The sequence below is a fragment of the Labeo rohita genome, chromosome 7, assembly GCF_022985175.1.
Source record: "Labeo rohita strain BAU-BD-2019 chromosome 7, IGBB_LRoh.1.0, whole genome shotgun sequence".
Taxonomy (NCBI): domain Eukaryota; kingdom Metazoa; phylum Chordata; class Actinopteri; order Cypriniformes; family Cyprinidae; genus Labeo; species Labeo rohita.
Genome location: NC_066875.1, coordinates 10,062,923 through 10,129,992, shown reverse-complemented (window position 1 = coordinate 10,129,992; position 67,070 = coordinate 10,062,923). Strand labels below are relative to the sequence as shown.

Here is a 67,070-nt window from a genome sequence, read left to right as displayed (position 1 = left end):
AAGCGACAATAAGCTGCCAGTTGAAATCACGGCCATTTAAACATTTTATTCATAATAAAACTCCATAAAATGTGGATAAATTAAGAGACTAGACCTATAAGAAGATATTAATGATCATGAAATAATATATTTCCTTGTAGCAAGAGTGGCAGAGAACGCGTTAACCTCGGAGCGCTCTCGCGGCTGTCTGACTGACTGAACTGCCAGTGGAAGCGACAATAAGCTGCCAGTTGAAATCACGGCCATTTAAACACTTTATTCATAATAAAACTCCATGAACTGTTGATAAATTAAAAGACTAGACCTATAAGAATATATTAACGATCATAAAATAGTATACTTCCTTGTAGCAAGAGTGGCAGAGAACGCGTTAACCTCGGAGCGCTCTCGCGGATGACTGACTGAACTGCCAGTGGAAGCGACAATAAGCTGCCAGTTGAAATCACGGCAATTTGAACCATTTATTCGTAAGAAACCTCCATAAAACGACGGCATATAAAAAGACTAGACCCATAAGAATATATTAACGATCATGAAATTATATATTTCCTTGTAGCAAGAGTGGTAGAAAACGCGTTAACCTCGGAGCGCTCTCGCGGCTGACTGACTGAACTGGAAGTGGAAGCGACAATAAGCTGCCAGTTGAAACCACGGCCATTTAAACACTTTATTCATAATAAAACGCCATAAAAAGTGGATAAATTAAAAGACTAGACCTATAAGAAAACATTTATGATCATGAAATAATATATTTCCTTGTAGCACAAGTGGCAGAAAACGCGTTAACCTCGGAGCGCTCTCGCGGCTGACTGCCAGTGGAAGCGACAATAAGCTGCCAGTTGAAATCACGGCCATTTAAACACTTTATTCATAATAAAACTCCATGAATTGTTAATAAATTAAAAGACTAGACCTATAAGAATATATTAATGATCATAAAATAATATATTTCCTTGTAGCAAGAGTGGCAGAGAACGCGTTAACCTCGGAGCGCTCTCGCGGCTGACTGACTGAACTGCCAGTGGAAGCGACAATAAGCTGCCAGTTGAAATCACGGCCATTTAAACACTTTAATCATAATAAAACTCCATGAAATGTTGATAAATTAAAAGACTAGACCTATAAGAATATATTAACGATCATAAAATAATATACTTCCTTGTAGCAAGAGTGGCAGAGAACGCGTTAACCTCGGAGCGCTCTCGCGGCTGACTGACTGAACTGCCAGTGGAAGCGACAATAAGCTGCCAGTTGAAATCACGGCCATTTAAACACTTTATTCATAATAAAACTCCATGAATTGTTAATAAATTAAAAGACTAGACCTATAAGAATATATTAATGATCATAAAATAATATATTTCCTTGTAGCAAGAGTGGCAGAGAACGCGTTAACCTCGGAGCGCTCTCGCGGCTGACTGACTGAACTGCCAGTGGAAGCGACAATAAGCTGCCAGTTGAAATCACGGCCATTTAAACACTTTAATCATAATAAAACTCCATGAAATGTTGATAAATTAAAAGACTAGACCTATAAGAATATATTAACGATCATAAAATAATATACTTCCTTGTAGCAAGAGTGGCAGAGAACGCGTTAACCTCGGAGCGCTCTCGCGGCTGACTGACTGAACTGCCAGTGGAAGCGGCATTAACCTACCAGTCGGAATCACCGCCATTTAAACACTTTAATCGCGCTAAAAATAAAGAACTGAACAGGTTCACAATAAGAAATTAAGCACAAAACACAAAATCTGCCGAAAATCTATTGTCGCTGAAACTTGTTGAGGCATACTGCCAGCTGGCAGCTGCCAGTCAGCCCGCCCAAAATCAGACTGGCAGCTGCCACCAGCCACTGGCAGGTCACGTGACCTGCCAGTGACGGCTCCCGCCAGCCAGTTGAAGATTGAACCCCCTCTCGATTATTGGAGAGTCTGTTATGCGTCCTTGGTCGCTCAGCGTCTGACTGACGGCTCATCTGACAGCGATCTTATATTTAGATGTTTTAGCCTAACGTTACACATATTGTTAAAACTTTGAATTATTTATTTAATTTTTGTTTTGCAATTTCTATTGTCTTTTTGTTCGCTACTGTGTTGCTATTTATTCTAGTTTGTCCGTTTCCTGAAAAAAAATCCGATCTGTGTAATGAATACAACCTTTCTTTTTTTTTTTTTTTTTTTGATTACCCTAAGTTTATTTGTGTTGTAAATGATATAAGTAAACAAATTAATCATTCCTTAGGTGAAGCTGTGCACTTGAATTTGACATCGCATCATCATATGCAGTGTGCGCGAGTTATTATTACACGTTGTCTATGGGCTATTTTAGTAATTTAAATAACATGAATTCTCTTAATTTATTGAATAATGACAACGAATTCTTATATTGCACCACACAATTATGCAGTTACTTCCTTTTAATTCCCTTTGTCAGAGCAGTCTTGTTTATGTTAAATTGACTATTATGAAAACGGACTGTAGTCTGCACAAAAATCTATAAACAAAACAACAGGGCAAAAATATAAGTTGATGACTAGACAATCATTTTTTTATGACACTAGACACTTCTTTATCAAGACAGTGGCATATTACAGTGAAATAAAATCTTCTTTAGCCATATCAAAACACTTGTTTGTGCGTGGGTAAAATTTACCCGCATGGCGGTTTTAGGTATACAGCGACCTCTGGCGGTTCTAGTGTTAAAATTCTTCTCCGTTTTCAGCCGTCTCCATCTGTCAGAGGCATCTCCTATACAAATCCTTGTTTTATTTCGGACTTTGTCACGACGTACTTCGGATTCATAACGAGGTCTTTTAGGTTTCGTAACATTATACATGTTTTATCCGACACGTTCGTAGCTGCAGCTGTAACTAGAGCAGAGCTGGCAACCCGGATGACGAAACTCTACTGACTTCGTGATTGGTAGATAGCTGGAGGGTGGCGCCTCAGACCAAAACACAGCATGACAACATGAACATCAGTTGAGGGCTGCAACTTTCACTTTTAAATGACAATATCCTGGCCGGACCACTGTTGTCAGTGATAAAAGTATTTGAAATGAACATGATTTCTTAATGTCTAGTGACATGTCAGGGCCATTTTATGATTAACTGAAATAAATTTCTTACATACGGTTCCTTTAATGCAAGCTTATGCTTGCAATGCGCAATATGGCGGAATATTCCCGCCTTGTGAATAAAACAACCAATCGCTGATTGGTAAATCCATCGCGTCACTGCAGCTGCTGTTGTTAGCTGCGGTTCCCATAGAAACCTGAAACTCGCGCTAATGACTGCACATGCATTTGCTGGACTAAGCTGAAAAATAAGGGGTTTTTAGTATTAGAAACAACATTGATGGGGCAGTTCATTTCAGATTTTGTTGGGTTGAGTTCCTTGGTTTAATCGAGCCATATCGCGATTCTTGATGGGTGTGTCTGCTGACCACTGCTGTCAAAGGTAAGCTAACTGTTTGAACACAATATATTTCTTAATGTTCGCAGTTATGCAGAGAATATCAAACGTTTATCTGATATCAATAGCAGTAAGTGAATCAAATATACAGTAAATATTACAATACAAGATACTACATTGCACTATATTGTATTTCTCTGATAATGATGCACTATATTGTATTTCTGATGATAATGGCTGTATTTTACTTTACCACATTAGTTAAGTGTTACATGTTTTTGAAATTAACCAACGTTTAAAATGCTGTTAACGAAATCATTGTTGAAACGTGTGCAGATAACCTATACTAACGTTATACGAGTAAAAACAATATTAAAACAGCATAAGTAGGCTACATAAACAGTGGTAACGTATATTAAAGTAAATGCGTATACCTTAGAAAGAAGAAATCTTTATTCAGATTTCAGAATGAGTAGTTTGACATTTGTAACAGGTGGATACCACAAAACTTAGGTAAGATGAAAGCAAAGCAAATATGTAGTGATAATTAATTGTAAAATGAATCCACAAGGAACATGCACATACCAGCAAAAAATGGTTAATGTTAGTATTTCCACTGAATGTTGCTGCTGCAAGAGTCTAGATTTGCTCTTTGCATAGTAGAGTGACTTACTGTTCACCTCAGAAAAGCACTTGGAGTTAGCACTATTATCTGTAAGGTTGTGCAACTTGAATTAGGTAAGAAACAGGGTAAACACTAAGTTTGCAAAAAAGTCTCTGTGAATTCTCTTTTCAATTCTCTGTGAGTTGCTGATGAATAAGATTTTAATCAAACAAGAGAATAAAAAAAAATCATAAGAAAAAAAGAAGCACTTAAAATTAATACCAAAAAATAAACACTGTAAATTCGTTTTTAAAACAGAATCCTTGGTGAATTTCCCTGGATTGGATTGTTTCCTAGCTCCGTGTAGTGCTCTGGGTGGGATGATCAGCTATGAGCCCACAGTGAAGGTGGTTGAAGTCTGCTCCAGGAAACTCTTGAATGCCTGTACTGCTGTATTTGGGTGAGACTGTCTGTTCACCCTAGGTAAGGACTTGGTGTTGCAAACATTTACAGGATGATGAGCAATGATCCTACAGCTTGGTTTGTGTATAGAAACAATGGCCTTCTGAAAAATGTGGGAAATGCTACCAGTTCACCCCAGGGGAATCACTCGGAGGGAGTTAGGACTAGTGTGTGCCCTGTAAGGTCGTGGTGGGTGGGACACAGGGCACACCCTAGATTGCCAAGACATGCCAAAATGACTTTTTTCTAAATCAAATCTCAAGCGCATCACTAACAATATGATTATAATTAACGAACTGAATAATATCCTCAAATTAAATAAATAAATAATAATAACAATTTTGGAGAATTGCCCTTTAGGTCAAATTGGTTCCTAACTCTGGTGTAGTACTCTGGGCTGGACAACCAGCTATGAGCCCACAGCAAAGGCTGTTGTAATCTGCTCCAGTAAATGCTTGATTGATTGTACTGCTGTATTTAGGTGAGGATGTGGAGTTGGATGTAGGTTGTGGTGTGATCCTACAGCTTGGTTTGTGCATAGAAACAGTGGCCTTCTGAAAAATGTGGGCAAAGCTACCAGTTCACCCCAGGGGAATCACTTGGAGTTAGGACTAGTGTGTGCCCTGTAAGGTCGTGGTGGGTGGGAATCAGGGCGCACCCTAGATTGCCAAAATTATTTTTAAACACCAAATCCAAAGCAAATCAGTAACAAATACGATTATAATTAACTGAATCAATTCCTCAAAATAATTTTTTTGAACAAATACAGACAATTTTGGAGAATCGCCCTTTAGGTCGAATTGGTTCCTAACTCCAGTGTAGTACTTTGGACGGGACAATCAGCTAGCCCACAGTGAAGGCTGGTATAGTCTGCTCCAGTGAATGCTTGATTGCCTGTACTGCTGTATTTGGGTAAGGCTGTTCACCCCATTTAGGGACTTGGAGTTGGATGTAGGTTGTGGTAAATCTTTTCAGGATGATGAGTAATGATCCTACAGCTTGGTTTATGCATAGAAACAATGGTCTTCTAAAAAAAGTGGGTAATGCTACCAGTTCACCCCAGGGGAAACACTTGGAGTTAGGACTAGTGTGTTCCCTGTAAGGTCGTGGTGGGTGGGACACAGGGCACACCCTAGATTGCCAAGATGTGCCAAAATGACTTTTTTCTAAACCAAATCCCAAGCAAATCACTAACAAATGTGATTATAATTAACCAACTGAGTAAAATCCTCAAAATAAATAAATAAATAAATGAATAATAATAAATACAGACAATTTTGGAGAATTGCCCTTTACGTTGAATTGGTTCCTAACTCCGGTGTAGTACTCTGGGCGGGACAACCAGCTATGAACACACAGCAGAGGCTGTTATAGTCTGCTCCAGTGAATGCTTGATCGCCTGTACTGCTGTATTTGGTTGAGGCTGTTACCTCATAGGGAGTTAGAGTTGAATGTAGGTTATGGTAAATCTTTTTGGGATGATGAGCAATGATCTTACAGTTTGATTTATGCACAGGAATCTACAGCCTTCTGAAAAATGTGGGCAACGCTGCCAGTTCACCCCAGGGGAATCACTTGGAGTTAGGACTAGTGTGTGCCCTGTAAGGTCGTGGTGGGTGGGACACAGAGCACACACTAGATTGCCAAGACATACCAAAAACACATTTTTTAACCAATTCCCAAGTAAAGTGCCCTTTAGGTTGAACTGGTTCCTAACTCCGGTGAAGTACTCTGGGCAGGACGACCAGGTATGAGCCCACAGCGAAGACTGGTACAGTCTGCTCCAGTGAACGCTTGATTGCCTGTACTGCTGTATTTGGGAGAGGCTGTTTACCTCTGGTAGGGATATGGAGTTGGATGTAAGTTGTGGTAAATCTTTTCTGGATGATGAGCAATGATCCTACAGCTTGGTTTTGTCTCAGTTATGTTCAGTTTGAGTTGGTTTTCTGTCTTTGCCTTCCCCCTGCACATCAGTTTTATTATTTGTTAGATTGTTGATTTGATCAGTCATTTTATTCAGCTGTGTCATAGTAGTTCCCTTTGTTCGTTCCATGAATTGTTCCATGTATCCATGTTAGTCCTTGTGTTTCACTTGAATTTTGTCTGGTATTGTCAGTGTATGGTTGTGCTTATTCCTTTGTTAGTGTGTGGCTTTACTTATGGATTTATTAAAGATTATTTAAAAGGGTGTAACAACCCTTGGCAGGATGATGAGCAATGATCCTACAGCTTTTTTTTTTTTTTTTTTTTTTTTTCGTGCATAGAAACAATGGCCTTCTGAAAAATGTGGGCAATGCTACCAGTTCACTCCAGGGGAATCACTTGGAGTTAGGACTAGTGTGTGTCCTGTAAGGTCGTGGTGGGTGGGACACAAGGCACACCCTAGATTGCCAACAATAATTGTTTAAAACAAATACTAAGCAAATCACTAACAAGTCAGATTTTAAACAACCAAATAAGTAAAATCTTTGGGGAAAAAGTGATAAATATATACATGAATGAATGCATAAACAAGTAAATAAATAACATTAAAAAAGTTTTAACTGACAAAGCGAAAATTCTCTAGAGAAAATTGCTAGCAGTAAGAAATTACTCAACCAAGCAAATCAAATCCTTCAAAAAATTAATGAATTGATTATTTAATTACTTATGAACTATAACTTAGACAGAAAAAAATGTCCAAATATGTTTATTTTTAAAGCATAATCATTGGCGAATTGCCCTTTAGAATGGATTGGTTCCTTACTCTGGTGTAGTCCTCTTGGAGAAACAATCAGGTATGAGCCCACATTGAAGGCTGTTATAGTCTGTTGAAGTGAATCCTTGAATGCCTGTTCTTCTGTATTTGGGTAAGGCTTTATGTCCACCCCAGGTAAGGACTTGACTTGGTGTAACAACCCTTTACAGGATGATGAGCAATGATATACAGCTTGGTTTGTGCATAGAAACAATGACCTTCTGAAAACTGTGGGCAACGCTACCAGTTCACCCCAGGGGAATCACTTGGAGTTCTCAAGAATATTGCTAACAATAAGAAATTACTCAATCAAGCAAATGAAACCCTTTAATTAATTACTTAATTCATCAATTATTAGTTAGTTATAAACTATAACTAAGACAGTTTTAAATGACAATTGAAAAAAATCCCAGCACATTTCTTTCAAAACTATTAGTAGGGTGTAACAACCCTTGGAGTTAGGACTAGTGTGTGCCCTGTAATGGTGTGTGCACACCAAAAGCGAATTTAATTATTTGCGTAAGTAGATTACATACAAAGTAAATGCAAACTTACTGACACATCCAGTTTGACACATGTATCAGGAAATGGAGGAAAGCATTACGTGATGATTTTATTCATATGAGTGACACGAAAAACATCCCGTGAGTAATGCTAGAGCAATAACACGATGAGAATATTTGCTTCACGTGTGGTGTGCACACAGCTTGAGGTCATCACAGCTAATCATTCAACGAAAATGAAATACACCAAAATATTTTAAATAAATAATAACATTAAGAATGTTTTAAATGAAGAAGTTCCCCACAACCAAATGGCTGACAAATTAGAAATTAATCAACCAAGTGAACCAATTCCAAAAAAAATAACTAAATAAATAAATTAAAGGTAAATATAACACTAAGAGAATTGTAGATGTGACATAGCGTAGCAATTTGCACAAGTGAATTCCTACCAAATTAGAAATTAATCAATCAAGCTAATCAAATCCTCAAAAATATTATAATAAATAAAGTACATATAACACTATGAGAATTTTAAATGACAAAGCATAATAAATAAATAAATAAATAAAATACAGTCTGTAATAGCGTTCTCCAGAGGATTCATTGACCACCTATAATGTTATTTTTGGGTGAGGCTGTCTGTTTAACCCGTGTAAGCGAATCAAATTCTCAAAAAGTTGTAAAACAAGTAAATTAATAAAAAACACAAAGATGATTTTAAAGCAGTGGGTATAATTGACTCACCCTTATACAAAAAATAAATAAATAAATAAAATTCATTAAATGTGTGTGAGTTTGTTTGTTTTTGCATATAGCACATGGTTAGTACAGTTTGCAAAAGAAAAAAATGTATTTATTTATTTATTATGAATAATTTCATACTTTGCACTTTAAAATCAACTTTCTAAATGTGTTTTCTGTCCGTATTTATAACTGATGACACAATTTAATTGTGGTATTTTTAAGTAAGTTATAAAAAGTTATAAAAAGTAAAAACACCAAAGCACACTAAATCCACACTACAGTATTTCTAAGTGTCATGCATCATTATACAAATAAATCATTACATTTTTTGTCGAGATCTCACAAGATCTCACAGAAACCTTTCTAGTGTAAATTAAATATTAATAATAAGTAGATATTGCATATCATTTGGTAGTAAAATAATGTTTGTTTTGTACATTTGCAACTGTTTTTTATCACTTAATTAGAGGCACCACAAATTAAATTGTTAATAAATTGTGTCATCTGTTACTGAGACTGCTAAACAGACATTCAGAAGTTTATTTCAAAATGTAAAGTATTGACAAACAAAATGAAGCTCTGTAAGGCTTGAACACTTGGGCCAAATACAGGAAATACGTCATGTAAGTAAACAAGTAGTCAGGTGCAAAGACTGGAAGTGTTGGTATTTGGACATGCCCTTTAAAAACTGTGATGTAAAAATTGACATGGTTGTGCAAGCCTTCACAGATATTGCACACCATGAGTGTCACACAGATCACATTGGATTGATTAAGAGACTACAAGCTAAAAACGACTTGAGTAGTAAGTCGATTTTATTTGATTTTGTTTAAGAGTTTAAGAAAATACTGTATTTTTAAAGTGCCCCTATTATGGAGTTTTGAAAATTGCCTTTCATGCAGTGTAACACAGCTCTAAGTGAATGAAAACATCCTGCAAAGTTGTAAATCTGAAAGTGCTCTGTGTATAAAGTTATTGTCTTTCAAAAGAAAGAGTCGATTCCGAATCATGAAAACGAGTCGTTTTTTAAATGAATCTTTGTCTCTTTCAAGTTGATGTCAACTTGAAACATTGGCATATTGCCCGCCCACTTGTTGAGCTGTGTTTTCCTCAATGTTTTCCTCAAAAACCTTAAATTCTTTGCAACTGAAGAAAGAGAGACATGAACGTCTTGGATGAAATGGGGGTGAGTAAATTATCAGGAAATGTATATTTTGAAATTGGAGTAATCCTTCAAAAGTTGTTGCTCTCATGTACTCTTGCATACAAAATCCATATTTTGTTGTGTTCGCTCCGCACAGCTTGTAGGTCTCTGGCTAACTGGCTAACAGCAACATCTGTTCGCTCACAATTGTCTAAAAATGTGTTGATGAATAGTGAATGTTTGTTGTTGTTATTACTTGGACAAATGATTCCTTAAGCAAATCGTTTGGGAGTCGTTGAGCAAAAAAGGTAAAAAATAATTGCACATTATAAGACAATGAACGTGTTTTTTGACCTTGCATGCATGTCAACCTGTTGTTGGGAACTCCCAAAACCAACATATGAACCTTTCATAATCCATAATAGGGGCACTTTAAAAAATATTACATGCAGTTATTACGTGCAAATATCTGTAGAAGAATATACGTTGTCAGTGGTGTTTCTCTATTGTAGAATTAGCTCATAGTATTATGTATTTAAATATTTTTTTATCTAGCTTTTGAACGAAGACAAGTTATAGCCTGCGGCAGTCAGTGTGTGTGCTCTGAGTAGCTTTATGTGGTTCTGCTGCTGAAGCTGTGAATATTTAAACAGAAGGCTGACAGACTTTTAGCCCTGTCACCTACTATTACTCACACTCAGTGAACACAAGGGGATACATTTGCTTTAAATTGTTTATTAAAAATTCTTAAGTCTCATTCTATCAATAATATAGCACTGATTATGTACTTCACAGTGTTAAGGGTGTAAGCTAGTTGTTACAAAGGTTATCTACTTAAATACTGTATTTTTTCACTTTATTATTATTATTATTATTATGTTAAATAGAAATTAAAATCTAGGAATGCAAAGAAGAATCTATAATATTATTTTTATTTTTTAAACAAAGGGTATCTCAGCTGTAGCGTTCAAGTCAATCCCTTTCAGAAAAATCACATCACATGTTAAAATCACATGCAAAATATGTGAAACACACATGAAATTTTTATGGTAAATGTGTAAAACCCATTTGTCCACACATCCGCATTTGTTTACGTGTTCATACGTGATGGGTTCATACACATGGGTTTCACACATTTACAGAATGAAGTTTCAAAACCACGTTTCATATGTTTTCCACATTTTTCATGTGTGATTTTAACATGATTGCATATGTGAACTTTGTGTGGACTTACTCAATTACACCATTATTTGAGCCAGATTACTGTAGGTACAAATAGAATTCTTTCAAACTGTTAATTGTTTTTAGAAATCACATTCAAAATTGTCTCGCATACATATTTTACAGATTTATGCTGAATATGCAAAACAATAATCAATAAGGCATTTCTCTGTATTTCATACATACAATTGCGCACATTTAGATGTGGTGATATCTCTTATAATTATGATCATCTTCAGTGAATAAAAAAATAACTGTAGGGATATGCTAATAAAGACTATAATTCTCTGTAAAACATAATGACAACTGCCACAATCCCTGGAACGATGCTTATCGTTGTCCCTGAACCGTTTGTGAGAAGATCCTGAAAAGGAAACTGTTAATGTAATAAACTGTTAATAAACTGAAAGTGACAGGAGATGAAGAAAGTGAAGTCAGTGCCAGCCTTTTCCCAGGTCCTGTCCAAAAAATCTCAGCTTTTCTCTGAGTGAGGTTGTGGTCTGTCCCGTTGAAAAAGCAGCGTCAGCCCTTTCCTAAAACGGTGGTCCCGCACACTGTAAATAATCACATTGCAGCAGCTATTGCTCGTCAGAATCCAAAATGCAAAAAAGGAGAAGTTGCACCAGGTGTATCCCACTACGTTCCCCAGCACAAATACTGCGATAGGAGAGAACGAGGCTGTGAAGGCAAAGGTGAGGATTCCAATGGTTTTAGCTGCTTTGATATCGGAAAAAGAGGGCCTGTGAGGACACCCACCAGCTCCTGAGTCCATGCCGAGACTTCCCTCAGAAAGCAGCTTCCGTTTGCGAGAATATCGGCGGATGCTGGTGAAGGACAGGATGTTGACAGCTAACGTCCCACCCAGCAAACTGAAGTCAAAAGCTGGAAACAGCAGAAGGATGTTTGCATCTGGAGGCAGCTGCTGTTTGATTAGTATGGGTGCATAGTTGCACATGCGGCTGCATTCATTGTACTCCAACGTGAAGCTGTTGCTTAGCATGAGCGGAGCCATTGCCAGAAAGAAGCTGCCAGTCCAGGACAAGAGAATTAGGAACATGGTACGATGCTGCGTCACAAGAGTGTCTTTATGCAGTGGACGCAGGATTGCAACACTGCGCTCCACCGTCATCAGAAAGATAGTACTAATTGAGACAAAAGTGCATCCAGCAAAAACTGGACCAATCAGCATGCAGGGTTGCCAAGGTCCTGATCCACCCTCCGGTGAAGCTGTTGAGATGCCCTGGTACCACAGCGGTGGAGTGCTGGTTACCATGAGAGAGATTTCAGTGTACACAGAAAATGGTACAACCAAAACTCCAACCATCATGTCGGCGATGGCCAGGGACACTGCAAGACAAATATGAGGTATAGCAAATTGCTCAGAATTCACCAAATGTTTTCTTTGCACTACAGATCTACATTCCCTGACGTAACAGTGTGGCACAAGATAAATTTTGAAAAGTTTGCATGTGCGAGGCAAAGATACTGATGTGTTTGTGCTAGAAGTTGGTATCTAAAAATAAAAGTCACTCAAATTTATTTTATGTTTCATGGTACCGAATGTTATTTGTCTTTTGTGCAAGAAAAAAGGTTTAGAGGTCATGGCTTGGTTATTTTCATTGTTTTCACTTTTATGCAACAGCAAAGGTAAGCAACAAGCTGAGGTCAGAAGTGTCCGGTGTGGAAATGCAAAACATTCTCACTCCTAACTCGTCACACATTGACGCTTGGTCAGGACCCTCTTGGCGTCACTTTTTGACGCACAGGGTACCCCTTTAGTGTTATTTTACGACGCGGAAGGTCCTTCATTGACACACAGGGTACCCCTTTAGCGTTATTTTACGATGCACAGGGTCCTCCATTGCTTTAAATAAAAAACCTTTGGCATCAATATGCTAATGCGAAAGGCATTGTGAATTTTAGCGTCATGATTAAATTACATATTGGGTAATAATTTTGCCATTATTGCATATATGTTGGGATGTGTTTTTTTTCAATGTAAACAGTCAAAACTATTTTTTTACATTTCTCAGCACACAACCCAACCCTTGCCCCTAAATCCATTTGTCAATATAAAAGTATTAATATCCCCAGTCTTTCGATGCAAAACTGTTGAGAGGAATAGACGCGATCGCCGTCTCTGTCCACCGTAATTCTCATCCTCTGTGCACAAATTTAAAAATTGCCGACAGAAGAAGCCTTAATTTGTTGTTAGATTTAAGTTAATTTTCTCCACACATTTTCCATATTTAAAAAAAAATATATTAGCTGTATTGTAATATTACCAGATAAAAAATACTAGTGTAGGCTACTGCTTGCTCCTTTGTGTATGTTTTTTATGTTTTGTGTCGGAAATATGTAAAGCAGTGTGCAGTACAATAAGTAATGATAAATGTTTTGAACAGTAGTACTTTTGTAACAGTAGTATGTAACAGTAACGTTTTTGTGACCTCATTACGTTGCATGGTTATTTGTATTATTTTTTACTTATAATCTCAGATAAGTATCACTTAATTTGCCTTTTTATCCAATTTTGGGTTAAAATGTCTTTTAGTAGCCAAAAATGTCATTAAATTTTAAGAAAAGGTTAATATTTCTAATGATGATCAATGACTTTAACTGAAAAATTGACTGTTTACTATTGTCGTCTTGCATTATTGACACTATTCTCCTTTCCTAACACTGTAAAGCAGCTTTGACACAATTTGCATTGTATAAAGTGCAATATAAATAAAGGTGACCTTTGACATTCTTGAAAAAAGGATCACTGAGCAGTGAGTACAACGCAGTGTGGGATACATTTGCATACTGTGAACTGTCGATACCGCATGCGATCCTGAACATATTCTATATGTAAACTATTGTGGTTACCTTTGAGGTAGCCCTGTGGTGTTCGAGAATGCCGGGTCTGCATGAAAACAGTAAGCGTCACCACGTTTCCCACCACAATGGCAAAATCCAGGCTGACCATGAACATGACTGCCACTGTTCGGTTTAGTAGTCCACAACAACGGACTGTGCAGAGAGGTGCCAAAGTTTGTCCAGCGCCTTGAGATTCACTCGCTGTCTGATTAGCAGTCTCCATTATCCCAAGAGGAGGTCCTGGTTACCTGGGTACACCAAAAATGGCAAATAGTGCAGCCTTGGCACAGTCTTCATGCCTCTAACAGGCAGTGATATAAATAAGTCCAGTCAGTATTTTAGGTGGTTCTTTTGTATGATGTGGATAACAGCCCTGTAAAAGAGCAGAGAAAACAGTTTGCACAATTTAACATAATCAAGGCAGCATAAATACACTGTAATCAAAACTTGTATTACACTTGGTAAAGACAGGTATACAGAGAGAGAATGTTCAAAAAGTGGATTGGCAGACATATTTAACAACAAAGTTAATGTCTTCTTTTATATTAGGAATGGTAGTATCTTAATTTAACCTACTGTAATCTACTGTCTTATACTGTGTAGTGCCCTCGACTAATTTTGGCACCCTTGGTAAATATGAGCAAAGGTGGCTGCATTGTTTATCTTTTTAATCTTTTATTCAAAAAATTCACCCATCATTCTAACCTATCACTGAAATAAAACAATGGAAAGTGGGGGTTCAATCTCATTATGCAATAAATGTTTTTCTCTAGTTCATGTTAGCCACAATTATTGGCACCCAATTATTGCAACATCCTTTCCCTAAGATTTTTTGTTTTGAGTTGTCCTATAATGCCTGATGGGTTTGGAGAACACCTGACAAGAGATCAGAGACCATTCCTTCATACAGAATCTCTCCAGATCCTTCAGATTCCCAGCTCTAAGTTGGTGCTTCTTCTCTTCAGTTCACCCCACTGATTTTCTATAGGCTTGAGGACAGGGAACTGGGCCGGCAATGGCAGAAGCTTCATTTTGTGCTAAGTGACACATTTTTGTGTTGATTTTGATGTCTGTTTTGGATCATTGTCCTGATGGAAGATCCAGCCATGGCCCATTATATAATTTCAAACAGATGCAGTCGTGTTTAGATTTTTGATCTGTTGGTGTTTCATAGAATCCATGATGCCATGTATCTGAACAAGATGTCCAGGACCTCCAGCAGAAAAATAGGCCCACAACATTAATGATCCAGCAGTATATTTAACCATGGGCATGTGGTCCTTTTGGGGCGGTGACAGTTAAAGTGCCTCTATTATGGATTTTTGAAAATTACCTTTTATGCAGTGTGTAACACAGCTCAAGTGAATGAATACATCCTGCAAAGTTTTAAATCTGAAAGTGCTCCGTGTTAAAGTTATTGTCTTTCAAAAGAAAGAGTCAATTTAGAGTCATGTAAATGAGTCATTTTTCGTGTTGACGTCAGCATGAAAGATTAGCATACTGCCCGCCCAGAAAAACATGAATATCTTGGATGACATGGGGGTGAGTAAATTATCAGGACATTTTTATTCTGAAAGTAGAGTAATCCTTTTAAAATGTGTTGCTCTCATGTACTCTTTAGCATGCAAAATACGTATTTAATTGTGTGTGTTAGCTCCGCATAGTTTGTAGGTCTCTGGCTAACCGCTAACAGCAATATCTGTTTGCTCACAATTGTCTAGAAATGTGTCAATTAATAGTGGATGTTTGTCGTTGTTATTACCTGGAGTTATGATAAAGAATGGAGTAGGGATGGGCGATATGGGCTTAAAAAATGATCAAGATAATTTCTGGTATTATTGTGATAATGATATCAGTGACGATAATTCAGGGAATTCTGTTTCTTTAGAGAAAAGTATTATCTTTACTATTTTTACTCAAAATAGAGCATAACTGAGTACACACGTACAATGTAACGACTGTTTAATTCACTGGAAGCTGGAGGGCGCCGTTGCGCAGAAACTCCACATATGCTTTATAGACCAATTATAGGTTTGTAAACATTCGGGATGCTCGCACATCATGGTTGCAGAAAACCCCGGAGAGATAGCCTTTATGGCTAGAGAATTACATCGATACGGTACAAAATAGTTCAATCTAAAAATATTATAGAGTATATTGATTAGATGTTATTTTCAAAATGTTCGCCACATATTACAAGAGCTTGTCACCCAGCAATAAGCACTGTTATTCAACGAAATTGACATTAGATAGTGGGATAGTCTTACAGATCCGAAACAGGGATGACATTTTTTGTGGGTGGAGCCTATCTGGTGACAGAAAATGATGGTTTTCAAGTGGCAGTCTATGGAGCCATGGAATAAAAGAATAAAAAAGGTAAATTTGATTTTATATTTCAAAATTCTGACTTTATTCTTGCAATTCTGAGATTATATCTCACAATTCTAACAAGGAAAGACAACTTGTCATTCTTTCTTTTCCCCTCGGCTCCCACACCTCTGGGTTGACAAACAAACTATTTTTGAGATAAATCGATAAAGTCATTCTTGCATTTGCGAGAAAAAAGTCAGAATTGTGAGATAAAATAAATGTTATGTAAAAATGCTAATAGTAATAGGGTTAAATAATATTTCATGCTGTAACTGTAGGGCTAATACAATACGTCATGCAGATTAATACATGCAGTAGACCAATCACAACAGACTGGGTCATCGGACCAATCACTGCAGATTAGCTCCACACAAAGGAGGAAATGAATCGTTAGCAAATAAGTCGTTGAGCAAATAAGGTAAAAATAAGTGCATATTATAAGACAATGAAAGTGTTTTTTGACTTTGCATGCATGTCAGCCTGTTGTTGGGGACTCCCAAAACCAAAATATGAACCTTTCATAATCCATAATAGGGGCACTTTAAGTTTCAGGTGGCCATAGAAGCCAGTCCTGTTTGAAGTTTAAGTCTAACAACCGAATATGCTGGAGTTTGTTTTTGGATGAGCAGAGAGGATTTTTCTTGAAACCCTCCTGAACAACATGTGGTGATGCAGGGGTTTGATTTTTTTCTGACCCCAAGACTGTGTTACTTTCTGCAATTCTCCAGCTGTGATCCTTGGAGAGTCTTTGACCACTCAAACTCTCCTCCTTGCATTAGGACGATATAGACACACATCCTCTTCCAGGCAGATTTGTAACATCTTTAGTCAATTGAAACTTCATAGTTATTGCCCTGATGGTGGAAATGGGGCTTTTCAGTGCTCTAGCTATTTTCTTACAGCCACTTTCTATTTTGTGAAGCTCAACAATCTTGTTCTGCACATCAGAACTATATTCTCTGGTTTTACTCATTGTAACTGATGATTAAGGGAATTAAGGGGAAAAATGTAAATATGAATGGGAATATACTTCAGACATATTTTACTCATAAGAATTTCTAGGGGTGCCAATAATTGTGGCCAACATGCACTGGAGAAAAACCTTTATTTTATATTGTGAGTTTCCCCCCACTTGCAATTGTGTATTTCAGTGAAAGGTTAGAATTTATTTACATGGGCGGCTTTGCTCATCTTTACCAAGGGTGCCAATAGAGGGCACTGCATACAGAAAAATGTACATGCGTTTGGCCAACACTTCCACTTAATCTAATTAATATAATTAAGTATTCTATGTATACATGGCTTGTAATTGTGTTTACACTTTTATACAGTAGCCTAATGTATACTTTTTATACATTTGAACACTTTTGAGGTAGTGCAAAAAATACTACTATTCAGATACATGGTACATAAGACCACAGATACTGAAAGAGCTTACAGGTGACAATGGATATAAGCGTAGGCTTAAACCAAATGCCTTACCATTGATTTTCCCCCACAAGGAGTCTAAACGCCCTCAGATATCGAGTGAAATCCACACTGAGAAACTCTCAGTGGCTGCAGCGTCATGACAAGCATTGGCATGTTTGTATCTTGCCAGGATGGCATCTAGCGTGACTTGTCTCTGCTGTTTGTAAGCTCTTTCAGTAGCTGTGGTTTACTAAAAGCCTCAAAGGCATCAAGGCTAAAGTGCAGAGAACAAAGACATGGGTCTTCAGGAACTTTTATTCGTCCAGAGGCATCTTCCTATTCTTTTCTCCTTATCTTATTGCTAGGAAAGCAGTGAAGACATTTCTTTTCTTGTTGCCCTTCAACTGAAAATTACAACCAAAAGCTGCTAAATGTGGCATCGTATCAGTATTTTTTTTCTGAGTTGTGCTGTGGTAAATATAGAAACAGGGAGCGCCAGTAGCTCATCGAAATAATTGTCCCCATAGTCTAAAATATGTGTATAAAACAATGTGGATTTTTTAAAATGACGTAAATCTTTAATGGGTTTTCTACTACATATTTCAGTTAGAAGCATAATTTGTGTTATATTAAGCCATACAAGTCATAATACCGGGGGTTCCCTTTAAGAGGGAATGAAAGTACAATATAATGACAGATATATGTAAAAAGATGTGCACAGGCAAGGGCATTCATATTTTCTTCTATTTTTAGGTAATGTGGCTTTGAATACATTGTTTCTGGAAGATTAATGGAGCTGCAGAAAAACATGAACCAAAATAAAAACCTACGAATATATTACATTTAGAAGGGTGTTTGTGGTTGTGATGGCAGTCATGCCATCTGTTCAGTTTTATAATTCTTGAAGTGTATCTTCAAATAGAAGCCAGACATTAGCCTTGACTGCTTTCACTGCTTTTAAACAAGCAGAACCCTACTGAGGGTTGGACTCCAGCTCTCAGCATACTAACTGAAATTTACCATGATAAATATTATGTGGGCATTAAAATAGAAAGCTCTGCTGGGGCTTTTTGGCAGCTATGACAGCGTCTCAGCTGGACACTAACACACACAGCCAAACTCATACAGTGTCTCGCTCTCTCGTTCTCTCACTATCTGTCAAAAAGTTTTACATCTTTTACTACACATGCATTTAGTAGGAAGTAGGCCAGGGTTTCTTCGAACAAATCCAGCCAGGACATTGCTTGTAGTGTCTTATTCATTATGAATTAGATCTATGAGATCAGAATCAAACTTAAAACTTAGCTTCAGTTGTGGCTCATTTCACAGATTGCATTTGGTGAAACTTGAAAAGTGCTGAAACTCTACAAAACCAAAGCGTAAAATTCAGCTGATGCTCTCACAGTGTGTACATGTATGTTTGTTTCAAAACCTAATAAGCTGCCTCTGTTGAGAAAAAAAAAAAGACATGAAAAAGCAATTTTAACTGTAAGAGACTGTTAATAATGGTAAGTTATCTTACTTTATACATGTAAAAGTGTAATAGATCTAAATGAGTATGTAATATTGTAATATTATGTAGGCTATGTAATACTGTAATATAATGTAACATTACTGCAATATACTCTTAAATGTACAGTTTTTGAACTTTAAAAGAAAAAGAAATAATGTCAACTGGTTTTTGAAAGGGAGAATTCAGTACCCCCTTGTAATTAGTGACACCGGTGGCTGTAAAGTGAACTGCAGCCAACAACTTATTTGCTTGTGCTTGCATCTCTTATGTACACAAAGCTAAAACACAGTGTTTTTTACTGTTTGCACTTATAGTATACTTGCAAATAGTTTCTGTCATAAAATACATATAGCGCACAACAATAGTAGCTAGTAAGACACTACTTTTCTCAATTTTTTTCCAGTGAGGGATTGACTTCACCCCAAAACGTGGTACATGTACATGTATACTGTATTCTAATGTGCCTTATGAAATATCTTATGACAGCTATTCACCTTATGCAACAGACTTTATTGGTGAGGCCATGCCTGTGGTGCCTTAAACTGCTGCCTGTGTAGACAGCTTAATAGGTTTTAGAATAGGCTGTCTTGAATTTGACTTAAGATTATGGGTAAATTGCGTTCAGCACAGATTTTGTAGGCATGTTTGTTTCGTTGCCTAATCTGCATAATCAATTTAGTGAATCAGCACAGAGAGTGGATACAAATAAACTGCACTTTCTGCAGGTGCAATTCATTCCTTCTTCTGTTTCTGTTCATTCAGTTCCTAATTCATGTATTTTCTTCTCCACTTAAACTAATAAGAGTTTTGTATCGCTCTCCAACCCTGAGAAAGGCTGGCAGCTGAAACATATTTAGCACTTTAAAAAGGACTGCAAATCATATTGTGCTACTAAACTGCACATCCCAAGAGACATTGCTTTAACCAAAATTTAAAACAGTATCACATGCACCCTTTACAGAGAACAATCCCATAATGCATTGGAACAAGCTCAGTGACAGTGATAAACGTACAATTTCAATCAATACCGAAAAAGTTAAAATACTGTTAAAATACAGTGTAAAACACTGATAAAGATGACTCTAACTAAAAATGCAGTATTTCACCTAATATTTGTGTGCTTTTAGAATGGTGTGGTGTTAGCTTAACAACATTAATATCAAACTGTTCATAGTAACATATTGAAATCAATCGTGAGCTGGATCTTCAGTGTGTTCTTCAAGTTCTTTCTTGTTTAGATCATTCCAGAAGAAGTGTCATTTAAGAAGCATTTAGGTAGACAGACAGCAAAGCAGATAGCTAGGCACAGGTCCACTCTGTCAACCAAAAGCAATGCACATATTACATTGTATATAATTAAAAGGGGTCATCTGATGCAAAGTTCACTTTTACATGTTGTTTGAACATTAATGTGTGTGGCAGTGTATGTACACATCTACCCTATAATGCTAAAATGGTTTTTAATTAATCTGTAAAAATAATATCCCCTTTTTCAAATCGAGCCATTCTCAGAGGCTGCTCCCACGATAGTTGATTGACATGAACATCTTACCTGAGACCCGCCTAAATCAGCTGTAACAGTCTGACCTCCATTGTTTCTATGCTGGAGCAGGGATGTAAATTAGACAAGAATATATCAGATTGAGTGATTGAGGTGTTGTGTTGCTGAATGTAATAATGAACGTAGTGGTCGTCATTTACTCCCGACATCTGAGCTGCTGAAGATGCAGTGGATTATGTTTATTTGTGAATGGAATGCGCCTACCGATCTGCATATATCCCATCTACATATGTTCGCGCGAATCAATCGTGATCCAGCTTCACTTACAGCAAGGGGTTTCCTAACAATGTTCGCCTTTTCTAATAATGTGCGGCTAAATGCGGCTAAAGTAAACAGCCCTCGTCACTCGTCACAAAGAGAAGAGAGGGGCGGGGCGAGCAGAGCTCATTAACATTTAAAGCAACCTCGACCAGAACAGGATGATTTTTGCAGAACTGATTTTGGCTATGTAAAAAGGGTGTTGTTTTACACTACCATTGAGAATTTTTAACCAAAGTATATTATAGACTTTTCATTAAGACCCTAAAAAATCATATAAACTTGTGGAAAACAGGCATCCGATGACCCCTTTAAGTGATGTTGGAAGTGAACTGTAAACAAATAGGATTCTTTATTATGTCGTGGCAGCAAGTTGCTTTAGCTGGAAGTCTTTATAGTTCCAGACAGACTAGGTTCAGCTTCTGTATCCAGGGCTAGAGTAGACAGTCAACTGGAATAATGGAATGACCAGTGCTGGACCTTGAAGCCCTGGAGGCCTGTAATTCTCATGGAGTGTGTGTGTGTGGCTGTTTGTGGGTCTGTCTTAATCTTTCTGTCCAGTCTTTAATCCTCCAGCCTCTGCTTTTTCACACTTGCTTTAAAATCTTGCTCATGTTTTTTTCACACTTTGACTCTGCCTCACTCAGTCAGTTTAGTTCACTGCTAAATGTGTGAGCACTGCTTTCAAGAGCTTCTTTTTGAGAAGGTATTTTATACCTTAACTAAATAACTAAATTTAAAACTAAACTGTTTAATTATACATTTGACCCTAATTATGATTGATCCACTGTAATTGCTGCATTTTTTTTCTCATTAGTTATTGGTAAAAATAGAAAAATGTCACTTTGCATATTGTAATAGCTTATAACTGTGAACTGTGAATAAATAAAATATATTTACTCTTTTGTCTAAATTGTTAGATGAAATGTAATATTTTAGAAAGTGGATATTTTATACTCCATTTCAGATTTTTCAGAACATATCAGAACATTGTGGTAATTTTATTTTGTGGTTATTATGCATGCAGGTTTAATGTCCTCATATTGACTTAGAAACTACACTACCAATCAAAAGATTTTTAATGTTTTTAAAAAAAATTCTCTTCTGCTCACCAAGCCTGCATTTATTTGATCTGAAGTACAGCCAAAAATATTTTTATTATTTAAAATAACTGATTTCTATTTGAATATATTTTAAAATATAATTTATTCCTGTGATTTCAAAACAGAATTTTTAGCATCATTACTCCAGTCACACGATCCTTCAGAAATCATTCTAATATTCTGATTTGCTGCTCAAAAAAAAAATAACATGTATTATTATAATGTTGAAAAGAGCTGATTACATTTTTTTTTTTTTTAGGTTTTTTTGATGAATAGAAAGTTCAGAAGAACGGCATTGAAATAGAAATCTTGTGTAACATTATAAATGTCTTTATAATCACTCTTCAAAAATTTAAAGCATCCTTGCTAAATAAAAGTATTAATTTCTATAACCCCCCAATATATATCAATATATATATATATATATATAGATATATATGTACTGACTCCAAACCTTTGAATGGTATAGTGTATAATGTTACAAAATCTTTTTATTTCAGGTAAATGCTGATTTTTGGATCTTTCTATTAATCAAAAAATCCTGAAAATTACTCAACTGTTTTAAATATTGATAATAATAATAATAAATATTTCTTGAACAGCAAATCAGCATATTCTAATTATTTCTGAAGGATCATGTGACACTGAAAACTGGAGCAATGATGCTGAAAATTGATCACAGCAATAAATTAAATTTTAAAATATATTTAAATAGAAAGCATGCATTTAAAATAGTACAAATATTTCACAATATTACTGCTGTATTTTGGAGCAGGACATAATTCTTTAAAAAAAAATTTTTTAATTCAATTCAAAAATGTTGACTGGTAGTATACATTAAATATCTGTAATAGAATTTAAAATTTAAAAAAAAATGTGTTACACAACAGAAACGTTTAAAATGAAGTAGTGAATGTGATTATAAAATTGTGAGAAACTTAAGATGTGGTGGCTAGACACAGCACCTAAAATGTTTAAATAAATAAATATCAAAAATGATCAAGATTTGCAAGCAAATGCAGTGTGCAGGGCATTTCTTTCCTTTATGCTATCTTTGTGCAAACCCAGGTGTGTGAGGGGGTCTTTAATGGTTCATTCTCAATTCACATGAAAAAGTATGGAAAACATGGACCTTTTAGTAGAGATTCCCTTTGAACTTACAGATAACCATGCTTTACAAAAAATATTATTTTGCTTCCATCTATAGCAGTTGTTTTAATGCAATGCTCTTACCTGTATTCTTTATTCCTGAAAACTGTCTGAGCAGCAAAAAACAAGGTAATACCCGCTGTCAGCCACCAGTCTTGGTCCAGTCAAGATGTACAATAAAGTCCAGTTTGATTCCTGATTGAATACACAGTCTCCCATCAGAAAACAGGCAACACACTTGCATCTGTTGCTTTTGAAATGATCTCTGTCAAACCTCTGTCCTCTCCCATTTTTCTTACATCCCCTCCTTTGTCTCGCTGTTCACGTTTTTCTTTCTCCCACTGTATATTGCAGCCTCTCACTCCTTGTTGACCTAGTCTGTCTAAAACCCTCTCTCTCTCAAATGCAGCTGCAAGCTCAGGCGTTACAGTTGCATATGCATTCCACTCTCCTCCTCTCTCTCAGTGCATTATTCTCCCTTTCCTCACAGTGGTCATTTGCCATGAGACGGCCACTTTCATCACCCTCAGAAAAGCTGCTGTGAATCAATGGATCCTGACTAGCTGTAGTCTTTCACACTTTTACCCATTATTATTTTTCAGCAGCAAGGCCACTGTCTTATTCACTCTCTTCACCTCATCTAGTTACATTCTTCTTCCACAGCATTTATAAAAAAAAATAATATACACACAGGCATAAATACACATTCAGATACAGCAGGGTCCAAAAGGCTGCAATTTATTTTTTTGTTTTATTCAGTTTGTGTATTACATTTAAACCTCAAAATTTAAAGAAACCTTGAATGCAAGTGTTTTGAATGGATGTGCATGTATCAGTGGCTTAATCACCAGATGAGGTTACACAGGTTTTACACTTTTACTGCCTTTACTAAGAAAAACATGGAGCTTGCCCTCTTAGTCTTAATTGGCCACTTAAATAACTTAAATGAATCTCATTGCTTTAGATAAATTGTATGCATTGTGTGTGTGTGTGTGTATGTCTATATATATATATATATATATATATATATATATAAAAAATATATAAAATATATATATAAAAATTAAATATTATGAAAAAGTTTTTGTTTTGTTTTAATTTTGATGATTAGAGCTTACAGCTCATGAAGGTCAGTATCTCAAAATATTAGAATATTTCCTAAGATCAATCAAAAAACAGATTTGCAAAACAGAAAAGTTCAAGTTCTTCAAAGTATGTTTATTTATGCACTCTGGACTTGATCGGTAGCACAAATTACAGCAAATTATTTGCTCCTAGCACAAATTACAGCATCAGTTAGGTGTGGCATGGAAGTGATCCGTGGCACTGCTGAGGCACTACTGAGCCTTCAGATCGTCTGTATCCCATAGAACCACAGTAATATCATGGTCATCAAACCACTTGAATTTTTTTTGGTTTTTGCACTGTGGGCGGGTGCTAATGTCCTGCTGAAAATCAGCATCTCCATAAAGCTTGTCAGCAGATAGAAGCATGAAGTGCTCTAAAATCTCCTGGTAGATGGCTGCATTGTCTTTGGACTTGATAAAACACAGTGGACCAACACCAGCAGAAGTCACGGCAGCCCAAATCATTACTGACTTCAGAAACTTCACACTGGACTTCAAGCAGCTTGGATTCTGTGCCTCTCCAGTCTTTCTCCAGACTCTGAGATCTAAATCTGAAATCTTCATCTTCATCTAAATCAGATCTTTATCTGAAAAAAGGACATTGGACCTTTGAGCAACAGTCCAGTTCATTTTCTCCTTAGCCCAGGCAAGATGCTTCTGACGTTGTTTCTGTTTCAGAAGTGGCTTGGTAGTCCTTTTCCTCAAGACGTCTGAGAATTGTGACTCTTGATGTGCTGACTCCATCTTCAGTCCACTCCTAGTGAAGCTCTCCCAAGTGTTTAAATTGGCTTTGCTTTGCAGTATTCTCAAACTTGCAGTCATCCCTGTTGCTTGTGCGCCTTTTCCTACCAAATTTTTTTCCTTCCAGTCAACTTTGTATTTAATATGCTTTGATACAGCACTCTGTAAACAGCCACCCCTTTTAGTAATGACTTCCTTTGACTTACCCTTTTTGTGGAGGGTGTCAGTGATTGTCTTCTGGACCATTGCCAAGTCAACAGTCTTCCCCATTATTGTGGTTTCAAAGAGATACCTGGAATTTATACTGTAGGGATGGACTTTTATTGAAACTCAAATGTAAATATTCTCATATTTTGAGATACTGGATTTTTGACTTTCATGAGCTGTAAGCTCTAATCATCAAAATTAAAACAAAAAGAAACTTTTGAAATGTTTTCCTTTACATGTAATAAATCTAGAATATACGAAAGTTTCAGTTTTTGAAATAAGTTACAAACAAAAAATGAACTTTTTCACGATATTTAATTTTTTGAGATGCACGTGTATATATAATTTTTTTTTAAAACCCTTTAGGACAGATTTTGAAGTTGTAAAGGTGCCACAGAAAAGTCCAGACTGCTGCATCTGCACATTAAACTGTGCTTGATATGGCTCAGTCTAATAGAATATGAAAACAGAATCAGAAAGTTATGCATATTTAAATGTAATCCCATGAGAGTACCTCCTGCAGGACCAGATGATTTTGCATGTCTAAGTATGGGAAAGGCAATTTATAATGCACTTTTAAATGAAAAAATACTAACTGACTAAATTGGGCTAGACATTAATGTCATGAATGATTAACAACTTCTCCTTTCTGGAATCAAGTAGTGCTTAGCCTCCAAAAATAAATGTGTACAGGATTGAAAAAAAAATGTCTGAATGTGCCAATCAAAGTAATCCTATTAAGACTAGGACTATGTGTCTTTCTGTTCTGTTGGCAAAATGTATGAAGATGTTCTGCCAATTCCAAAAATAAACATTGGTCAAAAACATTTATGCTGGCAAGCACCATTAAAGGGTTTACGCAATGGGTGCATTTCCCCAAAACTGTGATTGAGGCCATGTCACCACGCTTTAATCAATTTTTCGCAATTTCAAGTAAATATGAGTGTTTGAGGTAATGTTTTGTTTATTTATCTAATTATGATTAATTACATTTTGGAATATTAATAATATGTACTTTTAGAAGTAAAGTTCAGCACATTGCTGAAAACTGGCCATAAGGTAAACTTGAAGAAAATAATTTTTAACATTTTTTTCTTAATTAAGGTAAATTTGCAGAATTCAATTCATTGATGAGAGCAGTAAGGTCTGAAAGGTTATATTTTGAGTTTGGCTGCAGGCTAATGACGGCAGATATGACCTACTTCCATCACTAATACACTTGTGAGATGGCATAGTCTACTGCATGTCATTAATAGTTCATTACGTTCAAAACATTTCCATTATCTGCACTAATCTCTCTGACCGTTACATTACTGAACCAACACTGCAGGGTGTCATGCAAGTAATTACGATTACTGAAACTGCTCATGTGGAATTGAAGCTATTTCAACCTGAAAATGAGAGCAAACACATTTACCTGCTTTTAGTATTGACTCTCTGTGCAGATTCTGACTTGAGAAACACAGAAAAAACACTTTACAAAGTTTCATTTGATGACATTTGCAAACTACATTAGATACATTAACTAATACTTTTTTAAAAACAAAAGTTGTTAACATTAATGGACTTAGACTAACATAAACAATGAACAACTGTATTTTTATTAACTAACATTAACAAAGGTGAATAAATGCTGTAAATACTGTATATATTGCTCATAATTCGTTGATGTTAATTACTGCATTAACTTAAGGTAAAAAATGAGACCTTATTTTAGTGTTACCAGAAAATGTAATAAGTTAATGTTGTGTTCACTCTCAAGAACATTTCTGCATTACCACATTCTTGGGTAATTTTGCCCTTGACCTTTATTTCACATGGGCCAAACAAATATGTTTGTGCTTATAAAATGTGACCCTGGACCACAAAACCAAAACCTCTTAAGTAGCACGGGTATTTTTGTAGCAATAGCCAAAACTACCCTGTATGCGTCAAAATTATTGATTTTTCTTTTATGTCAAAGATCATTAAGATATTAAGTAAAGCTCATGTTTCATGAAGATATTTTGTCAATTTCCTACCATAAATATATCAAAACGTAATTTGGACAACTTTAAAGGTGATTTTCTTAATATTTCAATTTTTTTTGTACCCTCAGATTGCAGAATTTCAAATAGTTGTGTCTCGGCCCAATTATTCTAACAAACCATACATCAATGGATAGCTTATTTATTCATCTTTCAGGTGATGTATAAATCCCAGTTTCAAAAAACTGACCCTTATGACTGATTTTGGTGTCAAGGGTCGCAAATGTGTTTGAAAAATAGTGGTTAAGAGAATGATTCTTTGTATTATACTTGTCTAGAGTTAAACATATTAGCAGATTCCTTGAGTATTCTTCACCTTCAATAATGTCAAGGTAGATTAAATTTGAGAAGAGTGAACAAGGTTCTTGTTAACGTTTGAGAATGCTAAAAAGTTCAGGAATAGAGAACATCAGTGTTTCTTAAACATTGATTTAGCATTCACCAACCTGATCTCATGATGAAATGTACCTGTGGAAACTTTATTGTGAGATGTGAAATACGTCCCAGTAAGTACATATCACTGCAGTTTCCAACAGAAATGTCCATTAAGTGGTGCTAAAAGGGTGTTTTTCCACCAGAACAAATGAACGTACATATGGTACATTTTATGTGATGTTGGTTTTGTATGCGTCACCACAGTTCTGACTTGAAATTTCCATTGAGTGGTGCTATAGCAGTAATGCTCTATGACGTTTTAAAATAACGTACCATCTGCACTATACCTAAACCTACCCGATAGTATGAACAAAACCGAATGTGACTTAAAAAATGCAATCGCAATGCCATTTTAGCTTGCTTTTCAGTCTTTCAGGTCTTTCATTGTGAGCCATGTTTTTCACAACCAAGGATTCTGCATCCTAAGTTTAATTCCGTGCCGTCTAAGCTACTGAGCAAGCTTGTTACGTCCGATGTTGTGTCCATTTTTGATCCCCTGGCAAATTATTACTCCCTCTCGTTGAAATCGCTACACGATTGCCTAATCCTAACTCTACACCTACCAATACTAGCGGGGTAGTAATCTGGCTGGTGTCAACACCGGAAACTGAAACATATGGAGCTGTAATCGTAACTGTGTACAAAAACGATTACAAGTGCTTGCTGTTTTACCACATCTAGTGTTCATTTCTGTTGGAAACTGCGGTGATTTGTACTTACGTATTTAGCATCTTGCGGAAAGTTCCCACAGGTACGTTTGTCATAATTCACAGTTGTTTAGAAATATACTGCTTTCAGAAACCATATAAATTAATGTCAAGTGGTGTAAGTGTAGGTGTTACAAAATTATCGCAAATCAAATTGAAAAAAAGAAAAAAAAAAATCTAAATCTGTTTATTAAAAGACAATTTGGTCAAATGTTGTTTTTTAACAAAAGATTTCCATATTTTGCTTCTGGGAATTTTGTGTGTTTAATTTCATGCCAACAGTTTCTTTATCTTTTTTTTTTTTTTTTTTTTAACTTATTGCAACATTGTATCAGACATTGCAAAACCCTGATGTTGGGGTTTGCAAAACTTGTACTTAAGGCACTGGCATTTGATGAATCAGCATTTCAAAGAAGGTGTGCATCATATTGCAAATACAAATGTTTTCTCTTTTTTTTTTTTTTTTTTTTTGGGGCGGATTACAACATCACACAAGAGTGCTGTCTCTTGTTTAATTACAAACTGAACAGTAGGTCATACGTGCTGCCTTTGGAACATTTTGCTAACCTTACCTCTTATCTACCTTCAACTTGGATACTGTCAACATTCAAACGCTGATAAATTTCCCCGATTAGGTAATCCAGGTAAATTTTAGCTGTATCAACCTCATATAAATTTCAGAGCCTCAACGACCATAAAACGATACAAGACAGCTACATTTACAAAACATATTCATCATGGGGTGGTAAGTTTCTTTGTTTTTTTTTTTAAATTAAAATTATGTTTCAAATAATGATCAAGCATTAGATTGAAATCAGTTTCAGTGCAGTGCTTAATGCATTATTAATTAACATCTGTTCAGCCAAGTGTTCCTTTCAAATGAACAGATTATTTGTTGTTGATGATCTCTTTTTTTTTTTTTTTTGTCTGTCTTTAGGCTATCTCTAGCTGTGTTGCTCTTGGGCACTATTACTTGCCTGCCAGATGCATCTTTTGCTTTGGATAGAGTCAGAGAACAAGTTTCAGGTAACAAATCACCCTTCATGACCCAGTATTCAGCTACAAATAGTTAAAGCGGTGCTCTTAGGGAATTTCTTGTAACACAAAAAGCATTTTATTCCATCTATGTGTCATTGGCTACAGAGTAACCACAAATGTAGTTCATCACTAAGACTATGGACACAATCAAACATTGTTGGACAACTACAGTAGTTTGTCGTTTCTTTCTTTACAACACATGCAGTTTACTATAGTTTGATATACAGGCCAAAATTCCATCGACTTACAACAGCATTGTAAAAGAAAAAAAACCTCAGAAAATCTTAACAAGACCACAACAAACTTTTACCAAGCACCACTGACATTTAAATGTTTAGTTGTGAAGCATGTAATCTGTTATAACTACTAATTTTGTAGTTATTTTCATCTGTAGCACAAAAATGCTATCAAAAACTGCTTACAGAGATCTCATTCCCATTTATACAGCCGACAGGATTTCATCCCTACGCCCCAAACGAATGGTGGGGGGATCCCTGACCGCATCTGTCCCCTGGCAGGCAATGGTGTACATCAGTGAAAATATACTAGATGGAGGATTTGCTGGAGGAGCTTTGATAGCTGAACAGTGGGTACTGACGGCTGGCCGTAATTTATTTGTACGAAAGAGTCCAAGCCATACAAGAGGAAAAGAACCACTGATTCCTAAAGTCTATCTTGGAATCAGCAAACGTACTCATGCAAACGCCTCTACAGAAGTAGCCGTAGAGAAGGTAAATATCCATGCAACCCACCAAATTCCAAACCTGCTAAAGCTAACTTTGCTAAATCATAATCACCATATATTTGTATATACATATAAAGACACAAAAGAATGCTAACCATTCAGATTGCTGAGCTAACTTTGCTGCTTATGTAGTTTATGGTTAGTCTGATAGCAGAAGAGCTACATTAAAAAGAATAGCTTAAAAATCCTTCTGTCTTTGGAACAATAGGTGGCGCTGTTTTCAAACTTCTCTGGTAGCTTCAGTACATACTGTCAATATCTGTGCTGACATGTCAAGCCATTTTTTAATGTATACACTTACAATTCATGAAAAGTTTGAAAACAGAGGACAGGCAATTCATCCGTTGCCTGCAAATTCAGGTGGCACGACCCAAGGAATCCACAGACACAAATCATGATTATGTTTTCTGACAAACTTTTTAAATGTTGTAAGCAAAAATATCCACATTTGGAGGTACCCTCAGATCATAGGGCTAATGAAGTCTATTTCTTTGATGAAGACATTGACAAAATACAGATTAACTTCACATCATCATGACTTTTGAGCAAAGATGGGTATCAAAATTCTTACTGATGCTCCAGAAGTAAAAAACGATCCATTAAGACCCAGGGGTGTAAACTTTTGAACAGAATGAAGATGTGTACATTTTTCTTAATTTTTCTTAATATAATATTTTTGTTCGTTTAGTACTGCCCTTTAGAAGCTACAGAAGATTTAGAAGATCTTCAAATTCAAAAGTTTTTACCCCCCGGTTCCTAATGCATTGTGTTTCCTTCTGGAGCATCAGTGAGCATTTGAACCTTCTGTAAAAGTTGCATATGAGTCCCTCAGTTGCCCTCAGTATGAAAAGATGGATCTCAAAGTCATACAGTCATTGTTGGAAAGGCTTTAAATACACAAAAATGCTGAAAAATCAAAGAATTTGTGGGACCTGAAAGATTTTTCTCAAGGTCAGTGGGCAGTTTTAACTGTTCAGGACAAACAAGGGACTCATGAACAACTATAACTAAAAAAAAAAAAAAAAAAAAAAGAACACAGCTCTGGATCATTCAGGTAACAACAAAGTATTAAGAATCAATAATAATAATAATAATTTATATATAATAATAATTTATATAATAACTTTTGAACGGGTTCATTTTTATAAATTCAACTATTATTTTCTCTTGTGGACTATATGTAAATGTCTTTTGCGTGAAATATCTTATTCGGGTCAGTACTAAATAAAAAACAACATGCATTTTGTATTATTCCTCTTATATTGTTAAAATAATTAACATGTATGTAAGGTGTGTGTAAACTTTTGACCTCAACTTTATTGTATATTAGATCACAAAATATCATACTTGGTGGCATATTATGCAATAAAAGTATTGCCTTCTAAGTTTCCTGACACATCTGGGAGCAGTGTATCATTGTAACAAGCTCATTTTGTAGGTACAGGTATGTCAAGAAAACAATAAAGGAGGTAATTGTTGCATAGGACAGTTGATCATTAACATGGTTTTATCTTGCAGGTGTTTTTGCATCCAGGCTTTCAGAGCACATCGGAATGGGACAATGACCTTGCTCTGATCAAACTGAAGGAGCCAGTCAAATTTAGTGAGTCTGTAATGCCCATCCCCCTTCCTGAGATTGGAGATAATGAGGAAGAGAAGGAAGGAGAGGAAGGCATCATCGCCGGGTGGGGTTGGGGGAGTCTTCTTACCCCTGCTCCAATACTCAAGTTTGTCTCTCTGCCAGTCCAGTCATGTAAGGGCCCCTACCAGGCAAAGGTTCTTGAAAGTACACCAAACGTGGGTGACAAACAGTTCTGCACGGGTCCCAATAATTACCAGGAAAACGTGTGCTTTGGTGATGCAGGTGGTGCTATTGCATTCCTGAACATCAAAACCAATACAGTGTATGCCGCGGGCATCCTCTCCTTTGACAAGGCTTGTTCTGTCGAAAAGCATGCTGTATATACAAAGATTTCTGCCTACCTGCCTTGGATTCATAGCGTCATGACAGGGGATTCACAAGAATTTGCGGCACAACGTGCTTCACTCTTAATTCGCATGTATTTACAACAGCAGCAGTAAAGTAATCTTTATGCATTAACAACTGCTTAATAAATATGAGTTTATTTCACTCGTTTGTAATTTGCACTATGTACTGTTGTTTGAATAAAAATTTGCCATCAAAACTTTTAAACAAACATTTGAAGCAAAACTAACACATCTAGTGTTCAACTCCATTAACGTGTCAATTTTGTAAGCAATGGAATACAATAAAGCTTGCGTCTTTAAAAAAAAAATAATAATATGCTTCGCTGATTAATGTGTATAAAGGACATCAGTGACTCATCAGGCATAAAAACACAATTTAATACTGAATATACTGAACAATAAAAATAAAATGATTTAATATGAAATGATGTAATAAAAAGTTAATATTTTTACAGCACATTCCAAATGGATTATTACTTTACTGTGTGCATTTTTGATCTCAGCAGACATGGGATAGCACATCACATACCATTTTAGCTTATTAAAAATGAATCACTCTACTGCAGAATGTTACTTTCCACCTCGTGCTGTCAGCTAAGCTTCACTTTGGTAAAGAACACTTAAAGAGTAGAGCTGCTAAGGTTTTATAAGGACATATCTTATCCCCATCTAGAGTAGATGACTGATACATTTCCTGAAAATCCTGACTGCTTTTAAATGGCTGCACATTCTGCACGTAAGCCACAAGTAAACAGATTGTGTGTGTGTTTGTGTGTATTCTAAATGTGTTAAATTGAGCCTTGAAAATATTTAAATAAAATGCAGTTGTGAAACTCACACATAAAATACAGAAAATTTGGAGTCAGGGGCTGGATTCACAAAACATTCTAAAGAAAGAAATTCACGACTATTTTGCATTACTTTTCTCATAAGAGATTTCATAAGGCAAAACTTAAGAATTCGAACTTAAGATTTTGAATTCTTGAAAAGAACCTTAAAAATAACTGTAAATAACTTCTAAAACATAAAGAATCTAACACATTTCAAGATTTAGTGAATTTATTGTTTTTTTTTAAATGAATTGTTGTAATTAAGCATTACAAAGTAACATTAGGTGCACGTAATACATAGTAGGACTATTACTAGGGATATGAATGAAAATACAACAAAATATTTGGCATTATTCAGCACATATGAACACACCCATACAAAGGACACTTCTACTGTAGCATATTACAGTAATATCCAGGCAGCATAAAATAAGTAACCCTTGATGTGTTTTTCATTGAGTTTATCAGTGACATCACATTATTTTCAGCAAGAACTGCCATTTATTCAGTGAGATAATCCCAAAGACTATAAATGAGGTTCTTAGGATATATTTTCAGAACGTCATAAGATTTTTTTCAAGAATTGCACTTAGGAACATTCTTACGAATTTCTTGGAATGTATGCCAAGAAATGTCTTACCTCATTTCCTACCAACAATCACCCTTGTACATCACTGATAGGTGCATAGGAAAAACAGCCAAAAAAGGTCCAACCTCAAAACAAAAGAAGAGAATGAATCCCACACACTATCAGTTACTTTTGTAAATCTGGCCCCAGATCAATAAACATGCTCTTACTAAAATACCTTACTGTCTATCTAGTATAACTTAATCTCCTAGTTCTAGTATTAGTGTATAATTTTAGTGTAAATTTATTGTATAATTTTACTGTGCACCGAAATAGCAGAATGGCATTAGACCGATTTTCTCTGTTTGTTTGTGTACAAAGGCTCTTCACCAGTGACCTGCTGTTTCAGGTGCCTGTACATAAGTTGGACCCCTGTTTCATTGGGCCATACCCTATTTTTAAAGTGGTCAGTCAGCAGTGCAGCTTTGGTTGCTCCATTTTATCTGTCACATCCACCCAGTCACACCTTTCTCTCTATTATCATTATTACTCACTCTATATCTGTTTGCTCTGCACCTCTTCAGTGTCAGAGTATTTTGCCTGTTTTCACCTGCTCTCTGTCGCTCTGTCAGTTTGTCAAGTCTTGTGAGGACTTGATTGTGTTTGTCTACAGATTTGTTCTTACAGTGACCAGTGTTTTTGGATATCATAAAAACATGCACAAACTAATGATGTAAGACTGAAATTTCTCACCAAATTTAACCTGAAAATGTATTCACTGTATAATAATAATAATAATAAAAAAATTACAAATGATTTTTAACAAATAATCTTCCTTAAAATCTGCTGTTAAGACATCCAGTTCATTATCTCTCTTCTTTTGTAAAAGATCAGAGTCAAATATGCTTTCTATTACGTATTACAGAAGATGACGAAACGCAAGAGAACTTGACAAACAAGGTTATATTAATATGAGCAAATGTTTAAACCTGTTGAGGCAGGTGACACAGGACGACCAAGTAACAAATTTTGGGGACTTTCCTTTTTAAAATACTACATCAGTACATGCTAATTATACAATGAAGTAAAATATGCAGTAGATCAAGATTAATATCACACATTTGCAGTCATTTCTTTCTTTTTTTTCAGCTTAGCTTAATGTAACAATCAGTCCAGTTGTTTATAACAGTCCCATAGGGATTTGAGTGAAAAGCATGATTCAGATGGTGGCGTGATTGTTTCTCATGGGGACGTAGGATTTTTTCAACATTTACAGGGGTTAGTGGGTGATTTATTGCTGTCTAGTCTAGAATTTCTGTGTTTTCCCCCATCGCCTGCGTAGAAATCCCCGGCTGAAGTAGGCTCGAACACAAACACAAGGTCATGTGGCAGTTTAATTGCCGTCTGAATCCACATCTCTGAATTTACAAGAAATCAATTCAAAATTCACTGTTTAAATCCCGTTGCACTGTAATTTACATGCATATTTGTTAAAGGGGTCATCGGATGCCCATTTTCCACAAGTTGATATGATTCTTTAGGGTCTTAATGAAAAGTCTCTAATATGCTTTGATTAAAAATTCTCAATGGTTTTGTAAAACAACACCCTTTTTACCTTGTCAAAATGAGCTCTGCAAAAATCATCTTATTCTAAGGGGTTGTTCCTTTAAATGCAAATGAACTCTGCTCACCCCGCCCCTCTTTTCTCTCTGTGGAGTGACGATCTTGTTTACTTTAGCCGCATTTAGCCGCTAAACTTCCTAACTACCACGTTATAAGGAAAGGCGATCGCAAAGATTCATAAAAAAACGCTTATACTCACTTCTGCTGTAAGTGAAGCTGGATCATGAATGATTTGCGCAAACATGACGGATATATGTAGATCGGGAGGCGCATTCCCTTCACAAACAAATGTAATCCACTGCATCTTCAGCAGCTCAGATGTCAGGAGTAAATGAAGACCACTATGTTCATTATTACATCCAGCAACACAACGCCTCAATCGCTCAGTCGGTGATATTCTTGTCTAACTTACATCTCTTTGGCAAGGGGCATGGCAGTACTGAAACGCTGTCTAAGCTATTCACCAATCAGAACGCACTGGGGCAGCTAACCAATCACAACACATTTCGTTTTTCGGAAAGTGGGCCTTCATCAAAGCCGGAACTAATTGAGCCATTTGTGTCAGGCTGGGGAAAAAAGTATTGCAATAATATAAATTATGTGAAAAATAATGTGTTTTTTGAACCACCAAGCATGAGAGCATGTTCTAGTACACCCCCAAAACAAAATCAAGACTTTGCAAAAGAGCATAATAGCACCCCTTTAAGAAAGAAAAGAAAAGCACGTAAACATTTGAAATAGGTCATTATTATGGCAACAACAGGTGTGCAATACAATTTTAAAATATGTATTATATACAATTATACATAAAAAACATAAACCAAGCAGCTTTATGTTCACCTTATGTAAAAAAAATAAAATAGGTTGCATTATTTCTGCTAATTTCCACATTTTTAATGACATCCATCATTTTGAGAGATAAAAATGCATCTATTTTCCTATTTTTAAACAGGAGCAAATAATAAATAGGATATAATCAAACATGAATTTATTCTTATTATTCTATGCATATGACGCTGTTTACAACAGACAATCATGCGACTGGCCACATGAGCAGCGTTCCTGGGTTCATAAGATCACCCGCTGCTTTCACGCCATGTCATAATTACTATAATTTCGTGATGACAACACATGACGTTCTACTTGTGGCTATCCACATCCTTGGACTCGGAGCTAACGCACTATCAGCGCCTAAATGAATCTGAGGTGGTCAGGTGGTACAAGGTGTAGCTCTCGGAAAATTCCTAGTTTACAAGTTAATTGCAAGTTTTACGAGGACGTGAACACCATTTACCAGTTAGTATCCCATAATTACGGTAATTAGAATGTGAACGTACCTAGAGATCTCATTCCCTCATCATGATGAATGGCCATCAGAATCCATGAGTTCTATCACTGAGGTGCCATGTAAATTTATTTTTACAGACTTCTATGTGAGATATAATTACCGTCCGAATAGGGCTTAAGACTAGTAAGCCAAAAGTTAGACCTTCTCTCCCTCTTAAGATAAGATAAGATAAGATAAGATAAGATAAGATAAACTTTATGTCCCAAAGGAAATTCTTATTGGACACATACAATACAATATCTGCTGTTTAATACGAGTAACATAGTATGTACATACACACAGCAACCCATCACTACCCTTCCCACAATATACAGTGAATTCATAAACTACAATAAAACAACTAAATTGCACACTACCCATCATGCAACTATAATCACTGTAATTCAACACTGACGGAAGTTAGCCTATTTTCAGGCGCTGCGTAATATCATTCATAATAACGTCAAGCAGCTTCAAGAATTAACACAACAGGAACAGGAATAAATCATCTGCACTGTAAGTAAACCTTCCTTGTATATAACTTGAGCGCTTGGCTGATAGAACGCGGCAGAACGCCGCCACAGATTTCAAATGCATTTATTTTATATTAAGTATAGTTGATGTCTATTAACATAATTAGGGATATATCGCTTGAGACTTGCTGATTAAAAATTGTAATTAAACTTTATTTGGAATACTTGTGCACAATGCACATTTCTTAATATTAAACCTAAAATATGTTTTAATGCCACTATTGATGAGGACTGTATGATATTTAAATATTGTTTTTTAAATGCAAAATATTTAAAGTGTACCCAAAGTAAACTTGCAGTAGTTTCACTTTAGCACAATCAAATATACTTAAGTATATCTTTAGTTGGACTTCAGCACTACTTCCGCACAATTAAAGTGCATAAAGTACAAAGTTGGTTGTTCCAATTTAGCAGTCTTTAAATATACCAGTTTAGTATACTAAAATTCCAATTGCATGAGTATTTTATTAAGTACATAATATGTAAATGTATTTATAGTATACTTAGCATGAAATAAATGTATTTAGCTAAATTATTTGCATGGTTTTATATGTTGCTAAATCACCTATATGCATCATAAATATTTTTAGTCCAGGATAAATTTGCTTTGATGTAACAGCCTTTACATCTGTTATGCAATTAGTTATTAACATTTTTCTTTGACAAGCCAAAAACAGTTTTTAAAGGGGTCATCGGATGCTGAGTTCACTTTTACATGTTGTTTGAACATTAATGTGTGTTGGCAGTGTGTGTACAAATCTACCCTATAATGATAAAAATCCATGCAGTGGTTTTTAATTAATCTGTAAAAATAATATCCCCTTTTTCAAATCGAGCCATTCTCAGATGCCTGCCGTTGTGGCGTCACACCCACAGAGGCCGCTCCCACGATAGTTGACTGACATGAGCGTTTTACCTCAGATCAGCTGTAACAGTCTGCCCTCTTTGTTTTGATCCCGGAGCAGGGATGTAAGTTAGACAAGAATATCTCTGATTGAGTGATTGAGGTGTTGTGTTGCTGGATGTAATAATGAACGTAGTGGTCGTCATTTAGTCCTGACATCTGAGCTGCTGAAGATGCAGTAGATTACATTTGTTTGTGAAGGGAATGTGCCTCCCGATCCACATAAATGCGTCTATGTTAGCGCAAATCATTCGTGATCCAGCTTCACTTACAGCAGAAGTGAGTATAAGGGTTTTTTTTATGAATCTTTGCGATCGTCTTTCCTTATAACGTGCTAGTTAGAAAGTTTATCGGCTAAATGCGGCTAAAGTAAACAGGCTCATCTCTCCACAGAGAGAAGAGAGGGGCAGGGCGAGCAGAGCTCATTTGCATTTAAAGCAGCCTCGACCAGAATGAGATGACTTTTGCAAAGCTTATTTTGGCAAGGTAAAAAGGGTGTTGTTTTACACAACCAATGAGAATTTTTAACCAAAGTATATTATAGACTTTTCATTAAGACCCTAAAGAATCATATCAACTTGTGGAAAATGGGCATCTGATGACCCCTATAAAGTAAATGGGTGCCTTCCACCCCTCCCATGTTTTTTTCCCTTTTCACAGTCTGGCAGGAATTATGTGATTCCAAAATGCATGGTCACATGACAGTAAAAGTGTACAGTTGCCAAGATACAGGGGGTGGGGTCAACTTACCCACTGGCTCAACTTACCCCACTCTTCTAAAATATTAGAATTGTTAAACTCTAGCTAACTTACCAGTTAATGCTTTAATGGACAGAGGGACAAATGAGTTCTTAAAAGATTAGTTCACCTTCAAAACAAAAATGTACAGATAATTTACTCACCCCTTGTCATTCAAGATGTTCATTTTTTTTATTTTTTTCAGTTGTAAAGAAATTATGTTTTTTTGAAGAAAACATTTTAAGTATTTTTTCCATATAGTGGACTTCTGTGGTGCCCACGAGTTTGAACTGCCAAAATGCTTGTCTAGCTCTGTGATGCACTTGCATGCGCTGTGCACTCTGGTTCAGTACAGTTAGGCAATGTCGAAAAACTCCCATCTAATTTTGTCCTCCAATTTCAGAATCGTCCTACTGCAGAGGTCGCTGCAGAAGTACCGACCTGCTGTTTACAAAGTGAACAAGCAAAGAAGGTCAAACACCCTTTACAAAAAAAGGTAAAACAGCGATGTAAGACAATTTTGAAGTTGAGATGAGATGAGATGGGAGTTTAAAATGGTTAAGCCTACATCGATGAACTCTAAAGCGTCTTCCTGAAGGAAGAAGTTGGTACTCGGAGTGAAGGACATGAGTGGGTCTGAAATTATTTTTGAGCCTTTAGTCAACCGAGAGTTAGTCGTTCTCTCCCTCTTCTGTTGCAAAGGTTTCCACTTTCCATATGATTCAAATGAACCATGTTTGAACAGGCCTGTATGTCTTTTGCCTTTACAGACTGTCTCCTTTTATCAGTAATTAAAGTGCTAATGGCCATAGATTGCGGAAGACAGGCTCTAAATGCCATGCAAATGCCACGTGTGATATGCTCAGTGTATCAGACAGCCACTTTGCCACTACACCCCTGTATGTTCTTAAGATTCCCTACTGTTTTTCCACATTCTTGTCCTCCTCTTTTATGAAAACATTAAAATACTAAAAACCAACCTTAAGTTAAGTCTGATCAGTTATGTTTAACTGTTGGAAATAGTAACCTAATGAATTCAGCATCTTTTTATAATGTAAGAGGCATGATGTTTTGGATTCTACAGAGCTTTTGATTTTCATTTGTCATGGGAACTTTAACAAATCCTGCCCCACAGGGTGCCAGTTCTTTGTTCAGAGCATTACATGATGTCTTTTACGTGAGATTGGCAGACTCAGCTAGACTTTGAAATGTTGTTTCTTGCTTCCAAATGCACATTTCAAGTGCCATCCATCACTTGAAGTACAGCACAGGTGCAGTATTCCGCATCTAAACACTCTTTTCATTAAAGAGAATAACATTTTAAATATCTGGCCTCAGGCTCACAAGAACATCTAATGAGCTCAGCTAGCTCTTCTACTGAAGTGACAGTTTTCTTGCCAGTTTTTATCACCCATTGTCCACTGCCAAAACTAGCATGTAATTTCACTTGATAAAAGGTTAAAAACGACCACAGTAAGCACAAGATTAAAGGTTGTTGAATAGGTTTATATAAATCATAACATTTCAAGGCCATGCCTAGAATAAGTACACAGATTGATAAAATTTATTATCATTATTCATTATATTGCCTTGTAAAATACATCTCTATCATATCACACAATCTACATCATACTATCTTATATACATATCATTATTGTTAATCTTCAAACATTACTACTTTATTAGACTTACAACACTTAAGCCACATTGCATAAATTACCAAAATTGAAAATGAAAGTATATCACATAAATATTGCTACATTTCTCTTAAGGTCTCAGGATGAAAACTTTTAAAAAGTTTTTTTTTTAATATTTAGTTAAATTACAATATAGAAAAAAACAGAAAAGAATGAAATATTTTAGCCTACTTAGTATGCATTTCAGTGTGAAATATTGGAAACATTTTCAAATGTAAAATAAAGTATATTATCAGTGATGAGTGATTATGTGAGTAGAGTGATCTTTCGCATGTGGGATTCTGATGTGTTAATGTCCATCAGTGGCCTTCGAGACTCCTCAGGGCATTCCCATTTAAACAGCAGTGAGGAATCTGCCATCTGTGAAGAGTAGACGTCATCAACAAGACGACTCTGCTCCTCAGTGAATGTGTTCATCCAGTCTCCGACTTTACCTTAAAGATAGTGTTTAGACAATGTTAAAATACCCTGAAAAAAATGTGACTTCAAATAATCAATATTTTAGGCAGGACTATTTGATTTTCCTAAACTGCGCATCAAAATATTCATGTCAATCTCATTTTCAATTATCTCATCATCAAACATGACTATATGATTGAAGCAAACATCAAAAAGGCATTTACATACCTTTCCTCATGAACTTGCCCTTGCTGTGGTCCATGATCTCCTGAGGGATGAGAGTGTAGTTCACCATGGCATTTTCCTTCATGCTATTGAAGCTACAGTGCTTTTGAGCAAGGATCAGCTCATCCTCAGTTAAAGGACACTGCAGGAAACGGCTCACCTTCTGAACTGACCCATGAAGATCCTGATAAAATTGCAAATTTAGACTGCTTCTGTAAGTTCATCTGTATGTGGTCAACAAAAAAAAATTAATTCTAAGGAGGTTATCATACCTGCCACATTTCCTCATACGTGATGTAAAGAAAGTTCTGAATGTCTTTTGCGTGACTGGTCCAGCCCTTGATATGATCAAACCAAGAGCCATAATGCACTGATAGAAAAAAAAAAATAAACAAACCACAGTAAGTAATAGGTTGTAACAGAAAAGAAAGTGACATAGTACTACTGGTGAAAACTCAAACTGGTAAAACCTGACTAATAATGTAAACATCAACTAACCTGCACCCTTCAGGAAGTCGTTTATAAAATCAGAGAAAGCGCCTGGGTTGGGCAGAAAATTGGCCATCTTATGGAAGTGATAGTATGACACAGACACATCTTTGAGATTTCTGGCTACATATATAACCTGAACAAAAGCAAATATTTGTCACTTGTAAGCAAATTCAACAAAAAATGATAAAACTGTGTGAAGAATTTGTGGCTTGCCCATCTACTTACCTTTGCTTTGGAGTGTTGTAGGGCAGGTGCCAGCAGGTGGTAAGGCAGATGTGTAGTAATAATACGAGGCCCGGTAGAGGCTTTTAGAACATCAGCGCAGTAGTACTGCTCAAGCCATGGTGCACGGGCCCAGTTGGGCTGATTTTGGGCTACAGCTGGGTCCCCTTTACTCAAAACCAGAGTTATGATTTCCTGCATCCATGTGGTTCCTGTGAATCAAGTATTCAAGGGAAGAGAAATTAATTCTTAAAAAGGCGTGAATAATATGTTTGCTGAAAAAAAAAGATAATTATAATTTTCATTTAAATACATAACCTAAAAAAAACATTACCCTTTAAAGAAGGTTTACAGATGAATACAGAAAATGCATTATTACCTGATTTTGGGTAGGTGACAATTACAGTATCTGTGTCCTGAAACTTGAAGCTGGTCGCATAATTCAATGATTCTTCAGTATGCATGTGGCCAGGAAAAGTGATGCTGTGAAAAGTTTCAGTGACATCTAGTCGAGCCATGTCAATATGTATGTGTGATTTAAGGTATATAGAACAGACAGTCTAATGATCTGACAGAGGTGTTAAACTATCAGCTTATATAGGAAGAGAAAACAGAAGAAGATGATGTCACAAACCAATAAGCTGAAAGGGGAAGTACAAAGGCATGGTATACAGAAATTACCTGAGAAACCGGTTACCATGTAAATTCCAGGTCAAACCTATGCCCAAGGGATTTGTTGTTTGGTATAATATATAATTTGCCTAGCAAAAATTTTTATTTGCATGTTATAAGATTGGACATTAATGTTGGTAGCTTGATTTCCCTTTGACCTTCTTTATTACTGAGTCTTTCAAGTTGATCGATGACAATTTTAATCAGAGGCAAACTTATGATAGAGTTTGTTTATCTGATGACAAAAATGCTCAGCTTTTTTTTTTCACTTATGGAGTCAATTGTATATTTCAGCTTTAAGTACTGTTTTTGGTCCATACAAACAGAATTCATTTTCATTTTACAAGTAAAATTTCCCACCAGTTGCAAATGTATTTAAAACAATCTGTTTCTAGTCGAAAAGGGTTTGATGATGCGGTTCATTTTAAATGGGAGGTTGTCTGGTTCTCATGTGAACATTGCTGCATGGATGATGTAATCATAAGACATAAATTTCCTAGAAGAAGTTTAAACCACCAGGAAAATCCTCATACGTCATGTTTATAGCAGATGGTCACCAGTGTTGGGGGTAACGCATTACAAGTAACGCAAGTTACGTAATATTATTACTTTTTCCAAGTAACTAGTAAAGTAACGCATTACTTTGTAATTGACAAGAAAATATCTGAGTTACTTTTTTCAAATAAGTAACGCCAGTTACTTGTCCCACCATTTATTGATTAAAAGCTCTCCTTTCCCCATGTTGAGAGAAATCGGGAGTAAGATCTTAGTTCTAGAATAAATGTGAACATGCATTAATTCATCTCACTCACAAAAAACAGATTCAGTATTCCTCAAAATGAATAAAAACAGTGAAATTTAACACAGAATATGACACAAACCTGCAATAATTAAATACGTTAAATAAAACAAATATCCTTTATGCATTTAATAGCATTTTATTAACCAGTGTCTTCGCTGCCGACCTTCGATGATGCCATTCAACCATACTAATAAGCAAAAATTACTCAAAATAATCTAATTTTTGATTTCCTTTTTTTTATTGCTGAAGAGTTGATATTTTTTCTTCTGCGGTCTACTGTACAGACGTGAATTTACTTTTCTCAAAGTCTGAGGCTTTTGGTGTGAAAAGGCTTTTACATTTGCCTTTTTATATTAAAAACAAACAATCAAGCCCTGCCCAGATTTAAAAAGTAACGCAAAAGTAAAGTAACACGTTACTTTCCATAAAAAGTAACAAAGTAACGTAATTAGTTACTTGTTTTAGGGAGTAACTCAATATTGTAATGCATTACTTTTAAAAGTAACTTTCCCCAACACTGAAGGTCACATTCGCATAATAATACTCATAGTATATGTATATTATACACTGTTTCAAATATGACCATGGACCACAAAACCAGACTTAAGTAGCACAGGTATAATTGTATAGATTTTTCTTTTATGCCAAAAATCATTAGGATATTAAGTAAAGATCATGTTTAATTAAGATATTTTGTAGATTTCTTATTGCAATTTTTGAATCGTAATATGATTTGCTAAAAACTTCCAGAAATAGTTGTATCTAGGCCAAATATTGTCCTAACTTAACAAACCACACATCAATGGAAGCTTATTTATTCAATATGATCAAAATTGTCTCTTATGACTGGTTTTGTGGTCCAGGGTCACAATTATGTTAAATTAAATATGTTATTTCAAATGATTAACCACTGGATTTCAAAATATTGTTAGACAAAATAAAAGTTATGAATGGACATAAAAACAGACACATATTAACTAAATATATAGAAGTTTACAAGCTCATATGTTATCCAACTTTTCATATTTTGATCAGCATTTAAACCTTAGATATTATAACCTTAATGGAAAAATGGAAAAAGTGTGAAGCTTAAAATAGAGCAGTCTTGTGCTCAGTAATGTACTGTGGTACACCATAGTACTTGACAAACACAAAAACACCAAGCTACGATGGTGCCAAAGTGTAATCAGGTTACACATTAATTTCTCTCAAACCAAAACTGATTTTTTTTTACGATTTTGCCTGGAATTGAGAACCACTGATCTATTGAATCTACTGAATACTATTTGTGTTACTGATAAGGTAACAGCTCAGTCAGTTCTGTGGAAAAATAATGATTCTGATTCAAATTCAAAATTATGGCACCCTGTTCTCCAATAAAGTTTTGTTTTATTAAGCAAATACATTCCATAAACATCACTCTTTGGTTTTGCATGAGCACTTTGAGGTACAAATGCAGTGACAGGGAACATACAGTAATAATAATAATAAAAAAGCTCGCTCACAGGCTTTCCAATAAGCGTGAATAGATTTGTTCGAGCAGAAATGTGTTATGAAATATCTTTATATTATTGGCTTTAAAAGAAGGGTTACTGGCTTTATTATCACAGAAACAAGCCATGAGTCATCACCCCCGTGGCCTTGACTAAGTTGCATTGGATAAAAGTGTCTGACCACTTATTTAGTATTGACGTTGTTGTCATAAAACTTTCTCAGTTCAAAAGTTTAAAGGTGAATTAAAGTTAAATCACTAACGGTAAATCACTCGAAATGATCGATTTTTCTTTTACGCCAAAAATCCTTAGGATATTAAGAAAAGATCATGTTCCATGAAGATATTTTGTAAATTTCCTACCATAAATATATCAAAGCTTAATTTTTGATTAGTAATATGCATTGCTAAAAACTTTATTGGACAACTTTAAACTTTTTTTTTGCACCCTCAGATTCCAGATTTTCAAATTGTACATTTGCCAAATATTTAATACTTAACAAACCATATATCAATGGAAAGCTTTTTTTTTTTCAGCTTTCATATAAACATATAAATCTAATTTAAAAAAACATTACCCTTAAGACTAGTTTCTTTCTTTCTTGAGAGCCTAACAGTGCATTATTGGGTGCTGAGTGTTAAACCTATTCGTAATGATTAAACTTGTTATATTACGTTTCATTGATATGGTTAAATTTGAGTTCAACTTTGGTCTCTCCGTCCAAAGTAATACCTCTGAAAACAATGGTCCATAGAGTTCACACAGCCCTCAGATGGACTTTAAACAAAATTAAAAATGCTCACTTACTTTTACATAATCACTTATATCACCTTTCTCTATCTTTAAAAATGAAGACATGTCTTATACGGAATATCTGTGCTGTTTATTGGACAATTTTACAACCTAAAATTACACATTAACTTATATTATTATGATGGTTTCTTAATCCCAGACACTGAACTGTTAGCGTTAGTGTATCTGTACACATTAAAGAGAGAAGAAGATATACTGTGGATATAAGTAGTAAGCTGAAAACAAGAAGAGGTGTTATAGGTAGTTACTTGAAGAGCAATTCATAATTAAAGGTTACAGAGTGGGTAAATAGTGTGGTGATGATGGACTGGGTCAAGACTGTGTGTTTAGTGTTCTGGGCTTTTACATTCAGCTCTGCAGCAGATGATTATAAGGAGCAAGCACTGAAACTGATGGCTGAAACTCCGCTTATAGATGGGTAAGACAATCGATCTATTCATCTACACTACCAATCAAAAGTTTTTGAACAGTAAGATTTTTAACGTTTTTTTAAAGAGGTCTCTTCTGCCCACCAAGCCTGCATTTATTTGATCCAAAGTACAGCAAAAACAGTAAAATTTTGAAATATTTTTATTTGAATATATTTTAAAATGTATTTCCTGAATTTTTAGCATCATTACTCCAGTCACAATATCCTTCAAATATCATTTTAATATTCTGAATTACTGCTTTTTTTTTTTTTTTTTTTTTTGTTACATTATAGATGTTTTTATCATCACTTTTGATTAATTCAAAGAATTTCTAGAATTTATTTTACAATAAATATATAAATAAATAAATATAAAAAAAAGCTTTTGAATGGTATAGTGTATAATGTTACAAAAGCTCTATATTAAATGCTGATCTTTGGATCTTTCTATTCATCAAAGAATTCTGAAAAAATGTACTGAAGTGTTTTAAATGTTGATAATAATAATAATAATAATAAATGCTTCTTTAATCAGCATATTAGAATGATTTCTGAAGGATCGTGTGACACTGAAGACTGGAGTAATGATGCTGAAAATTTGGCCACAGGAATAAATGGCATTTTAAAATATATTCAAATAGAAAACTGTTATTAAAAAATAAAAAGTAAGAATATTTCAAAATTGTACTGTTTTTGCTATACTTTGGATCAGGCTTGGTGAGCAGAAGACACTTCTTTAGACTGGTAGTAAAAAAAATGTGTTTCACAATTAATTACAGAGACAGAAGTTAATCTGGAAACGGACAACAGGTTAATCAATACCTTTTGGCAGTTTTGCTTCTTAGGTAGTGTAAACATATATTTTATGGAAAACAAGACCTCAAAGTAGAAATGTCACTATGAAATAAACATCAACAATTCTTATTTTTAATGGAATATTGCAGTGATTATTATAAATGTTTTATCTTGGCACGTCATTATTTTTTAAGTAATGTGACCTCATAATCCTCATCAAAAACATTGCTTTATAGCACTTTGAGAATCTTGGATTCCTTCTCATATATGAAAATTTAGTGCATGTAAACAATTTTTCATCTTACAAATGTTTTGCTGCAACAAACTGATCTGCTACACTCTCAGAAAAAAGGGTACAAAAACTGGGGGGTGGTGGGTTATACAAATAAGTACTATTAAGTTCCTAATATGTACCTTTAAGGTGCTTATATGCACCCTTTAGGGTAAATATGGTACAAATGAGTACTTTTTAAAAGGGTACTGCTCCAGTGACAGCATTTGTACCTTTTTTTTCTGAAAGTGTAGAAAGGAAGGAAAAAATAAGAATAGAAAGTATAATTCACAGATGCTTCTATTTTCAGTTTTAATTTTCTATGATTCTATTAGAAAGTTATTTGAAATCTCTTATAAAACAGGCACAATGACCTTCCCTGGCAGATGAGGAGTTTGTTTAATAATCAGCTCAACATGGTGGACTTGTACAAGCTAAACACCACACACACCAACATTCCAAAAATCAAAGAAGGGCGCCTCTCAGCACAGGTACACACACACACACGTTTGTTTTTGTGAATTGTGGGGACTTTCCATAGACTTCTATAGTTTTTATACTGACAAAACAATATTGTCTATCCCCTAACTCAACCCTAACCCTAAACCTACCCCTTACAGAAAACATGTTTGCATTGCTACACTTTCAGATAAACATCATTTACTATTTTTAATCATTTTTTTACATTGTGTCAAAAATGTCAAAAATTTACAGTGTCAAAAATGTACACACACACACACACACATGTTTGTTTTTGTGAATTGTGGGGACTTTCCATAGACTTCTATAGTTTTTATACTGACCAAACGATATTGTCTATCCCCTAACCCAACCCTAACCCTAAACCTAGCCCTCACAGAAAACATGTTTGCATCGTTACACTTTCAGATAAACATAATTTACTATTTATAATAATTTTTTAACATTGTGGGGACCGCAGGCCGGTCCCCACAATGTCAAAAATTTCAGGTTTTACTATCCTTGTGGGGACATTTGGTCCCCACAATGTAGCAAAAACAAGTACACACACACACACACACACACACACACATAGACATGGCTACATACAAAACACAGGGACATTTAACATAACGGGCAAACTAATATTATGTGGTAATGTTTGTTTTTCTTTTGCAGTTCTGGGCAGCTTTCGTACCGTGTGATACCCAGTACAAAGATGCAGTCAGACAGACCTTGGAGCAGATTGATGTAGTCCACAGGATGTGTCAGAAATACCCAGATGTTTTTAAATTTGCTGCTAGCAGTCAAGGTAAGAAAGTGAAGCAGCAGTAAATACTGTGCAAATCCTTGTAATAAAGTGAATCAAATAGATGTCAGTATTGAACACAATGACACATTTGCAGTACACCCAGTGCTACCTTTTTACAACATAAATTATACTTCAAATTATGCAGCTTGTTAAAGGGGTCATTGGATGCCCATTTTCCACGAGCTGATATGATTCTTTAGGGTCTTAATGAAAAGTCTATAATACACTTTTGTTAAAAATTCTCAATGGTAGTGTAAAACAACACCATTTTTACCTTGCGAAAATCAGCTTTGCAAAAATCATCTCATTCTGGTCGAGGCTGCTTTAAATGCAAATTAGCTCTGTTCGCCCCGCCCCTCTCTTTTCTCCATGGAGAGACAAGCCTGTTTACTCTAGCCTCATTTAGCCGCGTTTAGCCGATAAACTCGCTAACTAGCACATTATTAGGAAAGGCGATCGCAAAGATTCATAAAAAAACCCTTATACTCACTTCTGTTGTAAGTGAAGCTGAATCATGAATGATTCGCATGAACATAGACGGATATATGTAGATCGGGAGGTGCATTCCCTTCATTTCATCTTCAGCAGCTCAGATGTTGGGAGTAAATGATGACCACTATGTTCATTATTACATCCAGCAACACAACACCTCAATCACTCAATCGGAGAAATTCTTGTCTAACTTACATCCCTGCTCCAGCATCGAAACAAAGAGGGCGGACTGTTACAGCTTATCTGAGGTAAAACGCTCATGTCAGTCAACTATCGTGGGAGCGGCCTCTGTGGGTGTGACGCCACAACGACAGGCATCTGAGAATGGCTCGATTTGGAAAAGGGAATATTATTTTTACTGATTAATTAAAAACCACTGCATGGATTTTTATCATTATAGGGTAGATTTGTACATACACTGCCAACACACATTAATGTTCAAACAACATGTAAAAGTGAACTTAGCATCCGATGACCCCTTTAAGAGGGATAAAGTGATAAAACGGATTGAAAAATCATCAGCAACAGCCTCCCATCAACACCATATCCACAAAACAATCTGGAATGATTGTGGTAGTGATAAAATGTAAAAATTCTATGTGTGTTTGTAATTGTTTATAGTTTGCATTATAAACTAAAACTAAAATGTTGTTGCAGATATAATGGACGCCTTTGAACAGAATAAGACAGCAAGTCTGATTGGGGTAGAAGGTGGACATTCGATTGACAGCAGTTTGGGTACTCTGCGTACCATGTATCATCTGGGCGTCCGCTACCTCACTCTCACACACAGTTGTACCACACCATGGTGAGTGGCTGTTCTCAGGAGAGTACTAATTGTACTTCATAGCACTTTAAATAAACAGATAGCCTGAGATGACAGCATGAATGCATTTACGTCAAAGTAAAAAGAACATACAGGTTGGTCCAGCGAGATGAGGAAATAACAGTTTGAATGATGATTTCATTCGTTTGGAATGAAGTAAACATAAACCTGCCTAGAAAGTGTGGCAGAGGTGGTTTATTTAAAAAAATTGCAACGCACCCACATATTACATTGGCAACAGTAGTGTGTGACGACTGAGGGAAATTCCCGGTTTGTTCAACTCTTACTAGAAGCCGTTCCACAGAATTCATATTTTGTGTGTAAGGTGGAGATAAAATAAAAGTTACATCACGTTTCTGAAGAAATGGCAACATAAAAGGCCACATAAGTGCACGTCTGTTAGAGAAGCGGTTTTAATTTCAGCTGAATACCCTATTGTTTCCTTTTCCATGTTTTGGTCTCACTTCCTTTTAGGGTAGACAACTGGCTGGTGGACACGGGATCTGAGCCTGAAGTGCATGGTGGTTTGTCTGAGTTTGGCAAGGTCAGACACACAGATACTTTAATGTCAAATTAGTACCAAAAAAAAAAAAAAATCTTTGGAGCAATTAAAGAAAATACTCTAATTTGTTAAAGTCAAATTTATTTGTTTGGCTCAAATAATATTTATTATTTGGTTTAAAAATAATGGCTCGAAACAATATTTATTTTCCCAAAGAAAAAAACAATGTAAAAAGATCATTTATTATAAAGACTATATACCATGCTTAGTAAAGTATTTACTTCAGATATAAGCCAAAATTGTATACATATATAGTATATAGTATATATGTGATAAAATCTAAATTTTCAGCATCATTACTCCAGTCTTATTATTAATAATATTATTATTATTATCAATGTTTAAAACAGTAGAGTACATTTTTTCAGGACATAGAAATTAATACTTTTATTTAGCAAGGATGCTTTACATTGATCAAAAGTGATGATAAAGACATTTATTATGTTACAAAAGATTTCTATTTTAGATAAATGCTGTTTTTTTCTGAACTTTCTATTCATCAGGAAAAAAAAAACACTGAAAAAAAATTCTACTTAGCTGTTGTTAACTTAATAATAATAATAATAATAATAATAATAATAAATGTTTTCTAAGCAGCATATCAGAATATTAGAATGATTTCTGATCATGTGCCTGGAGTATTGATACTCAAAATTCAGCATTGAAAGCACAGGAATAAATTACATTTTAAAATATATTTAAATAGAAAACCGTTATTTTAAATAGTAAAAAATGTACTTCGGATCAAATAAAGCAGGTTTGGTAAGCAGAAGAGACTTATTTTAAAAAATGTTGACTAGTCAACATTTGAAGTGAATCAGAAACTTTCATCAAAGTTGTCCTAAAACCAAAACAATACCCGTTCTTGTTTTCAAGCTTTTCTATAACATGAAATTTGAATTTTCACTTAAAATCACTTTTTTTTTCTAAAAAAACTAAACACATTTCATATTTTTTTAGTAAAAGAAAAAAAAAAATAGTAAAAGACTTACCGACATTAAAGACCTTATTTTTTATTGTGATGTTTATTTGAAATACACATAATATTTTCTGTTATGTACTAAAAAATAATAATTTCAGCTGTCAGTAAAGCTATCCATTATTTGTTCTGCACATCAACACTCTAAATATAAAACTGTCTTATATAACTTATCCAGATGAGACTAGACCTTTTTTTTCTAAACTAAATATAGATAAAAAAAAAAAAATAAATAAATAAAAAAAATACGAAACAATGTACTATGGCACATTATTTATAGAACATTTATTAAGATAAAACATTTAGTGAACTCTAAAATGTTATTAACCTAGACATGGTGGTGGTTATTGTAGGCCACCCTAACTTGCTGTTGTGTGAGAAAGCTTTACTTTTTTTGCTGTCTGTAGTGACCAGATTGATTTTATCCCTTCAGCAAGTGGTGCGGGAAATGAACCGCATTGGAATGCTGATTGACCTGTCTCACGTGTCTGAGAAAGTCATGAATCAAGTGCTGGACATCTCTGAAGCTCCCATTATCTTCAGCCACTCTTCTGCCTACAGCATCTGTAATCACAAGAGAAATGTTCCTGATGATGTTCTTTTGAGAGTGGTAAGTGTACCATCAATTTACAACCTCAGCATGTTACATACCAAAGTTTATTGCCCAAAAAGAATAGACTATGACACACTTACACCTCCATATATATAAAAAGTGTGTAATACGTTACTTATTTACTGATTTAAAAAGAGATGTTATAAAAACTTTAATTAAGCAAAATCACATGGATAATCACGGCTTTAGCACAAGGTTACAGGTAATCAGCCATTCTGACAGTCAGTATGTTAGGGTGGTTACAGTGGTTCAGGCGACAGGATTGCCGAATTACTATAGAAAACTATCAAACTATCAATATCAAGATAGTGTAAAACATTATTTTTTTTAACTATAACTATATGAATAAATGAAGGAAATGATCAAATAAATGAAGGAAATAATAAAACATATACCGTTACTTGTACACTGTAAGGTACACAAAAGTGGAGGCGTGGATCTAAACGCAGCAGTTAATTTATTCAGTAAACACAAAGAAGGTCTAATACACTGGAGAATAACCAATACAAAACAGCTTGAACATCCAAATGCATAGATAATAACCAACAACTAAAGACTAACTCAAGAGGGCTATAAACACACAGGGTAATGAATGAAGCGAAACAAGTAAACAACGTGATCAGTAACTACAGTAAAAATAAGAACACATTTTGAAACCATGACGACCAAAGAAACAGACAACAAACAAAAGAAAAATTGAGATGCAATCTAGAAATCTATGAAAACAAAATTAAACCTAGAACTGAACATGACATGCATTGCATGCCTACATTCCACTTTTTTATCGCTCAAAAAAAACTCATTGATGTGAGTCATTGATTACATTGCTGGCAGAATTCTTGCAATGGGCAGAACTTGAATGTCCTAAGTTCTTGATCATTTGGAATTTTATTTTTTTTAATTTTTCCTCAAATTTGTTAAATGCAGCAATTTGAATATAGGCTGTTTTAAATATTTAATATCATAGAGTTGTTTGGGGTGGTGATGTCACAATTGTGTTGCATTGTTGCATTTGTGTCAGTACGTCATAAATAGAAAAAGGCATCAGTTTACTGTTGGCGAGTTGTTACGTCGCAACGCTCGAGTCTGGTGTAGACACAGTGTTAGACTCGCTTCCCTTATCTACTTCATGAAGAGAGAAAGAGAAAGAGAAAGATAGTACAGAGAGAGTAGCTTTATGAAGGACAAGAGAAAAAGAGAGGACTGACCACTGAAGACTTGAGTCTGGCTAGCTAGAGAGGTAGAGAGGAAGAGCACAGACGCAAGAACAGGGCCAAAGAATACAAGAGCACTAGAGAAAAGATAGAGAGAGCAATATTTACAGTCTTCTCTTATCCCTTCCATGACCATATGACAGTTAGCAGTGGCAATTAACAAACCACCGATATATACACATCTTGGCTTATAGGCCTTGATCACAATGGCATGAGAATATATTGTAATTTGGTCAGGGGTTTTTTGTAACTAATAGTCATGAGAACTATGAGGTTAACCACTAATGCCTTTTCACACTGCTCTAGAAACAGTTTTTTTTTTTTTTTTTTTTTTTTACAGAGAAGTGAGATTTATGTGGTTTTGTGTACACCAAATGTTCCAGTAGTTATTATTATGGCACTTGCTCATGTCAGCATGCAGTATGATTTTTTTTTTTTTAGAACAAACCCCTAACCATAGTTATTAAACTACTGTTCATAACTCTCAAATTGTGTGCAATTAGCAATCAGATTTACGCCCAGTTTTCACCTGGTGGATTATATAGGGGTGAAATAACATCACAGAGACATTGGGGTTGACATGGGTCACCCTGCAACAACACAGCAATCACTTAAACGTTGTGACAACAGCTACAGCAACTGAACAGTAAAATGGACAGTTCACACAACTATGAAAATTATTTCATAATTTACTCACCCTCAAGCTGTTCCAAACCTGTATGACTTACTTTCTTCTGTTGCACACATTTTGTACTGTGGAAGATATTTTGAAGAATGTTGTTAACCAAACAATTGACGGGAACCACTAATTTCCATAGTATTGCTTAAATATCTGTTTGTGTTTTCCACAGAAGAAAGAAACTCATACAAGTTTGTAACTACCTTGAGGGCAAGTAAATGATGACAGGGATTTCATTTTTGAGTGAACTATCTCTACGAAACATAACTCTAGAAAGGCTACTGTGTCATATTTGATGGGTAAATTTAAATTATCAACATGATTAAAATGTTGTTGAAAAACTATTATACACAATATACTACATGACTTCTGTTGTCTGATTCATTTAGGTTTCTCTGATTATCCATACATATTTTTTTTTTTTAGGAAAATCATGTCAAAATGTGAGTGTCAAATATGACACATTAAGCTTTTAATGACCTTTTTATCTTAATTTTTCCCCATATATATATATTAGCAATTGCACCAAAATTACGTATTTGCGCAGTTTGGATCTTTAAAACTGAGGGTTTTTTTTTTTAATCCATAAGTATGAGCTTCATATTCTCCTGTATCATACTGTTTTTTCTGACTATTATTTTCATATGTTGGTCTTTACAGGGTTAAAGGAGAAGTCCACTTCCAGAACAAAAATTTACAGATAATGTACTCACCCCCTTGTCATCCAAGATGTTCATGTCTTTCTTTCTTCAGCTGTAAAGGAAAACATTTCTGCATTTTTCTCTATATAATGGACTGATATGGTGCCCCAATTTTAAACTTCCCAAAATGCAGTTTAAATGCGGCTTCAAACGATCCCAAATATGGTTGTAAACGATCCCAACCGAGAAAGAAGGGTCTTATCTAGCATAACGATTGGTTATTTTAATAAAAATAATACAATTTATATACTTTTTAATGCCAAACGCTCGTCTTGTCTTACTCTGCCTGGACTGTTTTTGTTCCAGGTCATGACAGTTAGGGTATGTCGAAAAACTCCCATCTCATGTTCTCCCTCAACTTTGAAATCGCCCTATATCGCTGTTTTACCTTTTTTTATTAAGGGTGTTTGATCTTCTTTGCATGTTCACTTTGCAAACACTGTACTTCTGCAGTGATGTAGGATGATTTTGAAATGATTTTTGAAGTTGAGGGAGAAAATACGATCGAGTTTTTTGACATGCCCTAACTGTCTTGAGTCAGAATACACAGAGTTCAGGGAGAGAAAGGCAAGACGATCGTTTAAGATTGAAAAGTATTTAAATTGTATTTTTTAATGAAAATAACCAATCGTTTCGCTAGATAAGACCCTTCTTCCTCTGCTGGGATTGTTTACAACTGCATTTGGGATCATTTAAAGCCGCATTTAAACTGCCTTTTGGAAGTTCAGAATTGGGGGACCATACCAGCTCATTATATGGAGAAAAATGGAGTAAAGTTTTCCTCAAAAAACATAATTTAATTACGACTGAAGAAAGAAAGACATGAACATCTTGGATGACAAGGGGTGAGTACATTATATGTTAATCTTTGTTTTAAAAGTGGACTTCTCCTTTAGGTAGCACTCGCATATTATTTCGAAAATGTAAAAATCTAGTTTGCAATCTGTGTGTATATAAAAGGAGAAGTGTAAATTTAAATAGTTTATATTCCAAAATGTTTCTGTTTCAGAGAGAAAAGCAAGGGATTGTAATGATAAATTTTTATAATGACTACGTAACCTGCCAGGATGCTGCAAACATCTCAGATGTGGCCGGTGAGTTATTTTGAAAGCAACCTCAGTGTCTGCTACCCTCCATAGTGCTCCTTCATTGAGCACTTTATGATATAAGGCAAGGCATTAATATTTAACTTGACTTCTTTATATGAAATTCAGATCACTTTGACCATATCAAGAAAGTGGCTGATGCTAGTATCATTGGATTTGGAGGAGATTATGATGGTGTGCCAAGGTGAGCATGCTGATTTGTGAATAGCATTCTAATCTAATCTGATCTTGCAGCTCGATAGCACTGTGGTGCATTTCACATTTAGTTTAGGACAAATAGCAGGACATAATGCTATGGTTTTGAACAGGGTGCCAGATGGTCTAGAAGATGTATCAAAGTACCCAGACCTGGTGGCTGAACTTCTTAGACGTAAATGGACAGAGGATGAGATTAGAGATGCTCTGGGACGGAACCTGCTGAGAGTATTTAGAGAGGTGGAAGCGGTAAGTGCAAGGCACACACAGTCACACATACATCAGTTTCACACTAATATCAAATCTACTACCCTGATTGCTCACTGAACCTTTTTTCCGAAAATTATAAAAGTAACTTTTATGTTTCAATAGGTAAGAGATCGCATGAACGCAATCAAGCCAGATGATAAACCCATACCTCTTAAAGAAGTCCAAAATCCCTGCAGGACAGACTATGGTTATCAAGTTAAATCCAGTTCAGCATCCATACAGGTTTTCTGTCCACTATTGATTTTTACACTACTAAACAAGTTATTATAATCAGCCCCTCAGTGGACTGTCTAGTTCTGTAGTACTGTTTTGGGGTATGCAAATGATCTTTGACAAAGAGATATAGGCATTATGCAATGACTAAAAACATATGTGCCCTGCTTCTATATGTGCCCTGTTAGATTTGATCATTTTCTTTATTTGAATAATGCCACTGATCATTCTGAACAAAAGGATCACTGAATGTTCCTCACTCACATTTGCTTATTGTCTTCAAAAGACTGTATCGCACGCTGATGTATATGATCACAGTAGTTATTGTGTGTTGACAACATCCAGAGTGTGTCAGTCTTGTGCTGTGAAAAAAATCAATCCAAAAGCTCCACCTAGTGGACACACTGTTGAATATTCGGATATATTGAAGTCTTCTTGCATAACATAATTCTCTATATGACCTTGTTGATAACAATGACAAAGCTGATTATTACATTGTATTGCCTCTTATTTCTGTTATCTAACCTTTATAAAACTTATCATTTTCATGTTATCATTCTCATTCATCATGTTTGCTTTATAGCTGTATGTACTACAATCTTTACATCATTAAATGGATATTCTAATATAAAATGCCTAACTCTGTGGATACCAATAAAGGTGCTAAGTGTAGCTAGAAAATATAATTACTCTAAAAGATAAATTAGCCCATTGGTTTAGGGGCCTATAGGAAAGATTAAAATAAATCACAGTAATACAATATATAAAAATTATATTCATAATAAACTAAACCAAATACATTAAATGTTGGCATGGAGACACGATGCCTCAGAATATAAGACTTCTAATAAATACTGTAGAGAATATATATAAATTTGAAAGTAAAAGTTATATTCAAAGGCTATGTGGTATATATTCTATACTGTAATACTGATGCTGTATTGTAAGTCTGTTTTTATGCTGACACCTGTGAAGATTTTAGTCAATGACCTGTCCTCTAAAATTTCAGATACCTTTATTATTTTGTTTGTGCTTGATATTTTTTGTTGGATAAATGTGAACTGTGTAATTAATACTGTGGAGGAGAGCCTGACAGGGTGTAGTATTGTGTATAGAGACATTGTTAGAAGAGATGTGGGTGTCTTTGGATGCTGTAACTTAAAACCGTAAGTAAGTGTGCACATACATACATATATAAATAACTTTTTACAGATAAATTAAAAAAAAAAACAACAACAACAGGAAAACTGGCACTGGTAACTCAGAAATAGGAATTGAAGAAAGCTATAAAAAGAAAAAATAGGATGCAGTAAATGTTAATGATGGTTATAGGACCTGTGAATTATAAAAATTGTTTTATCATGCAACCTAAAAATTTGCTTCATGTTGTATTATTCACATTAAGTGGATTTGTTTAACTAAAAACATTAATTTAATGTGATGGAATACACGTGACTACAGGTTACACAAACAAAAGTGTCAGATCAGATAACAATAGCATCCTAGGGGAACAACTGCATTTTAAAGGTGTGGGTCATGAGTTTCAGTATGTTTTTAGCAATCATTCTTGGAAATCACATAATGCATTCTATAATATAATTCACTTAATATAATTTATTTTTTGACAACTGATAAAACTTTAAATAATTATCTGAAGTTGCATCTTTTACCCTGTTTATACAGTAAACATACTGTAAGTGCCTGTTTATACCAGTAGAGTGCTTGTGGTTATAGCAAGATCTGCATATGTCCACAAAATCATTCTGGGAAACTTGTAAAACTGAAGCTTAAAGCCAAAGTACTGTTAAAAGTCAAAACTGGAGTCATTTTGGTGAATGCTTTCTTGTATTTCCTTTTCAAAAAGTGTTAGTCATGAAACTGTACTTTCTTTACACGTCAGTGGCCTTTTTCATTAATACAATATTATCTTTACATTTTACAGTTATTTTATATACTTCTAAGACTTAAACCAGCATCCAAGGGACTGAGTAATCAACCACGCAATACAGCCTAACGACATCCTACATATTAATCACGCAGAACATACAATCAACTAAACAGGAACACACTAAAACACTCAAAACCACTAACATAAACTTAGCATTGACAGGTTTTACAAAGGCACCTTTTCCTCACAGTGTAAAAATCTTGTCATTATTTATTCATTTATTTATTTATCCAGAAAGGACCAGAGAAACGAGACAACCTAGATGCTGGATGTAAGGAGACCCTGATGTCAAAGCACTTAATAAGGTTCTCCAGTTTCTTTCTGCAGGCCTAGTTCATCCAATTAGAAGTAACCTGAGAGCTAGTTTAGGGACAGGCTGAACATGACAAACAAACTTGATTACAGAAGAGTAAAGACATCCTTAAAAAACCATCTGTTCCAAAACTCTCTATACAGCACGTTATTGTTTATCCTAGGAGGTAAATAAGGGTCGTCACTGGTTCAACTGTCCCAGCATGCTCACCATCATCTGTCTACAGGAGATTATAGCTAAGCCCTGATATTCATTAGTCTGTGGATCAAGGTCTACAGACTCCAAATCTACATATTTCACTAAAGTAATACGTCACGTAAGGTACTGCATTACAGTGATTTTGCATCATGCATACATGTATTCTGCATCATGTTGTGCCTACAGTAAGAACACCCTTTTAAAAAGTTGTTGTGCCTTATCACTTTTATGAAACTGTAGCAATATCAATATGATAAAATACGTTAAGTAACTTATTAAATGTTATTGTTTAAGAAGAATTAAATTGATTCTTCTGCAAAGTAATATAGCTCATTTGTCTAATTTAATAAATGCAATATTTAATTTTATACAGATTAAATCGAGACTACTTATGTAACAATGTTTTGTTGAAATCTCCATACATCAAGTAAATTAATTTACTATATAATCTTATTTTTTCTCTATTTTTTAGCTAAAGAAGTGAACTAACAACTATTTGTTGTGAATAAAAATCGAGAAGGCATTCAATCTGTAGGTTGGCGCGCAGCCGCGCACATCCGCTGGTGTTTAATATCAGAAAAGCAGAGAGATAAAGAACGGCGGGTTTCGGAGGACACTGGTGTTAGATAATCGGTTTTAGCATTTTTTTCACTCAACATTTTTTCCCCAGGCGCTTATGTTAGGGATTCAGAGTGATTTTTATGAGACAGGCAGATTATTCCTGTCCATCTGACAAGGGTGCTCAGTAAGACACACATGAGGAGCTCATGGCAACATTTAACTGCATTGAACTTACTTTCAAGATGGGTCGAGGAACTTCAACCTATGAACTTCTTAAACTTGGGTTCTACACCTTCCTAAATGACAACGTATTGAGTAAAAACGTTTAGAGCGTTTCATTAGGATGACAGAATCCTTCACATTTTAAGCAGGTAAGTGGTGAAACTTTTGATTTTATCGTATGAAATACTTTGTAATGACAGACGGAGAATATTGTGACAAATGTTTGTTGCAGTGAATGTGCTAAAGAAGTGTGTATCTTAAGTTACATAGGCTAATGTACCTACAAAAAAAGTATCATGGTACACTGTAAAAATGTTTTATATGGTGAATGTGCTTTATTTGTTGACATCTATATGAAAAGATTTTAAAGGCTGCACAAACTAAAGCATGTATGTGAAGAGGTGGGCCACTTTCAAATGAATGTGTGAAATAATAACACATAATATGGCGGCGGCTGTAGTCCCACCTATCGTTTAAGAACCAATCACATTTTTGATAAACGAATGGAAGTCCCAATTTACAGTTAAATGAGCCAAACACTGACTAAATAGAGGGATTGTTTGATTTTTCTCAAATGGAATAATACCAGTGATTGAGCACAATTTATGATGTCATGGTGTCAGATTTTACCTTGATTTAAAAACGTATTCAATATTATTAGATAGATAGGTGTACTTACAGCCTACAACAGGAAACAGCTGAATGAACTGATTAAAGTCATTTCAAAGGGTCAGATCACATTCCTCACTATTGGAAATACTGTAGCTCCTCCTTAAAGTAAGGGTCCGTTTTCACTTTTTATAGTGTATATTATTTCACTGTGTTTTTTTTTCTTTTCCTTTTTGGACAAGGCAGTAGGCATTTTTTTTTTTTTTTTTTTTTTTGAAGAAGAATATTAGATTATCGGAGTACTATGGTATTACTATCTTATATAATCAATGTATGATGATAGAGGTATGATAATTTTTAAAAGTATATAACAATATTTAGTTACTGCTTGTAGAATGTAGAATTTTAATCTTTTTATGTAACAAGAAAACGTCTTTGTGGAAAGATGTTTTTTATGGGATGTGAAAAAATGGAGATCCCATGTATCTAAAAAAAAGGGTGTAGCATTTACTTAAAAACAATTTTCAGGCAGAAATTGCTAATGAATTTCACAAATAATTATAAAGTAGTGGGAAGTAACTTTAAGATTAACATTTTATTTTATTTATTTATTTATTTTTTTGCAGTATGTTTATGGGCATTTCTTCAACTAGGTGCACTTTTAGCCTTGTCAAGTTGAATAAAAAAACTTGTTCAAAAGTCACGTAGTACAGTCTCATAAGTTTAAAAAAATTGTCTAGTTTTAAGGTCTGTAAGAGGACAAACTTAGATTACAAGAGAAATTGTTCATATTTTACATTTTTTCCGACCTGCAATGAACAAATGTCATTTCCACCACATCTCAATATACAGCTGTTATTTAAAAATAGAATAAATTATGCCACTCGAGAATTGTCTCATATAATTTTTGTAACTGGTTTTACCAGTTTTTCCACAATGTACAATAATTGTACATTTGTCAATGAGATAAATTAACTGCCATGAGGACCAAATGCTGAAGTAGAGCATGATCTCATAAATTGTGGATACTCTTTTAATGTGTGATGAGAACTTTTTAAATATTTTTAAAAATGTGTGTTGTGATGGAAATGACAGGGTCGTGGTGGAAATGACAATGAATTAACATAAATGTAGGGATATTTATTCAAAAAATTCTTAAACTCATCACACTCATTAAAATCAATTCACAAAGTCATTAAACATAACCACACCTGTTTTTAGTGTAGTGCTGAGTTTGATGTATAAAACTGATTTGTCTCACAGATTAACAATTACAGTGCATACTGTAAATAACTGACACAACTGATAGCAAGGCAAAAATATAAGCAATTATGAGATAATTATGAGCCTATATAATTGTGAGAGGTCAGGGTCAACTTTTATTTTGTTCCTGTAGGCCTTTCTTTTGTTGTCTTAGGTGGCATCTTAAAAATAGATAAAAATAAAATCAATTATTATAAAAGTAATATAACAATTTTTAAAAACACCCTTGAAGGTACAGCATGTTTGGAAATGACGTAGGATATATATAAACTGATGAAGCAATATTTACTTACTATTTTTCTTAATTTGTTGTTGATGAAAATTTAAATTCCCTCCATGGCCAAAATATGCTCTGATGTCACTTAACATTTCCATAGAAACCACCTAAACAATCTTTCACACAAACTTTTTAAAGGGACATTACAGTGTTGTGGTGGAAATGACAGCATTATCGTGTGACAGCTATGTTTTGTATAAAAAGTAATATTGATAGTGGTCTCACATGAAATACTATAATGTATTTTAATTCTTTTACTAGTGCTTAATTCATGTACATTAATAGTAGATGTACTAGTAGATGTAGACTGAAGTTTTAATGAGACATTACTCTTTTTCTTCACAGTTCTCTGCCAGCTCCAGTGCTTTGTTACCTGCTTAAGTTACACATACTACATTCAATTCATCTCCAAATGCCACCATGCCCATCATCAGCAATGCCAACCATGACTTTAGCAATCTCTCAGTCAGCACAGATGACAGCAGCCTTGACCTGTTTTTCTCGGAAATTCCAGAGACCGAAACCATCAAAGGTGTGTACTTTCAACGGGCCCAACAACTACACAGCATCTCGGCCTTCAGAGATGTTGACCACAGTAAACTAGCCCTCATCAACGTCGGAGGAGATCGCTACACATTTCCCTGGAGCACATTGGAGCAATTCCCACTCACACGTTTGGGACAGCTATGTCACTGCAGCAGCCCCGACGATATCGCTCAGCTTTGTGATGATTATGATGAGGCCCGGAGAGAGTACTTTTTTGACCGGAGCTCTGTGGCCTTTCGGGTCATCTTAAACTTCCTGGCTGCAGGGAAACTGAGGCTGCTGAGGCAGGTGTGTGCTGTGTCACTGTCTGACGAACTCACCTACTGGGGCATCGACCCCATTCACATGGAACGCTGCTGTCGGCGTAAGATGTTGTCCCGTGTGGAAGAAGTGGGAGAGAAGAAAAGGAAGGAGGAAGAGAGGAGGCAGAAAAGGCTAGCCCTACAGAGGCCTCTAGTACAAGAGAAGGGCTACATCTGGCTCATGAGCCGGCTGCAAGAAATAGTGGAAAACCCTCATTCTGGCTGGCTTGGGAAAATCTTTGCATGTTTCTCAGTTGTCATGATTGCCGTGACAGTCATCAGCTTGTGTGTCAGCACCATGCCTGATCACGACAACAAGGTTAGTGCACAAAATTATTGTTTTTATATATATATATTGTGTTCCGAGGGCACTTTATAGTGTTCCATGATACCTAGTCTACACCCTTTAAAAAAAGATTCCAAAAGGGTGTTTTTGCAGTTAAAAGAACCTTTTTGGGTTCTCCGGAGAACCTTCCGGAGTTCTAAAAAGAACCATTTATTCCCAGTGTGAAGAACATAACCTGAATTACCTTTTTTCCACAGTATAGAACCTTTAGTACAGTGGAAAAGTTCCATGGATTCTAAATGTTCTTCATGAAACCATAGATTTAATCAAAAACCTTTATTTTTAAGTTTGTACACCAAATCTCCAACAGAACACAAAAATATAAGGAATTAATGGGGTCACAATCTCTTTTTCTTCCCACCATAATTCAGTTTTACATGATGATTACATGTAATACTTTTATGTAATTGTGTTAAGTGTGTGAAATTACTAGTGACATTAAAGGAGAAGTCCACTTCCAGAACAAAAGTTAACAGATAATGTACTCTTTGTACCCCTTGCCTAAACTGTTTTTTTTTCTGTTTATGACAGTTAGGGTATGTTGAAAAACTCCCATCTCATGTTCTCCCTCAACTTTGAAATCGTCCTATATCGCCGTTTAATGTTTTTTGTTGAGGGTGTTTGATCTTCTTTGCATGTTCACTTTGCAAAGACTGGATCTGTACTTTTGCAGTGATGTAGGATGATTTTGAAATGATATTTAAAGTTGAGGGAGAAAATACAACTGGATTTTTTAGTGGATTCTTAACTGTCTTGAGCTAGAATACACAGAGTTCAGGCAGAGCAAGACAAGACGAACGTTTGAGATTAAAAAGTATTTAAATTGTATTTTTTTAAATGAAAATAACCGACCCTTCTTCCTCGGCTGGGATTGTTTACAACCGCATTTGGGATCGTTTGAAGTCACATTTAAATTGCATTTTGGAAGTTCAAAAACGGGGCACCATACCAGTCGATTATATGTGTCACAGTTGAGAGAGGCAAAGACGTGGTTAGTTTCAAACACAGCGTTTATTTGCATGAACACAAAGGCTTCCAACATAAACACAAGAAGGGTGATGATAATCCACAAGGTGGAAGCGTATAGCAGTATAACGTTCAAAGTCTTATCTCTCAAGCAATCCTTTCAAAGTTTGTTTCCAGAAATCCTTACATCGATCCGTCCAGGAAAGTAAGTAGAGACAGGTAGGTAATCCCAACATAGAGACCTCGAGACCAGCCGCTGACTGAGTGGAGTGCATGTGCTTATATGTGTTGCAGGTAAGTGATATCGGGTGTGTTCAATTAGAAGGCGGGTGACTGGGAACAAGTGACTGTGGCTGGTGAGACAGGTAACTGTGTGACATTACCCCCTCCGATGACGAGGACGACCCCGTGCCCTGGGAGCGGGATGGTCCAGATGGGCCTGGTGGAAGTCTGAGAGGATTCGGATCCAGGATGTCATCTCTATCGACCCACAATCTCTCCTCAGGACCGTACCCCTCCTAGTCTACGAGGTATTGAAGGTTGGCGCCTCGCCGCCGGGAGTCAAGGATCTCGTGGACTCTGAAGATATGGTCGGAGATGATCTCGGGTGGAGGAGGGGGCGTCTCATGCTCTGTGGATGGAGGCAGAACAGGATTAACAAAAGGCTTTAAGAGGGAGATGTGGAAGGTTGGTGAGATGCGATAACTGTCAGGTAAGTGCAATTGGTAAGTGACTTCATTGATTTGACGTGCAATGGGGAAAGGACCTATATACCGGGGACTCAGCTTCTTACTGGGCAGCCGGAGGCGGATGTCCCAGGTGGACAACCAGATGCGGTCTCCAGATGGGATTGTCAGAACAACGCGCGTCTGCGTTGTCCTTATGTCTCCGGATTGCCCATTGGAGATGGACGTGAGCTGAGTCCCATACCCTCTCGCTCTCCTGGAACCAGTAATCTACCGCCGGGACTTCAGAAAGCTCCCCGGACCAGGGAAACAATGGTGTCTGGAAGCCAAGCACACATTGGAAGGGAGTTAGGCCGGTGGTGTCTTGTTCTGGACGTATTCGGCCCAGGGTAGAAACTGGCTCCAGGTTTCCTGATGTTCGTGGCAGTAGGCCCAGAGATACCGCCCGATCTCCTGGATCTTCCGCTCGGTCTGGCCATTCGTCTGAGGATGGTGCCCCGATGACAAGCTATCGGAGACTCCTAATAGCCAGAAGAATCCTCGCCAGACCCTGGAAATGAACTGTGGTCCCCGATCTGACACTATATCCTCAGGGAGTCCAAATTTTCCGAATACATGTTGAAATAAAGCCTCCGTGGCTTCGAGAGCGGTAGGGAGACTGTGTAGTGGGATTAGCTTGCATGCTTTAGAGAACTGGTCAACTACTACAAAGATTGTAGTGTATCCTTTGGAAGGAGGCAGATCGGTGGCGAAGTCGATGCCTAGGTAGGTCCAGGGTCGGCGAGGAATGGGCAGAGGTACCAGCTTGCCCTCGGGCAGACGAAGAGGTGTTGAGGTGATGGCGCAGACCGAACATCCCTTGACATATCGAGCGACATCCCGGGCCATGTTGAGCCACCAGTAATGGTTCCTGAGGAGCGAGAGGGTTTGGTAGCTGCCTGGATGCCCGGATCCCGGAGAGGTATGCACTGAGTCCAGAAGGGAGTGTCGCAGAGAGGTAGGGACGAAGATCTTCCCTTCTGGACCTCCCAGCGGAGCGGGCTCGGTTCGAGTGGCGGCCTCTATTTGACTGTCGAGTGCCCAGGTGATAGGAGATATGAACACAGAAGTTGGTAATATGGATTCCTGTTCGTCCGGTTGTGGGTCAGGTTGATGAAGGCGAGACAGGGCATCGGCTTTGATGTTCTTGTTTCCTGGTCGGTAGGTGATGGTGAAACGAAACCGGGTAAAAAGGAGTGCCCAACGGGCCTGACGGGGATTTAGTCTTTTGGCATGTCGAAGATATTGTAGATTCTTATGATCAGTGATTACTTGGAAAGGGAACTGGGCACCCTCCGCTTGTTGAGCTTGATGGCCAGAAGTTCTCTGTTTCCCAAGTCATAGTTTTGCTCCACCGGGGACAGTTTCTTTGACAAGAACGGCCATGGATGGAGTACAGGGGGTTCACCTCTCCATTGGGACAGAACGGCACCCACTCCCAGGGTCGCCGTGTCCACCTCCACCACGAAGCGGAGATTGGGGTCTGGATGTGTGAGAGCTGGGGCCGCACAAAAGGCTTGTTTGAGGTCTTGAAAGGCTTGATGAGCTTCGGTAGTCCAAGATAAGTTCTTGTTCTTCTGTCGAATCAATGAGGTGAGAGGAGCTGAAAGTTGGCTGTAATGAATATATACAAATATATATAAATCGCCTGTAAAAGTTAGCGAACCCCAGGAACCACTGCATCTCTTTGATGGTAGTAGGGAGTGGCCAGTTCCGCACCGCATCCACCTTCCTCTGGTCCATCTGAACTCCAGCAGGGGTGACGATGTATCCAAGGAAATGGATGGTGGTTTTGTGGAACTTGCACTTCAAATTTTATTTTTCAAATTTATTTGTATAGCGCTTTTCACGATACATATCGTTGCATAGCAACTTTACACCTAATTGACATTTTTACAATATATGTAGTAGTAGCTTGATGTACATATGGTAGAGTTGTGTGGTAAAGATCAATTAATGACGTAATCAAACTAGGGCTGTCGCGATAACCGCGATATTGTAATACCGCGCTATTGACAAGCCAACCGCAGAGGAAGGAAAGCAACCGCAGAAACCGCGGCAACCGCAGGGACAGGGTTAATTTTTTTTTCTTCTTCTTCATGAGGCTGTGGCCTTATTGTTTTACAATTCATCACCTGTATTGAATGTTAAATAAATTAATAATGATACCAGAGTGTTACGAGTGTCATTTTCCCGCGAACTGTTAATATCCGGGGTTTCGTTGATTTTAAATACTGAAACGATGGCAGGCGCTCTCGTCCCAAAACCTAATGTCACGTCGCCAGTTTGGGAACATTTCGGCTTTCAACCCAATGAAAAGGGTGAGCCGGCAAATTTAGATGAACCGATTTGCAAAATTTGTGGCAAAAAGGTCCCTGTGACACGCGGCAATACATCTAATTTGCGGTGTCATCTCGCTAACTGTCATCCAGCCATTGAAGCGCAGCTGCCTCTTCCAGCATCAGGTCGCGGAGCAACATCAAAAAGAACAGCTGAGGCCGGTACTAGCGACAGTTAGGAGTAGCTGAAGCCTTTGCGAAATTGGTCAAATACAACCGTGAAAGTAACCGGTATAAATGTCTTACAGCCGCTGTTACACAGTATCTAGTTGAGGAGATGGTTCCATTCAATACAGTGGAGAAACCTGCATTCAAGTCAATGCTTCAAAAATTCGACAAGCAGTACGAGTTGCCGGGCAAAATCTACTTTTCAGAGACTGCTGTGCCGAAAATGTACAACACGGTAAAGACATCGATCAAAATGAAGCTTATGAATGCTGACTACTT

The 67,070-nt window shown here is 36.0% G+C and overlaps 5 protein-coding genes and 1 long non-coding RNA gene across 8 annotated transcripts in view; 3 read left to right on the top strand and 3 right to left on the bottom strand.

Annotated features, from left to right (window-relative positions):
* The window catches only part of LOC127168606 (uncharacterized), a 3,725-nt gene extending 1,848 nt beyond the window's left edge, over positions 1-1,877 (bottom strand). The window contains exons 1-3 of the long non-coding RNA XR_007828124.1: positions 1,603-1,877; positions 582-787; positions 1-375 (exon numbers count right to left, since the gene is read on the bottom strand). The exon at positions 1-375 is cut by the window's left edge and continues 41 nt beyond it. This is a non-coding gene — a long non-coding RNA (uncharacterized LOC127168606). The remainder of the gene's footprint in view (positions 376-581; positions 788-1,602) is intronic.
* An 8,465-nt stretch (positions 1,878-10,342) lies between these two features.
* Positions 10,343-23,536, bottom strand: LOC127168536 (trace amine-associated receptor 13c). Of its 2 annotated transcripts, XM_051115480.1 has the most exons (4): positions 23,334-23,536; positions 23,144-23,254; positions 13,705-14,068; positions 10,343-12,180 (listed from the first exon to the last, which is right to left on the bottom strand). In XM_051115480.1, the coding sequence occupies exons 3-4, from the start codon at positions 13,916-13,918 to the stop codon at positions 11,306-11,308; spliced, it is 1,089 nt and encodes a 362-aa protein (XP_050971437.1). In that variant the 5' UTR covers positions 13,919-14,068; positions 23,144-23,254; positions 23,334-23,536; the 3' UTR covers positions 10,343-11,305. The 2 variants fall into 2 exon arrangements, with proteins under 2 accessions (XP_050971437.1, XP_050971436.1); XM_051115479.1 differs by having other exon boundaries at positions 23,144-23,536.
* A 5,347-nt stretch (positions 23,537-28,883) lies between these two features.
* On the top strand, positions 28,884-32,217 carry hp (haptoglobin). The gene is made up of 4 exons (XM_051115101.1): positions 28,884-29,048; positions 29,241-29,329; positions 29,789-30,072; positions 31,605-32,217. Exons 1-4 carry the CDS (start codon positions 29,041-29,043, stop codon positions 32,166-32,168), a joined length of 945 nt encoding a protein of 314 aa, XP_050971058.1. The 5' UTR covers positions 28,884-29,040; the 3' UTR covers positions 32,169-32,217.
* Positions 32,218-40,083: 7,866 nt separating this feature from the next.
* Positions 40,084-42,217, bottom strand: sult5a1 (sulfotransferase family 5A, member 1). The gene is made up of 6 exons (XM_051115402.1): positions 42,013-42,217; positions 41,637-41,845; positions 41,418-41,544; positions 41,192-41,289; positions 40,923-41,103; positions 40,084-40,729 (listed from the first exon to the last, which is right to left on the bottom strand). Exons 1-6 carry the CDS (start codon positions 42,149-42,151, stop codon positions 40,542-40,544), a joined length of 942 nt encoding a protein of 313 aa, XP_050971359.1. The 5' UTR covers positions 42,152-42,217; the 3' UTR covers positions 40,084-40,541.
* A 3,342-nt stretch (positions 42,218-45,559) lies between these two features.
* On the top strand, positions 45,560-57,066 carry dpep1 (dipeptidase 1). Its single transcript, XM_051115917.1, has 10 exons — positions 45,560-45,831; positions 47,253-47,379; positions 48,026-48,158; positions 49,308-49,458; positions 49,951-50,020; positions 51,451-51,627; positions 55,234-55,318; positions 55,439-55,514; positions 55,639-55,774; positions 55,898-57,066. The coding sequence occupies exons 1-10, from the start codon at positions 45,713-45,715 to the stop codon at positions 56,063-56,065; spliced, it is 1,242 nt and encodes a 413-aa protein (XP_050971874.1). The 5' UTR covers positions 45,560-45,712; the 3' UTR covers positions 56,066-57,066.
* Positions 57,067-59,070: 2,004 nt separating this feature from the next.
* Positions 59,071-67,070, top strand: part of kcng4b (potassium voltage-gated channel, subfamily G, member 4b) — a 28,110-nt gene continuing 20,110 nt past the window's right edge. Inside the window, exons 1-2 of one of the 2 annotated variants that reach the window (XM_051113892.1) lie at positions 59,071-59,399; positions 61,745-62,566. In XM_051113892.1, coding sequence (XP_050969849.1) covers positions 61,820-62,566 — 747 coding nt within the window. In that variant the 5' untranslated portion in view covers positions 59,071-59,399; positions 61,745-61,819. Of the gene's footprint in view, positions 59,400-59,992; positions 60,028-61,744; positions 62,567-67,070 lie in introns of those variants that run through there. The other variant, XM_051113893.1, reaches the window with a different exon arrangement.

Excerpts from the sequence above, each read along its gene's own strand:
- sult5a1 (XM_051115402.1), bottom strand. The coding sequence starts at position 42,151 with ATGGCTCGACTAGATGTCACTGAAACTTTTCACAGCATCACTTTTCCT. Across the intron at positions 41,290-41,417 it reads CGACTTCCTGAAGGGTGCAG|TGCATTATGGCTCTTGGTTT; the intron begins GTTAGTTGATGT and ends TTTTTCTATCAG. Across the intron at positions 40,730-40,922 it reads GGGCAAGTTCATGAGGAAAG|GTAAAGTCGGAGACTGGATG; the intron begins GTATGTAAATGC and ends ACTATCTTTAAG.
- hp (XM_051115101.1), top strand. Across the intron at positions 29,330-29,788 it reads AGTCAGAGAACAAGTTTCAG|CCGACAGGATTTCATCCCTA; the intron begins GTAACAAATCAC and ends CCATTTATACAG. Across the intron at positions 30,073-31,604 it reads CAGAAGTAGCCGTAGAGAAG|GTGTTTTTGCATCCAGGCTT; the intron begins GTAAATATCCAT and ends TTTATCTTGCAG.
- dpep1 (XM_051115917.1), top strand. The coding sequence starts at position 45,713 with ATGATGGACTGGGTCAAGACTGTGTGTTTAGTGTTCTGGGCTTTTACA. Across the intron at positions 50,021-51,450 it reads GTTTGTCTGAGTTTGGCAAG|CAAGTGGTGCGGGAAATGAA; the intron begins GTCAGACACACA and ends TTATCCCTTCAG. Across the intron at positions 51,628-55,233 it reads ATGATGTTCTTTTGAGAGTG|AGAGAAAAGCAAGGGATTGT; the intron begins GTAAGTGTACCA and ends TTTCTGTTTCAG.
- LOC127168536 (XM_051115479.1), bottom strand. The coding sequence starts at position 13,918 with ATGGAGACTGCTAATCAGACAGCGAGTGAATCTCAAGGCGCTGGACAA. Across the intron at positions 12,181-13,704 it reads ACCACAGGGCTACCTCAAAG|TGTCCCTGGCCATCGCCGAC; the intron begins GTAACCACAATA and ends TTTGTCTTGCAG.